At 32.0% G+C, this 65,033-nt stretch overlaps 13 protein-coding genes across 13 annotated transcripts; 8 read left to right on the forward strand and 5 right to left on the reverse strand.

The window, feature by feature from the left end:
* Positions 1–883: 883 nt before the first annotated feature.
* Positions 884–1,435, reverse strand: J3458_013094 (uncharacterized protein; the record flags this gene model as incomplete). Its single annotated transcript, XM_007816379.2, has 1 exon — positions 884–1,435. The coding sequence occupies one exon, from the start codon at positions 1,433–1,435 to the stop codon at positions 884–886; it is 552 nt and encodes a 183-aa protein (XP_007814570.2).
* Positions 1,436–2,232: 797 nt separating this feature from the next.
* J3458_013095 (uncharacterized protein) lies at positions 2,233–2,840 on the forward strand (the record flags this gene model as incomplete). The annotated part of the gene is made up of 2 exons (XM_007816378.1): positions 2,233–2,331; positions 2,391–2,840. 2 exons carry the CDS (start codon positions 2,233–2,235, stop codon positions 2,838–2,840), a joined length of 549 nt encoding a protein of 182 aa, XP_007814569.1.
* Positions 2,841–3,403: 563 nt separating this feature from the next.
* J3458_013096 (uncharacterized protein) lies at positions 3,404–4,417 on the reverse strand (the record flags this gene model as incomplete). The annotated part of the gene is made up of 1 exon (XM_007816377.2): positions 3,404–4,417. The coding sequence occupies one exon, from the start codon at positions 4,415–4,417 to the stop codon at positions 3,404–3,406; it is 1,014 nt and encodes a 337-aa protein (XP_007814568.2).
* Positions 4,418–5,415: 998 nt separating this feature from the next.
* On the reverse strand, positions 5,416–7,351 carry J3458_013097 (uncharacterized protein; the record flags this gene model as incomplete). Its single annotated transcript, XM_066120247.1, has 6 exons — positions 5,416–5,762; positions 5,823–5,918; positions 5,992–6,706; positions 6,773–6,922; positions 6,981–7,100; positions 7,157–7,351. 6 exons carry the CDS (start codon positions 7,349–7,351, stop codon positions 5,416–5,418), a joined length of 1,623 nt encoding a protein of 540 aa, XP_065974532.1.
* Positions 7,352–7,741: 390 nt separating this feature from the next.
* J3458_013098 (uncharacterized protein) lies at positions 7,742–9,180 on the forward strand (the record flags this gene model as incomplete). The annotated part of the gene is made up of 2 exons (XM_007816375.2): positions 7,742–8,341; positions 8,419–9,180. The coding sequence occupies 2 exons, from the start codon at positions 7,742–7,744 to the stop codon at positions 9,178–9,180; spliced, it is 1,362 nt and encodes a 453-aa protein (XP_007814566.2).
* A 599-nt stretch (positions 9,181–9,779) lies between these two features.
* On the forward strand, positions 9,780–10,221 carry J3458_013099 (uncharacterized protein; the record flags this gene model as incomplete). Its single annotated transcript, XM_066120248.1, has 2 exons — positions 9,780–9,912; positions 9,983–10,221. 2 exons carry the CDS (start codon positions 9,780–9,782, stop codon positions 10,219–10,221), a joined length of 372 nt encoding a protein of 123 aa, XP_065974533.1.
* Positions 10,222–10,397: 176 nt separating this feature from the next.
* J3458_013100 (uncharacterized protein) lies at positions 10,398–10,919 on the forward strand (the record flags this gene model as incomplete). The annotated part of the gene is made up of 1 exon (XM_007816374.2): positions 10,398–10,919. The coding sequence occupies one exon, from the start codon at positions 10,398–10,400 to the stop codon at positions 10,917–10,919; it is 522 nt and encodes a 173-aa protein (XP_007814565.2).
* Positions 10,920–11,611: 692 nt separating this feature from the next.
* Positions 11,612–13,344, reverse strand: J3458_013101 (uncharacterized protein; the record flags this gene model as incomplete). Its single annotated transcript, XM_066120249.1, has 5 exons — positions 11,612–11,971; positions 12,055–12,244; positions 12,314–12,362; positions 12,444–13,161; positions 13,243–13,344. 5 exons carry the CDS (start codon positions 13,342–13,344, stop codon positions 11,672–11,674), a joined length of 1,359 nt encoding a protein of 452 aa, XP_065974534.1. The 3' UTR covers positions 11,612–11,671.
* Positions 13,345–14,018: 674 nt separating this feature from the next.
* Positions 14,019–14,512, forward strand: J3458_013103 (uncharacterized protein; the record flags this gene model as incomplete). The annotated part of the gene is made up of 3 exons (XM_007816372.2): positions 14,019–14,145; positions 14,219–14,268; positions 14,339–14,512. 3 exons carry the CDS (start codon positions 14,019–14,021, stop codon positions 14,510–14,512), a joined length of 351 nt encoding a protein of 116 aa, XP_007814563.2.
* A 599-nt stretch (positions 14,513–15,111) lies between these two features.
* J3458_013104 (uncharacterized protein) lies at positions 15,112–16,526 on the forward strand (the record flags this gene model as incomplete). Its single annotated transcript, XM_066120250.1, has 5 exons — positions 15,112–15,247; positions 15,343–15,400; positions 15,464–16,244; positions 16,298–16,331; positions 16,402–16,526. The coding sequence occupies 5 exons, from the start codon at positions 15,112–15,114 to the stop codon at positions 16,524–16,526; spliced, it is 1,134 nt and encodes a 377-aa protein (XP_065974535.1).
* Positions 16,527–16,657: 131 nt separating this feature from the next.
* Positions 16,658–17,107, forward strand: J3458_013105 (uncharacterized protein; the record flags this gene model as incomplete). Its single annotated transcript, XM_066120251.1, has 1 exon — positions 16,658–17,107. One exon carries the CDS (start codon positions 16,658–16,660, stop codon positions 17,105–17,107), a length of 450 nt encoding a protein of 149 aa, XP_065974536.1.
* A 683-nt stretch (positions 17,108–17,790) lies between these two features.
* On the reverse strand, positions 17,791–19,229 carry J3458_013106 (uncharacterized protein; the record flags this gene model as incomplete). Its single annotated transcript, XM_066120252.1, has 5 exons — positions 17,791–18,109; positions 18,214–18,310; positions 18,416–18,672; positions 18,852–19,143; positions 19,208–19,229. 5 exons carry the CDS (start codon positions 19,227–19,229, stop codon positions 17,902–17,904), a joined length of 876 nt encoding a protein of 291 aa, XP_065974537.1. The 3' UTR covers positions 17,791–17,901.
* Positions 19,230–19,800: 571 nt separating this feature from the next.
* On the forward strand, positions 19,801–21,179 carry J3458_013107 (uncharacterized protein; the record flags this gene model as incomplete). The annotated part of the gene is made up of 2 exons (XM_007816369.2): positions 19,801–20,017; positions 20,104–21,179. The coding sequence occupies 2 exons, from the start codon at positions 19,801–19,803 to the stop codon at positions 21,177–21,179; spliced, it is 1,293 nt and encodes a 430-aa protein (XP_007814560.2).
* Between the last annotated feature and the right edge of the window lie 43,854 nt (positions 21,180–65,033).

Genomic DNA, 65,033 nt, shown 5'->3' on the forward strand with positions numbered 1-65,033 from the left:
ATATACGTTATATAAGTAAGTAGTCTAGTTACTATAAACCTAGAAGCTTACTTCTTTATACACGATAATATAATACGAATAAGATAACCCTAAACGAGTAATATATATTCTTACTAAAGTATAGGGGAAGGTACTACGTATACATCCTTAAGTACTTGCTTGTAAAGTCGGGTCTCACTTAAGCTAAAGCACTAGTAGTAGGAGCTAAGTTCTTTAAGCGCTAGCAGTTAAATAACCAAGCTAACCTGTGGAAATAAACTTATTAAAGTAACTCTTGTGACAGATTGAGGCGTCCGGGACTAGACGTGTGCCGCTATGTCTAGCTCAGATACAGGCTTGGTCGTAGATACGTGAGTTTGCCTCGAATTGCTTCACACTTGTTCCTTATATGCTTGAATGCGACTCACCAGAACGACTTAGCTAGAGGTGCTATAAAGGTTATCCGAGCTAATAAAGCTAATAGGGCGTTCTACTACGATATTATCTTCTTCTTAGACCATCCGCACTTTATAATGGTCACGTCGCGAGGGAAGCAGCTAATGCACTTGCATCCATACCAAGAAAAGTATATCCAAGTCGTCGAGTGCACTCTGAGCGTAAAGGTATAGGAAACTAAGTACAGGTTGATAGTCCAAAACGGACAATTCTTAATCGACCTATGGGCGAACCATCGCCTTTATCCCATTATTGGTAATGCCTGGCTTCTCCTGGCTTCTAACGCAAGCGGCACGGGCGGTGCGAAAATATAAAGTGGCTCGGAAGTAATAAATAGTCTTCTTATTACCTACAGTATTAACCTGAAATCCGCTAACAAGAATAGCATCATTTAAAGTAGTGAGACTTTCGATAGTGATAGAATTAGGCTGGAATTCATTTTACTATGTCAACTACAAGCATTAGCAACCCGTGGTCTCGGAGACGCAGATACAAAGGCCTTAACCCCATCAACATCCCTCGTACAATCAACTAGCTGGCCCTCTAATGCTTTGCCTCTTCCCGAGCAGAGGTAAACACACGTCCACGCTGCCAACTCTGCCTTAAACTCGGGATGCGATTTTGCTATCTTGTCCATCATATCAACCACGTACGGTGCCTCCTTCTTAGTCTTTTCCGGGAAAGCCACTTCATGGAGACTTGTCTTGACTTCACCAGGATGTATAGAGAATACAGATATGCCGTTCTCTGAGAACTTGAAGGTTTCCTTTTGAAGTATATTGAGCTCGGCCTGCAAGACGCCAGCAAAGCGCGTAATACTTGTTTTCGCGCATCCGTACGCTGCAGTCCACGGAAGGTCGGCCGTGGCTGCGCGGGAAGAGGTATAGATGATAATGCCAGAGTTGCGCTCCTGCATTGAAGGCAGGATCATCCTCGTCAGATCAACAGGCCCTTTGACCATGAGTACCATTTGGCGCCACCATTCCTCTGAATCGGTCATGTGGAAGGGCATGAATGTGTTTGTGCCAGCGTTGCAAATGAGGATGTCGATAGCACCTAGATGAGTGGTTACCTGAAGGATCATCATTAATCATGACTAGCCAAGGTCCGCGATGCGGGCGAGTATACCTCATTTACTAGATGCTCTAGGTCTGCTTTAACGCAGACATCTGCAACAACGCCGATTGCTTTCCGGCTTTGACGAGCCACTTCTTCCGTGGTCCGGTCAACTTGGCTTTGAGTCCTTGCTGAGATAGCGACTGCGGCACCAGACTTTCCGAGAGCTAGCGCTATTTCTCTTCCGATGCCTCTCCCTGAGCCCGTGACAAGTGCAACTTTTCCGGCCAAAGAGGCTTCAAAGAGCCCTGGGTCAATAGCTGGGTAGATCCCTGTCCGGAGTGCGAAGTCCGGTTTTGGAATGCCTGCCATTACGAATTTCAGGCGAGTTGGATGCGAAATGGGAAAATCCGACAGAATCGGTGAGAAAGACCGGGTGTGCTTTATACTCTTGCCGCATCTGTCACTACTAATAGTGAATGTCATTTCATCTTATTGGTGTCAATGTTTCCTTTATTGCCACTATAGGACTGCTTCTGGGGTCACAGAATGCCGAGTTTGCCACTCCGTGTCCGTGCAGTAAAAAGTGGATGTCCGGATAGTAACCTCGGAATACCCGATGTGGGCCACACAGCTGGTGCCCGGCAAAGCCGGGGACACCATAGACTATTTTAAAGACAGACAATACCTGGAAATAGCGGTTATCATGGCATCTGGGGTAAAATCTTGTGGGGAAGAAAAATGGCATTCGAGATTTACACTGCCTCCTCTCTCTCTTTCCAGGATTATGTTGCTATTTGCCAATGTGCGCGCGCGTTAGTAGATGGCTATGACCGAAAGGTAACAACTACCTACTCTATTGATGAGAAATTCTGAGTATATACTAATGCTTTTTTCAGGATAAGGTTCGAGTCCGAGCTTCTCTAGCTCCTTCCATCGTTGTCGACTACAGCAAAGTCGTGCCTGAATGGGGTCGCAAGAAGTACGAGGCAGATGGCTTTGTTGATTTATGGCTGGGACCAAACCACTTAGGTGTGAAAGCCCTGGCCACGCAACATCTTCTCGGGGCGCCGTACTTCAAGTCGGTGACGGAGGGAGAAATTGTGGTGGAATGGCAGCAGCTCGCGAGCCATGGGAGGAGGCTGGAAGGCGAGGATTACATGCATCCGTTATGCAAGATTAGTGAAATTTCAGATGGGAGGAGCTGGATGCAGCAGACGTATGTGAAGGTCGATGAGCAGTGGCGTATCGCAGAGATTAGGCCCGAGGTTTTGTACTCGACCGGTGACTTTTTGAATATTGGACGGCCGGACGGGAAGGATTCACGGAATATTAACCCATCTAGCTAGACGTATTGTGCAACGTAATTAATACTGTTAACGGAATATAAGGGGGTATAGTTGCTATTCGATTAAAGCGCGCTGTTTTTCGTGATAGTTGTAAGCCTAGTTAGCGTAGCGGTATAGAATCGCGATTCCACTCACCTCTTGTTAATTACCTTCTAGTTGAAGACGTATTATATGTTTTTAAGAGATTTTTATCTACCTAATATATATACCTCTATTAAGTCTAGCGTAATTAGCTATATATATTATAAAAAGCGCTATAACTAATAATTAAGTACCATTTAGCTTATATTACAGCTGTAATATTACTAATAAATTGAATTTAAACTACGTGGGTGTATTAACGGAATATAAGAGTGTATAGATGCTATTCGATTAGAGCGCGTTCTTTTCGTAATAGATACTTTTCACGTTTCATTTTAGATATTAAGCAATTTACATAGGGTTGAATTTATTAACGATTTCTTTCAAGATAAATAGTATAATTTTCTCGTACAAGATAGCTAGAAATGCCTCATGTTATTGTCCCTGAGAGCCCCTATTTTTAAAGCACTCAACACTTTTCGTCAAGCCGGACGAGATAGCCAGTTGGATCGCGAATCAAAATACTGCTCCCCCCCGTCTATATGGACAGGGGATCCTCCTTTGGTGACAACGGTGAGGTTTGCAGATCGAACCTGCCGTAGAAGCTTGTTAAGATTCCGCACGGAATAGGTAGTCATGCCAATGCCAGGAACTTGAGCAGGATAAGCGATTGTCCTCCGAGTTGGATCGTCATATTCAAAATACTCGCAGCGAGTATCCAGATCGCAGTTTCCCGTCACGGCCGCCCAAAGTACATTGGAGCTGATGTTAAAGACAGACCCGATACCTCCCACCTCTGCATGCTCATTAGGGCCAACGAGGGGCTCATATCCGGCTGAGAGATTCTGGCCCAGAATATCCCTGTAAAATGACAAGGCTTGACTGACATTTGCCATTGTCAGATCAAGTTGTCCTCGGATAACGTACTTCATGCCAGGGCCATTTGTGATATTTGGCGCGGAGACTGTGAAATAATCCGAAGGGCCACTGCGCTGCACAAGCTCAACCATGTACCCGTCAGGATCATAGACCCAGACCGTTGAGGTGGTTCCCTCTCCGGTGCCTTCGGGCACGGGTTGCCCGTTAAGAGTTGTGGCATTGGCACCCCTCAGGGCATTGTTCACTTGGGTGGCATTTTTCACACTCAACGTGAGGCCAGGAGCTCCTGGGTCCTGCTCACGCTGCTTGACCACTTGTGTAATATTGTCCCCTATGTACTGGGTCAATTTTAGCGTCCATGACTGGTTCGGGATTGCGAGAATGCCCGTCTTGTATGCTACGGCGTTCGAGGCTGTGAGCTGCCCATAGGCATGGTCGACTTTAGGCGTCGAATCTTGAGACAGGATTTCAAGCCCGAGGAGGTCATGGTAGAATTTCAGTGTCCTGCTAAGGTCTGAAACCGCATGGCCAACACTAGTCGGGTAGGAAGTGACGTTTGTGGGAGAGTGTTGCGTGTGATTCAAGAGGGTAGTAGCAAAGGCAGATCTGCCCAGCATCGTGATGATGAAAACAAGCTTCATGATTATAGTGGAGAAGATGGAAGAAGGCGAGGTGGATTGTTTGAAAGATAATGGTCTCAATTTTCTCGCCAGGGACATGACAGCCATTTATGTTGCTGTCTGGCCATGGGTTCGTCACAAACCAATGTTGCAAGCTGAAGAGGACCGAGAGCACAAGAAGCCCCGGCACCTTGCATTGACCCTACCGGCAGTTATGCCTGCACCCAGGCCGCGTAACGGCTAACATTGGAGACTTGACAACATTGAAAAGCACCCAGTCCCGGCTGCCTTACGCAATAGCGCCAGATCAGTTAACCCGGATAGAGGACCCGTACCCCAAGCGCACGCACGATCTGCACAAGTCAAAGCTCAGGAGAGTTCCGAGCCGTCCGAGAACTAAAGAGTTCTCGGGTCTTGCTGGGCCCCCGGGATTTCCGGCGCTGGTAGACTGTTGGATACCAACTGGATTGCGCGGACGAACACCCCATTATTTGTTCCATGTTCATGACCAGTCTCAAAATGGGCGCGCGTATCAAACAGAAAAAAATGAGCTCTAATTAAATAGCAATTATACTCCCTCATGTTCGTTTACAGCGTGCTTCAGACACACTGTATGGTTCTAGTCGAATAACAAGGTTAATATTATGGAGACATGACGTCTCTATGGGTTTCAAGTGATGATTTGATTGAATTCTACAAGCCTCTCGCGCCCGTTTAGGCAGATTGTCACAAAAGCTGGCTTCTTAATCTGCATCTGACATTCACGGCCAACTGTAGCATATTGCACTAGTTTTCAAAATGTTGATAATAAGATAAAGGCGTATATTCGTCATGCACCGGTTAATAGTAGTCAATAAAGTTGACAGAAAGATACCAACGAAAGAAAATCAAGGGCCCCCGATCTCCAGCTTCGCGAATAACATCTAGCTAGCTCTCGTACTAACCATGCCTTGAAGTTACCGAATATAGACCACAACCTATCATGATTCCAGCATCTAGATCTTCTGCTCCCGTCTGACCTTGCTATCCTCCAGCGAAGACTCGACATGGTCATTCATCATCGACTTGACGCTCTTCAAAAAACAAGCCACAACCGCATTTACGGCGACCAAACAAGCAATAACAATCCACACGTCTCTCCAAGCCTTGGCACTTGCCACGGTATCAACGGCGGCGTGCGAGTCAGCCGCGATCTCCGGACCAACATATGAAGCATATTTGTTGTTATAGACTGATGTAAAGACTGTGATGCCGACAATGCCCCCGAGAGCTCTGCAGGAAATCGAAACTGTAACCGCTGTTCCCATCAGGTATGATGGGATAGACAGAGCAAGAGCGGTGACTTTGTATGTGCCGTTAGTATAGATTTCATAGCTTAGCTCAAATAAAGGGAAAAGCATACCTGGGATGGTCGTCGTCACGGCAGTGCCGGCACCGAAAAGGGCTGAAAAAGCATACGACCAGCTCTTTCTTCCAGCGGTAACCAGACCCATTAGCCCTAATCAGAGTATAATTAGCAAGGTTGCTAGTAACGACTACCGAGCCAAGAGGCTAACCTGTGAAAAGCGCACACCAACTCAACGCAGCAACGAGAAAAGCTCGGTATGACCTCGTAAAGGCCATGATACATCCAGCCGGGATGCAACCAAAGGTTGATAGGATAAGGTAAGGTGAAATAATAGTAGCAATGCCAACTGCATCCTGTGTAAACAGATCGTATGCCTCCTGGGAGAAGGCAACATTGACGCCCAGGAGAAGCATCCCATCAATTGCGCACACAAGCATCAAGATGGGAAAGTTCCTTGTCTGGAACAGACGGTGATCAAGGATGCCCTCTTTCACCATGAATGCTTCATACAGCCCAAAGAAGGCAAGTCCCACGCATCCTGCCGTGAGCGTAGCAATAATTCGGGGCGAGTCCCAAGGGTATGTGGTGCCGCCCCAGGTAAGGCCAGTGATAAGGGAGGCAAAGGAACCTGCCATGAGAAGAATACCAAGGTAATCCACGCCGGTGATGATCTCCCTGCGAACTTGATGCCGACCGAGTACGGGCCGAGGTGGGAAGTAGCTTACCCCGATAGCCACTGCTGTGAGACCATATATGATTCCGTTGAAATAGTAAGCCCATCGCCATCCTCCCAGGCCTCCAACATTATCTCTAACAAATGCGGCGGCGAGGAATGTTCCTAGAACGACAAACGCGCTGGCCATAGCTTGAGAGACGCCCATTGCCCACGGACGATGCTTGTTGGGTGTGATTTCTTGGATGCACGAGATAGATACAATCTACCCACGACGTGAGCAAAACGCATCATTCATTCACCTCGAGAGGCAAACCAGGTAACTACTTACACAGCCTGCATTTGCAATGCCAGTAAGGATGTTCCCTCCCACTATGGCCGCAATCCTGTTGGCCGATCCCGAGATCGTGGACCCGACAACGCCGAGCAGAGCGCCTCCCACGAGAAACCATTTCTTTCCTAGCCGATCACCGAGAGACCCCTTGTGTCATTCAGCATAGGGAGGGGAGGCAGATGTATAAACTGTCAAGGTAACTCACAAAAATGGGACCCATGGCGAGAGTAAGGAGAAAATTGCCATTGGAAATCCACGAAGCAAGCGCAGAATCGCCTGGCGTCTTGGCTAGTGTCGCGACTTGAAATTTAATGGTTGTATTGGTCTTGTTCTTGTCAGCTTGGGTCACAAATCATGCGATGTAGTTGGAGTTGGGAATACCGTGTTTGCCAAGGCAGCGCAGACATTTCCCATTGACAGGGTCACCAAGGCCAAGAGAGTTTTCCACCCAAGTTGATATGGACTCTGAAGCTCGCCTTCGTTCATCATCTGGGGATTAAGGCTCTTTTCGGGAATCACGGTTTCGACCTGGGCCGTTTGAAGTCCAGTGTCCCTTGGCTCTCGCATGGTGCCCATGTTGACAGAGCAATTCTGCGATCTGGGGAGTGTATTCCGTACACGTATGATTAGATTCAGAGTCGTATCGAGTATTCGGGGACCTTGAGTCCTATCAACTCTTAAAGATGGTCGGGCTCTGAGGATTTTTTTTTGGGGGGGGGCGCTGTCAATACAATTCAAATGTTGATTTAATTGCCAATCCCAACAGCGGGAAGCAGCATTACAAAAGTTATTTTAGTCTGGGAGGATTCCAGTCCTGAAAATCAACAGAACGATATTCTTTTAAACATACAGTTGAATTGTCTCCGTGATATTGTAGTGCTGTCGTATTTCTGACACGCACATGTGGGGACGATTGTTTATCCTCAAGCTGTGCAGGGAAGACCCTACTACCGACCCCTTGAAAACATGGGGCACGGTTTGCAGACAAGTGCCGTTGTGCAGGGATGTCCGGCATTTCCGGGCTTCAATGTTCCCCTTATCCACGCTCTTCCGAGTCCAGATGTCCCCTCATTCTCCGACGGGGTGGAGTTCGGGGTCGAAGCCAACCAGGGGTCTGTTGACGGTGCAGCTAACAACGTCTTCGCAACTGTGTCTCTTCTCATTATTAACTCTCCACCGGACGTCCTTTTTAATCTTTTCGTAACACCATCTGCAAGCTTCTTTGAACACGACTCAATTAGCGCAGAAAGAACTGGCGCAAAAATGTCTCTTCCACTGCTGTCTATACCGCCGAGCCAGAAACAGAGCTACATTGTAGATCAGCTCGAGGGAGAGCGCATAACTATCCCTGGCAGCAAAGGCGCGTTCCGCATCTTGGCTTCTTCAAAACAGACAGACGGCGGCATCGCCGTATTCTCCAGCGGCGCTGTAATCTCAGACGCTCCTGGTTTCCACTGGCATGACGAGGCCCACGACGTCTTTCTCGTCACAAAGGGTTTCCTCAAGCTATGGAACGGAGACAAGTGCAAAATACTAGGACCAGGAGATTTCGCCTATATTCCTCCTGTGAGTGGCATCAACAAGACATGCGGAGAGGAAATATTCGAGGGTGCACAACGAGACAAAACTAACACCGACGACAGAAATTCATCCACAATCCCCAGCTTCTGGGGCCGCATACGGAGACGCTCGGTCTAATCGCACCAGGCGACTGGGTCGACTTTTTTCGTTACGTCAGCGAGACCTTCTCTGGCATCATCGTGCCCGAGGACGATAGCCGGGACTTGAAAAGCCTGCTGATCCCCAAGGTCATGGCTGCCAAGGACAAGTTTGACGTACATTTTGCCAGGGACCACGATCCTGCAGAAGTGTCGGACTGGGACGGCACAGAGTGCGTCCTGCCGGGCCCTCTGGAACCTTACTACCTCCGTGGCAATACGGGCCCAAGATGGATGCTCGGCGCCGTCATGTCACGGCCTTTTATCCACGCCTCGCAGTGCAGCGGCAAGTTTGCCATTTCGAGCATCGAGTCCTCAAAGCTCTACGACGGCTCTCTGAATCCCTTTTCGCAGCGGGTGACGTTTGAAAAAGTCGCCCATTGTTTTGTCGTCATGGAGGGTGTCCTCGGCGTCAAGCTGTACGAGACCGACAATGGCGGCGAGGACGCATGGAGTGAAGTCCGCGAGGGTCAGACTGTGGTGATTCCCGCGGGCCAGACTTTCTCGCTCTGCTTTAAAGCACGCTATGTGCGCGCCATTTCCTTCACAAATGGCACTGGAGTTGAAGAGATCATTCGGAGGGCTGGGACGCCATACCAAGGCTTCGTGCTTCCGGAGCAGGCTCAAGAGTGGAACGATGCAAAATTCCGAGATGGTTGCAGCAGCGCTGTGGCAAGACTTGGCTAGTTATGACTTTGGAGCGGGCTTTTTACTTTAGGGCTAGGCATAGACTCTTCCACAGTTTGTGGCCGCAAGCGAGCATAACCAATCAATGGTAATTGCATTCATGAAGCAGCTGTCCTACACGTTGAACCAATGATTGTAAATGAAGTATTGTGCAAAACGCAACTTCACTACTGAATCTCTTTTTACGTAGAAAACGCGTTGGCTCGTCGTTAGGAGCAGCATGGCTGGCTCTGGTGACTTTGTTAGTAAGGTCGTCAACCGGTTTACACGTTGAAATTGTTCAGTTCAAATGACATGTGCATTTAGTCGGTTATCGGAGTAGTTTGAGATTCGTAGCACTCGGAATTCCCGTTCTGCGATACGTTTAGAATCTAGACCCTGTCTCCCCACACGCAAACGTCATTCTCGGAAGTGCCGCCCTTTGGATTCGTCACCCTCCCTGAATACCCGAAAGAGTACGGAGTACATAGCCATTTCATTATGTCCAATCAGATACTAAGTAGTTCAAGTCCCTAAGGACGAACCAATGTGTCCGCGTAAATAGCATTACTGGCCCCCGCCGGCTTCCCCTCCCTGGGACAATCACGACTCACAACATCATGGATTCAGGCACAGCTACTGGCATATCGCGACGAAGACTAGTCTACAAGGTCGTGGACGGGCATGAGATAGATGTAGACGTCTATCTGTTTCCCCCGGCCCCCAATGCCCCCAATTATGGTTACTGTTCAAGTAACGTCACCTCTACAGCACCCAGGTTTGCTTCTTGACCCTCTGGACTGACCAATCGAGTGTTTTGCAGTCATCAACATTCATGGCGGCGCCTTCATGCTTGGCTCCTCGGCCATGGTCAACAAGGATCAGGTCAAAGACTGTCTGGACAGACGCTGGATTGTCCTGGTTCCAAATCACCGCCTGTGTCCGCAGGTAAACCTCCTGGAAGGACCAATACAGGACTGCCGAGACCTGCTTTCATGGATGCATAATGGTGGATTCGAGAAAGCACTACCTCCCGAGGTCGCGGCCCAATACCCCCCTTGACCTCGACCACGTGTTCGCATTTGGCACATCTTCTGGCGGCATGCTGGCCCTGAGTCTTGTAAGTCAACATGTTATGCATGGGATAATTCCTTCGCTTGTTGAATCTTGTGGTTAACGTCGTCAAATCCAACCATCAGGGGTTTGCTGTGCCTCGTCCTGTAGCGGGTATTTACGACATGTATGGTCCTTGCCACTTTGACGATCCGTTCTGGACATCTCGGCTACCACATGTAGCTGATAAGCTGCCTCCCAATCTCTCCGACGGTTTCATCTCGCAGGTCTACAAAGAGTCGCCGGTGCCCACTACCGGGGGCGTGTCTCTGGAGGGCCAGGCGACAGGAGCTCCCAATTTTAGCGACCCACGAGTAGCATTCGCATTCACCCAGATTGCGAACGGGCGGGTTCTCGATGTAGTTATGCCTTCCAAGGAATGGAGCAAGGTAGATCCAATCCGGAATATTACACCGTCCTTCCCGCCAACTTTTATTGCTCATGGTACCGAGGACAAAATGGTCCCAATGTCACTGAGCAAAGGCTTGTTGAAAGTTCTGAGGCAAAACAATGTACATTCTGCTATGGTTGAAGTGCCCAATGAGGGTCATACGTTTGCTGGAACTATGAAAGTCGGTTCGACCACCTGGGAACTGCAGCGGCAAGGATTTGATTTCCTCGAGTCGCTGGTGTCTCGTAGTGGATGAAGGAATCGTGTTTTCTTTTTGAACTCATGCCAAGTGTGGACACTGATAATGGAAGGCTCCGGTATGGGCTGGTCATTTCTTCCTTATATATCCTTAAATATTATTCATCACACATCAGATAGTTCACACCGCAATGCATTAGCGTCGTCGCTCAGAGAGCCATTGTCTCCATCTATTGCCTTCTTATTGCCACTCACGCTCCACCGTATATCACAAATTGTTCTCTTCGCATGCCGTCCTAGAACTCAAGGTTTTCTCGACTAGTCCACGCCCCATTAAGGTGTGAGGTTATTGGTAGAGCTCTTGCAGTTTCGTCTGGCACTTGAGACTTACTGGAAGCCCTGGGAATTTTTGCATGAACAGATGTGACTGAAAGTTCGGCAGTGGGCTCCCATCCCTAGGCGGAAATTTAGGGTACATCTCGTCAAGGCCACACTATATCGAGTTATAAACAGGCCATGACCAAATTTTGGTATACACTCAGTACAGTCTAGTATTTAGTAGATGTGCAGTAATATCAGTAACAAGCTATTACAGGGTCTATGAGGTTCCAAGGTTCAAATAGTTAGAAATCATGTTCAAAGACAGTGCCAAATATCAGATCATACTCCGATACATGTACATATTGTGAATAACCAGTAAATATTCCATGGATGACTTTCAGAATTTGAAACCTCATGTAGTAATATGGCGTCGCTTATGTGTGACCGCATGAGGTGTTATCGTGCCATCACCGTCGTGCGCTGGGCGGCTCAGCGTAGCTTTAGTACGGCACAGAGCCATGACACAAGTTTGTGAAGTGATGGCATCTTTACAGGGAGATAAGGCGCCAGTCTAGACAGAAGCCATCCTTCTCGTCGAACTGGGAATGGATGATTCCGGACTGCCGCTTCAACCTCCTCCGAGGCGTCATAACCAAATAGCCAGGGTTGGATCGTCGGGCAAGTCCACCGGCTAGGGAAAGGACCCTTGAGCTCGCTGCCGAGCTGAGACAGGAATATCTTGTCACGAGCTTCTTGCTCTGGGCCATCTGGCATGTGAAACGCCTTACGCTGAATAAGACAAACCACGTTAGTGAGAACAGTCTCAATAGTACCTCGAGGCCAAAAGACGGCCCATAATGACAAACACTTACCTGTTTGAATGTCTCTTGAACAATAGCTTCACCACGAGCCTTGCGTAGCTCTTGGTACATTTCCAAAGCCTGGGGTAGCTGGTCGCGCGACTTGATATGGCCTAGCAGCTGCCCGAGAACTGCACCGTCCTCAATAGCAGAGTTTGCTCCCTGAGCGAGGTACGGCAGCATTGGGTGACATGCGTCGCCACTAACCAAAGCCTTGTTGTTAGTGACAAACATGTTTTTTTTTTCTGGGAGCCTTCGAAGGGATGCCTACACAAACACAAAGTTCGACCTATCGTTCACCCAAGACGGTAACTCATCGACTATATGCAGTAATCAATGTTAGTCATTACTTGGCTGTTCTGGATTGCGAAATTCGGGCATAGAGTGGAGGTTAAACTTGCGATGCATCAGTTTCCACTTCTCTACGCCATTCACCATCTGGAGGAACCGCTTTAAGATGGGATCCCAGCCATCAAACAGGGCAATCATCTCCTCGACAGATCCCGCTTGTCGGCTCGCTTCTTTGGGCAGGTCGTCGGGCACCAGCAATACAATGTTGTACATCGTGCCAGCCTTGAGTGAGTATCCGACAGCGTGCGCGCCGGGCCCGATCCAAAAGTGGACAGTGGGATTCTGAACCCAGTCTACTAATTCAGGGTCCGTGATGTCGTCGAGCTCGAGGACGATGCGGTATGCCAGATCGCCTGTCGGCAACGGTGGATGCTCACTCTTCATGAACAGCGAGCGGCATTTTGACCACAGGCCATCTGCCGCCACAATAAGATCACCACGCGCTTTCTGCCCGGAGATGCAGGTAACCTCGGAATTGTCAAAGTCTATCGACTTGACCCTCTCGCCAAGCCTGATATGGACGCCGAGCTGCTTCGCCCGGTCGAGGAGGGATAGCTGGAGGTCTACCCTGTGCAGATCCAAGAAAGGGGCTTCGTACTTTTGACGCATCTTGACATTGAAGCCCTCGTCCCTGGCCAAGACCTGGCCCGAATAGCGGTGCACGAGCAGAGCAGTGGGCTCAGCGGCAGACTCCCACAGACGCGCTGGCAGTCCAAACCGTTGCAGTATCTTTGTGGCATTTGGCGTGACTTGCAACCCAGCGCCGACCTTTGCTTGTTACTCATTAGTCGTTTTTCCCTTTTTCTCAATTGATCATCATTTGCTTCACTAGGGAGTAACCCGACTTACCTCTCGCAACTCCTTTGCCGATTCGAAGACGGTCACTCTATGGCCGGCAAGGCTGGCGCTAACAGCCGTAGCTAGACCGCCTAGGCCTGCGCCTACGACCATAATATCGAGCGGTGAGGAGCATTCTGGAGATGTATGGGATTGGTGCTAGCTCTCCAAGTCAGAAATGTAGATTAAGCAAGGGGCACTGGACGAATATTATGCAATAACGAACCATGATGTCTTTGATGCTGTCCCAAACTATGGGTAGCAATAGCTCAGAACTGGATGAATCTGACAAAAGAAGATGAGCGGAGAAATGCTACATCAAGTCATATAGAGCTTGGACTTTCTCTGGAGATGGCCTTTGTGGTGGTTCCCTTGACAATTTACCAACCCGAGCAAGCCCCCGGTAAGCGTCGCAACCTGCAGCAATCCAAGACATCTACTGGTACCTAGATACGGTACGGAGTAGCCGCCCGACCAGCGGTGGACACGGGACTGGAGTCCGGGAAGTTCCGAATACGCTCGGAATAGCCGGACCGGCCGAAAGACGCGACACATATGCCCAGCTCGCCCAGCCGGCATTTGATGTTCGGAAATGGTGCCGAAGGGAAATTCCCCAAATATCGGATCCATGCCGAACATGGCAGTGAGGTATACAATGTCGTGTTTGATCCTGCAGTCCGAGCCAGGCATCGCTTCCTCCTTACCAGTCACACTGCAAACCCACACCGACCATCCTCCATTCACAGAGGAGTCCCTCACCAAGACAGAAACTTAGCACTGTACCGATTATGCCAGCCAGCTCGTACCGTCTCGTCACGGTAAACACGGCCCCGGAAAGGGCCAAGCGGTTGGTCGGCCGCACCACTGAGGCTCTCAAGGACCGATATACTATTGAGCATGTCGCCAATTGCGAAAGTAAGAAGACTGCGGTGCGCGAAATGAAAAGCCAACGGACAATGAATCTCTGACAATGCCAAAAAATGCGCAGGGATCGATGAGGTGGAGAGCAAGGTTCAAGAGTACCAGCCCGATTTAGTAGTAAGCATCAGTCGCCAACACGGGTAATGCAAAGCTACATGTAGAATCACATCGCTAATGCTTGCCTTAGTTCTGCGCCTCCATGTGGACAAGCGACGAAGCGAACCAGATCCTGTCCACCGCGCGGTCAGTCAAGCCCGACATTAAGACGCACATCATCCCACATGGTCTACAGGTCGAGAGGGGTCCGGACGCCATCGTGGAGCACCTGCTTGAGGAGATACCTAAAATCTTGGACTCGTAAGGGAAGGGTATTCTGAAGGTTGTCGCTGGAAACAAAGGACATTGAACTTGGTTGGAGCAGTTTGCATCGCTGGGAAATAGGGAAGCAACTACGGTCCGGTGAAAATCGTACGTAACTCGGTGTACATGGATTAGGTTCTTGACACCATGTCACTGCCGCGTGAGCCTTGACTTTGAAGCCTCGAGCGAGGAGATGCGGCGAATCCAAGGGAGGATCACCGAGAATCGCCTGCAGGTCTTGCGCTTTGGTCGCATGTCAAAGGACGTGGAGTTGTACACGTACGTGTTTCATACTGGAATCATAAGTAGGGTCAACGGTTGGAAGGTCCATTCGGAACTTGGCGGGGTTGCTGCCTACCTAGCTACTTAAGTAGGTACCAGTGACGTATTACATACCAGTTGACGTGGCTCCTTCGCCAGACTGAGTGACCTACAAGTGTGGCTACATATGTACTTGCTTGGATATTGGAACTTGCCCGTGCAACATCGAATGAACTGCGCTGCCCATCATCTCCCACCCCCGGCATAAATAGCATTCATTGTTCAGAGATGTCGGCTCTCGTATCAACCGGATAATGATCCTTTGAGCTTGCCACCGAGATGGATTCTGTCCCGACTCCGCCCCCGCAGAATATCGGCACACGCGTTCGCAGACCCCGGACCGCCCGCGCCTGCGATGCCTGCAGGGCCAAGAAGAACAGGTGCGACGACGCATATCCATGCACGTACTGCAGGAGTAAGTACTCGTATCTCCCCTTCCTTGTTTGGCCCATCGCATCTCGTAACATGTGGCATGCCATTCGGCGGGACGTCTTGTCTAACACTTGACAGAACACAACCTCGACTGCGTCTACATGGGTCAGGATATTGGGCGTCGATATACTTCTGAGTGAGCTTCGAGTCATTTTCCCACACAAAGTCCCCGTCTCCGGCTAAACCGACCTCTTGGTAGTTATGTACGAGGCCTCGAGGACGAGGTGAAGCGGCTCGGGGCTCTGAAAGACAGTCTCGCCCAGGATCAACTAATCGTATCCCCCAACCATGTCCCAAGCTCGCAGCCAACTGGCCCTGCTTCCAGGGACGGCCCCGGACTCGAGCCGCAGAACGACCACCAGCAGCATCAGGCACAACGTAGCCATGTATCTACTCAGCGCCAGGGCCGTAGCTCCGGACAGGAGGTATCAGCAGTGAACCGGCACACCCGCAACGTCGAGTTCTATGGAAGCTCGTCGGCTTTTGCCCTTCTTTCACACGTCCAGCGGGCAGGAGGTGCGCCTACGGCCCCTACTGACGCCGAACATGACGATTCAATAGTGTCGAACCTGCACAACCCTGCCTTTTCACCGGCATCAGAACAACTCGGCCCACTGGGCGGGACTAGACAAGACTCGCCCAACTGCAGGTCGTCCCCATACTATCCGCAGTGCCGGAGCTTTATCCTGAGTTTTTTCTCTAGCATCCACTATGTGCATCCCATCTTATCCAAGGCTGAATTCTTGGGCCGTTGCGATCAACTACTATCAGGACAGCACTCGTCGACGGAAACGAGCTTCGTGGCATTGTATTATAGCATTTTATCCCTTGGCGCCCTTGTCGGGCCCAGGGACGATGATCCTATCGACGGTATACCTAATCTGCAATGGAGTAGAGCATTCTTTGACGAAGCTGTGCGGCGATGCCACAAACTCGGCATGGTCACCGATCTTGACATGGTGCACTGTTATTTCTTTCTGGTGAGTCATGTTATTGTCCATTCGGACTTCTTTGTACTTACCACACCACCAAGGCCAAGGTCTGCCAGAATGAGCTGAATCCACACTGTAAGTCATACTCACCAACTGATCTTTTGCTCATCCCCAAAGGGTTAACAGTTCTCCCAACTCTGCGCAGTGACATATATGTACATTGGACTAGCAGCAAGAACGGCATTGGCTATGGGCATTAACAGAGAGCCAAGAAATCAGCTTATCAAAGACGCTAGTCAGCTCAGAGCCGAGTCTCGAACATGGTGGTAGGTGGTGTTGTGTCCATGTCTTTATCAAATGTCAGGCTCATCATGATTTGCAGGGGTTTATATTCCTTAGAAGTGTAAGTTACGGTACCTCCCCGAGGTGCTCAACCTTTGCTCACCTTCCCGCCTAGAGAAATGTCCTTCTCCGTGGGTCGACCGGACACTCTTGGTGCTGATTTGTATCACAACCGTCGCTTTCCGGTCATTGAAGGAAATGAGGGTGTCGACTCCACCACTACCAACGTTGATTTGTTGGAACCATCTAATTGTGCGATCATCAAGTCAATGGTTGATCTTTCGAGAATCGTCAAGAACATCGGCCTAGAGATTTATCTTTCAGAAGACATCACTTTGCGAACCGTGGACCTTGCTTTCCGATTGCAGACTGACCTCGATAAATGGGCCGACAGCGTCCCCCCGGAGATCCGACCGAGGCTTAACGCCGCGGACCTGGTTTCACTGAAGTCTGCACGAGCTGCACAATGGATAAAAAGACAAAGACTTGTCCTGACTCTGCGTATGAACCAAGCTTTCGTGCCTAATGTACAGGGACGGTGTGACTTACGCGACATTCAGGGTATTTGAACCTGCGGATCCTCATGTTTGGCTCTTTCCTCCTCCCTTCATCTCCAACAGAGCGTGCTTCCATCATGAGGTCACAAGAGACGCAGCGAGGTATCCAGATATGTATCGATTCGGCGAAAAGCACGATCGAGATTATATTCATGATGTACCAACATCATGATTTCTTCAGAACATGGTAGGCGTACTACACCAGCTGCATGGTCCCAGTGACAATAATTGAGTGTGTAAAAGACTAACCTAGAACCCCGAATCAGGTTCTATAATACCACTTACGTCAGCTTCGCAGCGTCTATTATTCTCGTTTATTCCATGAAAGAAGCCACTGAAAGCGAGATGGAATCTCTCCTCAGCTTAGTTGGAAAGGCAATAGAGGTGCTGGAGACGATGGACGAGTGCGTGGTGGCTCTGAAGTCAGCCAAGCTGCTCCAACATGCCATGGAGCGTGCGAGGTCAAAGTTTACAACATCAGTGCCGACGGCCAACCCGGGACCCCTTATTTATGAACCTAGGGTGTTCTTAAACCATTATTGGGGGCCTCTGAATCTTATTGACGGCGACATGACTCCGGATTTTTCGTTTTATTTTAACGAACTGGATGCGAATAGCCAGCTTTTTGAACTGTAGCTCACCGCCAGATATCTTGAGTCAAATGCAAGTTGATGAGAGGCGATTGAAACTGCAATTTTTTGTTTTCGTAGCCCATTACACGCAAAGTGAATCCACTTTTAACAGATTTCCATGTGTCAACATAAACCAGACAATACTATTGATCGGCATTTCGGCAGCAAGACTCTTTATGCCTCGTTCTCAAATTGATTTATCAAGGTACCGATGTGCGGGAGAATTTCCACCGAGAAAGTGTCTCCCTTCTTAAGCGTGACCTTGGGGGATTTTCCTGCGCCAACTCCGGCTGGAGTACCTGTGATGATGACGGTGCCGGCACGTAATGTGGTGCCCTGTGACAGGAAGCTAACGAGCTCAGGCACACTAAAGATGAGGTCACTTTTCGAACGATGCCGAAAGGTTAGCCATTACCCGTGGAGTATACTTTCTTGGATTCTTTTTATTGGATCAAGAAGGGGGGGGGGGGGGAACTAATTTCATACTCTATGCCGCAGTCTTGCATGACGTCTGCGTTTTTAAGACCACGAATATGCAACTTTGAAGGGTCGGGGATTAAAGACTTTGAGACAAGCGCCGGGCCTTGAAAAGTGGTTAATCTTGGTAAGAAAACTCTCGAGGGGACTATTCCTATTAGGAGCAGCAAGGTGAAGGGTTGAATAATAATGACAGAGGAAACATGCTTACCAATCGGGCAGGACCCGTCAAAGCCCTTTGAGTAGCACCACTGCGACTGCGCAAACTGACAGCCCCTGCTCGAGACGTCGTTGGCCGCTGTATACCCGAGCACGTAGTCCATCGCTTCTTCCTTGGAAACGTTCTTGCACGTCTTGCCAATGACAATGGCGAGCTCGGACTCGTAGTCGCCTGTGTCGTCGGCCTGTGTTACGCGGGGTAGAACAGTCGGAGCAGGCCACGGGTCGGCTAACGAATCTGAAGGTTTTCTGTATCATGAGGCCATGAGAAGTTTGTTACCCGGACAGGTCCGAAAACCGTGGGAATCAGAAAAAACTTGCAAGAAAACTGTTGGTACAGTTGGCAGCTCTGCGTTGAGCTCACGAGCATGTTGTACGTACTGTTTGCGTAAAGTAAGAGTTGGTAGATGCCTCGGAAAGTCAATTACGTCGCGCGCTCGCGGATGGTGGGAATAATCAAGTCAGCTCTGGTCAGACTAACATTCAAACCAATGCAGCGAATAGTGCCGACCTCGTCGCGAGCCAAGGGGGATAGCACACGGTCGACCAGTTCTTTGTGCTCAGTCTTAACGCCAGGAGCAAGGACCGAGTTGCCTGACCAAACATGGGCATAGACGTCGTCTTTCTTGAACAGCGCTCCGCCAACATCGACCGTGGGACTCACTGGCTCACCGATGAGGATCTTCGAGGGCGCTGCCTTGGGTATAAAGCGTACTAGACCTGCGAGATCGGTTGAGCTTGCAAATTCCGCAGGCCGTAGTCATGTTATTTTGCACAGTCTTACGTGTAAAATCTTGGACAGCCATTATTCTTTGAGTGTGATGCCCTTGTTAGTAAGCGAGTAAGCGGTTACGTTTGATAGTTTGGTTTAACAATATACTAATAATAACGGAAGATACCTGTAAAAGAATAATTGAGAAGAAATCGACCTATGCGTTCTAAAAGCACACAAACAGGGTAGTGGACGTGGTATCGGAAGTATTGATATCGTCTCGTGACTCGGAGTACGGAATACACACATACCCGAAATCTCGGCCAATCGGTGAAGGGAACAGGATGCGGGGACTGGAGGAGGTCCCGCGCAAATCTTGCCCCATTTGAATGCCCGGAATTGCCGGGACCGTAGTTACTGATTGCGTCCACCTCCACAACTCACAATCCCGGCCCAGAGCCTCCGCCCAGAGCCTCCCAGAGTTTTCCTAGTGGAGTCTCGATTCGTGGAACGCTGCTTAATACTTACCAGGCCCAGGTCATCCAGGAATCAATTATCGTGCTCGTTGTGTGGCATGCCGATATAAGAGACAGAGACGGCTGCCTATACTCCAGAGGACTTGAGAGAGGGAGGGCAAATTGTTCAGTGTCCAGCAACATCTCAGCATGGCTTCGGATCGACAAGCTCGGCCAAAGGCGGCCGGGTCATATCACCAGTACCTTCCCGACCTGAATACACCACGCTTCCAGATGATGCAGCAGCAGGATGCTCATGAGTATGCCATGGCTTTTAAGGAGGGCGGCAATCCTCCCTGGCTCCACGCCCTCTACCTCCACTGGCGCTGTCTGTTCGAAGAACCATTCAAGGGCATCACAAATGACGGTAAGCCATAAAGCTCATCCTGCTAAGGCCGATAATGTACTTTCAATAGAAGCATGGCTAATCATGAGAATATTGTCAGGTTACAGGCACCGTGAGATCAGGACTTTTCCCTCTTCATGACGAAGGCATGCCCATTGAGAGGATAGTCGGTGCTGCAAACGCTGTATTAGCGCAACTAGACAACAAGCAGCGATCCATCCTCGAGTACCACATCGACTCGCCCGAGTGGCGCTCGTGGTCCAACCCAGAGTTTCTCCTTAGCAATAAGGGTCTACGGCTTGACGAGATAAGCGCCGAGGTCCGCAATAGCATTCTCAAAGTGCTTGAAGACACACTCTCTCCTGAAGGCTACGAGAAAGCCATTGGAGCCATGAGAATCAACGGCTACCTTGGCGAGCTGATTGGGGCGCGACGGGTCTGCAACGAGTTCTCGTACAATTTTGTGCTCTTTGGCAGGCCGTCGACGACCCAGCCCTGGGGGTTTTCTTTTTACGGCCACCACCTCTGCCTCAATATATTCTTGTACAAGACGCAGGCCGTCATCTCCCCGTGGTTCACGGGGGCGGAACCAAATCTCATCGATCATGGTCCACATGAAGGCACACGTATTCTCCACACTGAAGAGGCGTTGGGTCTGAATCTAATGCAGAGGCTGCCGCCTAATCAACAAAACAAGGCTCAAATCTACAAGTCGCAAAGGGATCCCGCGATGCCTAAAGGTCGCTGGAATCATGACGACCAACTCCATCTTTGTGGTGCTTACCGCGACAATCGCATAGTACCGTATGAAGGTGTTTTGGTGGCAGATATGCCGCTAGAGTGCCAAGACCTGGTAATTAGCATCTTGGAACAATACGCCTTGTATCTCCCGCAGACGGCGCGCACGTTGCGACTGCAAAGCTGCCAGTCGTGGTTCCACGAGACATATTTCTGCTGGATAGGGGGCTTTGAGAAAGATGATGCATTCTACTTTCGCATTCAGAGTCCCGTTATTATTGCCGAGTTTGATCACCACTCTGGAGTCTTCCTAACGAATAAGAAACCAGCTAAATTTCATATTCACACTCTGCTGCGAACACCTAATGCCGGAGACTACGGAATAGCGTTAAGACCGCTTATTCAAGGCACTAAGCAGGATTTTGTCTGGGAAGAAACGGGATAAGAATACTATATAAGTAATATATAAATAGAGGAGAGAATTTATAAAACTTTTTCTCGTATTAAGAGAGAGATAATAAAGTAATAACTAATAATTTAAGCTTTAAGTTGAACTAAGAAACGTAAGATATAGTTAAAGCTCTTATAAATATAGTAAATACAAGTGTATTTTATATTATATTATATATTATATTATATTATATTAAATATCAGCTGCAAAATGCGGCCATAGCGCACTAAGGTTTAACACACGTAGGTCCCAATAGCACAGTTAATTGCGGAGCGTTCCCTTTTATATTATGCGTTAGCTAATCGGTTGTGTTTAACATTATTTTCTTTTATTTTACCTTTTATAATTAGGCCTAACTGTTAAGGACTAGCTATACTATACTACTATAAGTATACGTCTTTAAAAAGTAAGAATAAACTTAAGAAGAAAGAGAAAGAGAAAGAAAGGTTTCTCTCTTCTTACTCTTCTTTATATCTTTACCTAGCCTATAAATTATTTAAGTTAAGTTTAAGCTACCTTTATATTAGGTTTAACTTAAGCTTAAGCTATTAGCTTAAGCTTATAATATACCCTTTTACTTACCTAAGCTCTCTTAATATTTAATTAATAGTTATATAAGGCGCGTTATACTCTCTTTTTACCTCTTATATTTATTTATTTTTATTTTTTTATAAGAGTAAGGTAAATTAAGTATAAAATAAATCTCTTATAATATCTTTTTCTTATTCTTTATAACCTCTTATTTTTATCTTTTTCTTAAAATAATTTTAAATTTTATTACACGCGTTTTCCTATAAAATTTATTTATTAAGCTTTTAAATTAATCCCTTTATTCTTACGTTAATTTAAAAAAAGAAAAATAATAATATAGCTAATATTATTAGCGCTCTTTTACTCTCTTTTACCCTATACTTTAAACGCTATTTAAGTAACTTTATTATAAAAGATAACTTGTAAGGTGGTTAGGGAACCCCGCTTACCTATAACGCGATTAATAACGTTACGTGGAATGGGGGCTTTAAGACTATATCCCCTATATCTTGTATAATTAAAAAAAAGAATAAGCTTTAATTATTATAATATAACTACTTTTACTTTAATTACCTAACTTTTAGTCTCTCTTATAATCTTATAATTTCTAAAGCTTCTTAAAAAGTTACTTAATTAAAATAATAGGGATAAGCACTTAAAGAACCCCTATTTTATAAGCGCCTTTACCTTTAATAATAGAGAACCTAATAGAATTATTAAGTAACTGAGAGAATATAATAGCTTTAAGTAAAGGGAAAACACTTAAATAATTAAATAAAGCTATTATAGCTCTTTAAAATTAAATCGCTTAATTAAAGAAGTTATAAGAGCTTTAAAAAAAGAAAAAGAAGCTATAAAAATTAATTCTTAGAATTACCTACTTAATAGTAAAAAAGAGGTGTAACTTTTATAATTTAAAGGAAAGTAATAATTAAAAAGTATAGGTTAAGAATATTAACTCTCTTTATTATTTAATAAACCCTTAAAAGTATAAGATTTAAATAAATAACTTAAATTATACTTTTAATAAAGTAAAACGTAAGTATTATAAAGATTACTAGAAGATTCTCTTTACCTTAAATTATATAGACTTAAAATATAAGGTAAGATAAAATTAATACCTAAATAAATAATTAATAAATTAAAAGAAAGACCTTAAAAATAATTAAAATACGTTTTAAAATTAAACCCTTACACTTTTAAAGAACGCGAAAAATTATAAGGCTTAAATAGCTATATAACTAGAATAAGTAAAGTAACGCGAAAATTAAAGCTTTATAAACTTTAATATTTACCTAGAACTACTAGAGAAATACCTAAAAAAAGCTAGCGAAAAGTTATAAGCGCTTACCCTTTTTACTAAGCTATAACTTAAACTTTAAAACTATATAAACCTATATACTTTTATCTTTAAAAAAACTTAAAAAGAAGTAGTTTAAATTACCTAATAATTCTAAGATATTATATTAAAGAGAAATAAGCGAAAGGCTAACTTATCTTAATTAAAAAGCTCTTTAAAGATATCTTAATAAGGAAAAAGTAACTTATTAAAAGCTTACTTTAATAATAAAAGGTTCTTATAATTAAATTACTATAATTAAAACCTAAACTTAATTAAGTAAGAAAAGCTACGTTATTATAATTATAATAGTAAGAATTACCTTTAACTTACTTATAATAAACCACTTAAAAATAACTTAAATAATTAAGAAAATACTTAAAGGTTAAAGTAATTACTTTTACTTTAACTTTAAGCTAAGAAGTATTAATAGGCTAGTACTTTAATATAAAGGTTATTATATCTAAGTGTAATACTATAAAAACCCACGTTAATCTTAATAGTTATATAATACTTAACCTTATTAGTATTAACTTTATAAGGTAATAAAAACTACGCTAAGTAAAGGTAATAGCCTCTATTTTATAATTAATTAGAACCCTTATAATCCTCTAATATAATATATATAAAGTACCCGTTTAAGCTATTAACTCTTATAGGTATAAGCGTACCTTAAAGCTATTATATATTACTATTAAAAGGGACTTAAACTTAAAGAGAAACCCTATCTTAATAGAGATATATATACTAGTTAAATAAAAGATATATATAGTTATATATAGCTAAAAATAGTAGTATAAGTCTTAAAAAGGGGGTTTCTTACTAAATAATCCCCGTAAATTTACTAAGAAGTGCTAAAACGCAGCTTAAATTTATGCTATTACTAGTATACTTAAGAAAGACTTTCTTACCTTAAGAGGTAAAGAGCTAGTAAAAGGGTATAATTTTATAAATAATATTTTAATAGAGCTTTATAGCTTTAAGAATATCTTTATAAATAGTTATTTTAAGACTCTACTATTATATAAGAATACTAACTATAATATTAACCTTTTACCTAATATTATACCGCCTTATAGATCTATTTACCCGCTATTTTAAGCTAAGCTAAAGGAACTCTATTAGTATATTAATGAAAACCTAGTAAATAAACGAATAACACCTTTAAAAAGCTTAGCTAGGGTATTAATTCTATTTATATCTAAGAAGAATAAGACTCTAAGATTATATATAGATTATAGGGGATTAAATAGGGTAATTTAAAGGAATTATTACGTATTACCCTTAATTTTAAAGTTACTTAATAGATATTAAAAGGCTAAGTTCTTCTTAAAGATTAATATTAAGAATAACTATTATAAAATATAAATAAAAAAGAGAGATAAGTAAAAGATAGCCTTTTAAATCTATTATAGGTACTATAAATACTTAATTATACCCTTTAGCCTTATAAACGTACCTATTACTTTCTAGAATTATATCTATTAAGCCTTATAAGGGCTAATTAATATTATTTATATAGTATATTTAAATAATATTTTAATCTTCTTTAAAATAAAAGAGAAATATACTTTCTATATTACCTAAATATTAAAATAAATATAAGTAGCTAAGCTATTTATAAAGCTATTTAAGTGCGCTTTCTATTAAATCTTTATAGAATTTCTAGGGTTTATCCTATTAATTAATAGCCTTTTAATAGATTTAAAACGAGTATAAATTATCTAAGAATAAAAGAAACTAATAACGTATTATAAGGTATAAGTATTCCTAGAATTCTATAACTTTTACTAATAATTTATATAAAGCTACTCTAGAATAATAGTACCCTTAAACGCCTTATTAAAGGGGAGTTAAAATAGTAAAAAGCCTAATTACCTAACCTTTATAAGTAAAGAATAACTAGCGTTTAACCGTTTAAAGAATACCTTTATAAGAGCCTCTCTCCTTTAATATTATAATTTAAGTAGGGTAATTTAAATTAAGATAAACACGTTTAATTTTATAATAGCTAGAATTCTCTTATAATTAAATAATAAGGGGTAATATTACCCTATTATATTCTAGTCTTAGAAGTTTATTAATATAAAAAGAAATTATAGAATATTAAACTAAAAATTATTTATTATAATAAAATTATTTAAATACTAGTAATATTATATAAAAGGGGTAGTAAACCTAATTAAAGTTCTATTAAACTACTATAACCTTTAAATATTTATAAGATAGCTTAAGTTAAATAGGCGCTAAGCTTACTAGTATATATTTTTATTACCCTTTAACTTTATTATTAAGTATTAATCTAGTAAGAGTAACCTAATAGATAGGCTATTAAGGTAACCTAATTATAAAGGTAAAGCTATATTTAATAGAGAGCTATTACTAGACTTATAAAAGAAGCTAGTAATTATTTAAGAAAAAGTAAAGAATACTTTAAGAAACTATAAAAATAACGGTAAGAAGCTAACGTTTAATTAAATATATAAAGCCTTAAGACCTTTAAGAGAGGGGTATTTAATTTACGTAAGCTAAGTAACCGCTATAAGTTTAGTAATTATCACTTATTTTACTAATAAATTTAAGGAGAAAGTAAGTGTAATAAGTATAATTATACGAAGCTAAGTAAAGTATATTATAAGATAATAGTTAATTTATAAGAATAAACTAGCTATATTACTTAAAGAACTCTTACTTTAAGCTTAAAGCTATAACCTAAATATATAAAAGTAATTTATTAGTAAGCTAATAGTAAAATAAAAAGAAAAGAAGAATTAAATAAAAGATAAGAGTAGTCTTTTATTATATAAGAATAAAGTAACTATACCCTAAAATTTAAAGATACGTTAAGAGTTACTTAAGCTATATTATAATAATCTACTAGTAGGTTACTTTAAAATAAAAAGAATCTTAAAACTATTATAACGTAACTTTTACTAGCTATATATATAAGGTAAAGTAAAAGATTATATTATAAGTTATATAATTTACTAAGAGGTAATAACCTAATAATATTACCTGTATAACGCGCTAGAATTACTATTAGTTTCGTAATAATCTTAGGTTACAATATTAATAGACTTTATAATAAGGCTACCTAAAATAAAGTACCTTAAGTAAAGCGTTAATATAATACTAATAATAGTAGATTAACTTACTAAGTATTCTCTTTTTCTAGTAATTAATACTACTATTAAAGCTACGAAACTAGTAGAACTCTTTTACTATAAGGTTAAACTTTAATTTAACGTATTAGAAGATATTATCTTTAATAGAGAGCTAGTATTTACTAGTTAATTTTAGTTAAACCTTTATTACTTATTTAAGATAAAAAGAAGGCTTTTAATAGCTTTTTACTCGTAAATAAACGGGTAAATAAAAAGAATAAATTAAACTATAAAGTATTACTTATATTATTTTATTATAGGTAATTAATTAATATAAGCGTAATTATTATTATAAGCTTAATTCGCTTATAATAACGCGAAGAGTAATATAATAAATTACTTACTTAATTATAGTTTAATAGGGTATAACTTAAAGTTTTACTTTTACCTTAAAGTTAAAGCTTATTAAAAGAGAGTACTTACCACGAAAACTCGTATAATTAAGCTTAAGAAAGTATAAGAATAACTTTAAATTAACTAGTAAAAAGCTATAGAATTCTAAGCGAAGTACTATAACTAATAGTATACACCTCTTACTTTATATAAGGGGAACTTAATAGGCCTAGCTATAAAGAATATTAAATTTAAAGTTAGAAAATAAAAGCTTATTCCCTACTATATTAAACCCTTTTAAATCCTAGAAACTATTAGAAAATAAGTATATTACTTAACGCTATTAGAATAATATAACTACCTTTATAACGTCTTTTATATTAGCCTATTAAAGCCGTAAAAAAAGCGGGAAAATACTAGTAAAAACTCGCTTTTAATACTAAACCTTAAAGAGAATAATAAAGAGTATAAAGTTAAAGAAGTTAAGAATTAAAGAGAGTCTTAAAAAGGTATTTATTATCTAATAAAGTGAAAAGAATAGCCCTTTAAGTATAACTAATAGGTAGTTATTAAAGATATAGTTAATATATTTAAGGTAATTATTATATTCTAATAAAATAAGAATAAACGAAAAGCTAATAAAACGTTATAAGAAAACTACGAGTAAGAGACTATTACACGAAAATTAAACGATTTGTTACGAACTAAGGGTACCTAAAGCAGTTAGCTGGCATTATAGGCCGCTAGCATGCAAACAAGAATAGGGCCTAACGGGATCGCAGGTCACGTGAGGGGATTAGATAGGATTAGTTTAATTTAACTTAATAGATTAGAGGGGATTAACCTAATCTAGTATAGGGGATTAAATAGAATTTATTTAATCTAAGACTATAATAGAGAAATAAACGAGTACTTAAGAAGGGGGTATTCCTATAAGTTAAATAGTCTAGTTCTCTATTAATTAATCTAAGTAATAGTCTTACTATTAAGAGTTATACTCTTAATAGCCTTATTATAATACTACTTAAAAAGCTACTTTATAATATTTAACTTAACTTACTTTCTAAGAAATAAACCTATTATACCTTAAAACCTAAGCTATTATTACATTTTAATTAATTCTATTTAATAAGTTACCTTAAAACTTTAAGTAATAATAACTTCTAAGATATTTACTTTAAGCGAAAAGACTATTATGTTACGAACGACACTGCACAAGACACGGGACGGGACCGCACCGGCTAGGACAGGCACGACCCGTGGGCACAAGAAGAAGGCAGGGGCACGTGGCTAGTCACGTGACCTAAGAGGCGATCAAAGAGGTCGATGTTCAAACACATTAACCGGGGAGGATCAAACCGACCAAACCTTAAGCTAGTCGATTAAGGTTTAAAGGGATCGATAGTCAAGCCAATCGATCTAGGACTATAATAGAGAGGTAGACGAGTACTTAAGGAGGGAGTATTCCCATAGTTAGATAGTCTAGTTCTCTATTAATCAATCTAAGCAATAGTTTTACTATTAAGAGTTATACTCTTAACGGCCTTATTGTAATACTACTTAAAAGCTACTCTATAGCATTCAACCTAACTTACTTCCTAAGAAATAAACCTATTATGCCTTAGAACCTAAGCTACTGTTACATTTTAATTAAATCCTATTTAGTAAGTTACCTTAAAACTTTAAGCAGTAACGACTTCTAAGATATCTACTTTAAGCGGAAAGACTACCAACCTAGGGAGATAATAAAGTACCTTTATAATAAGATTACCGAGCTTAAGAAGCAGAATTGACAGCTTCTTAACCGACAGAATAATCTCTACGAGAAACTTAAGGCACGAGAAGAGAAACTTATAGCAGTTCAAAATCTCACACCTGCATCCTCTATTAACAATAACAACATGCTAAAATTCCCCAAGCCTAAATCATACGATAGTTACAAGGGTAATGTAAGGAACTTTCTTACACAAGCCTAAGCTTACCTACAAGTCAACGAAAAAATCTATATGACACTTGAGTTACAGATTCTTTACATTAGCAACCTCTTAACTAGGAAAGCAATAGAATAGTAGGAGCTAACCCTCCACGCATATCTTAAGCACAGCGCTAAAGCTAGAGTAAAAGTTATCCACATCTTCTTTAATTACAAAACCTTTAAAGAACGACTTCTCGCTACATTTAGAAACCCTAATAAGCATAAAGAAGCTATATAACAGCTTACTTGACTCAAGTAAACCGGATTTGTAGCTTACTATGCTAGGGAGTTTAAACGCATTACAGTAAAACTCAACTAGAATACCAAACCCAAAATAAAAGTTTTCTATTAAGAACTTAAAGAAGAAGTAAAGGATAACGTTTATCGAGAAGATCGTCCTAAGTTATTTAACGACTTTATTAAAATGGTTATTAAGGCAAACAACCGTCTATACAAGCAACGTCACGAAAAAAGTCACAGGAAATTCGGATCATATGCTAGGTTTAATAAACCTAATAGTAGCAAGCCACGCTAAACATTGATAGCATACGGGTACCACGCTGGACCTATAGAACTTAACGCCGCGAATAAGGAAAAGGGGAAGACTTATTATAATTATAGTAAGACTAGACACTTTACGAATAAATGTAAAGCCCTAAAGAAGCTATGGAAGCTAATTCCTAAAGGTAGAAAGCTCTATGCCGCAAACCGAGAAAACTTACCCACGCGAAATCTTAATATAGCAAGTAATAAAGGAAGCCCCACGTTAACAAATAATATTAGTTCGAATAAAGATTAGAAATTCGGAACCTAACTAGTACCTAATAACTTTTAGGAATACTAAACACCCTCACCAAAAAGTAAACCTTTACTAGAACGGATCTAAGAAGAAGAGAATTATTCAACTAAGAAAGATAAACCTAAAATCGAATACAAACTCCTTAATTAAACCTTCTATTATAATAACAATTACTACACGCACCTTAGTAGCAAGCAAGGTAACGGATAGTTTCCACGAGAATAAAAGGGAAGAAGAATAACCCTTACGATACAACCGAAATTACAACGAACCGATTCAAAGATATTAAACGGGAAGTTATACTATGCTAAGAATAACACACACACTATCCAGATTACGCCCTCACAATCCGAGAAAGGAAACTGTGTAACTGCGAGTAACTCACTTAGTCTAAGTTCAATTAACACAAATAGTAGATCAAGTAATCACCAAGGAAGCTCTAACAAGACGCCGGAAGATAATCGCTAATAATAGCGCTTAAAGATACGCGCTAAACAACAATAAGAGGAGAGGAACAATAAATTAGGAAATAACAGCCGTCGTCGTAATTAAAACCGATTCCTTAACGGAGATCTAACAGGTCTCTATGTATTACAAACATTAGCAGTACTATACACCTTATAGTTAATATAACTATAATAGAAAGAAAGATCCAGGCAATAATCAATAGCGGAGCACAAGGAAATTTTATCTCGCTAAATCTCGTTAACAAATTACAATTGCCTTAGACACCTAAAGACAAGCCCTACCAACTCACGACTATAGAAGGAACTACGGTAAAGTATAGCTACGAAGTAGTTAACATGGAGATCGCGTAGCTTCTTATTAATATACAAGGCACGAAACACCAAGTTACACTAGATATCACAGTGATCTCAAAACACGATGTTATATTAGGGATACCCTAATTACAAGCGAGTAATCCACGAGTCAATTAGAGAACCGGCCAACTTTAATGGGATTTACTAGAATGCGGTTATAAAGCAGAGAGCGGCCTACAAAGGGCACCTCATTCAAACTACAATAGGCCTCTAGGAATATATATAATTGCTAGAGAGCTAAAAGCTAAGATAACGAAGATTCCCAAGAAATACTCACAGTATAGCAAGCTATTTAGCGGAGAGCTAGAAACAGGACTACTAGAGCATTTACGCTAGGACCACGAGATTAGACTCTAGCCTAGTACTAAACCAACGTTCAATAAGATTTATCCTTAGAACCCTAAGCAAGACAAGGCGCTTAAGGAGTATCTAGAGGACATGTTATAGAAGGGATATATAAGACTATTAGAGTCCCTAGCAGGATACCCAATCCTATAGGTATTAAAGAAGAACGGGAAACTATAACTATACATTAATTACTAACACTTAAATAAGATCACAATCAAGAATTAATACCCGTTACCGCTTATAACGGAAATCAGAGATAAAGTTAGAAAAGCTAAATGGTTCACTACACTCGACTTAAAAGGAGCCTATAACCTTATACGAATAAAAGAAGGCCACGAGTAAATAATAGCATTTTAAACTAATAGAGGACACTACGAATATTTAGTAATACCTTTTGGGCTTACCAACACACCAGCAACCTTTTAAAGAATAATTAATACAATCTTACGAAAACAACTAGGAGTGTTTATGGTTATATACCTTAACAATATCCTTATTTATTTAAATACCCTTAAGGAACATAAACGACATATATATAAGGTACTATAAACTCTATAGGATAATAAACTCTTAGTTAAAGCCTTAAAATACTAGTTCCACTAGAATACTATACACTTTCTAGGGTACGTGCTCATATACGGAGAAATACAAATAAGCCTAGATAAGATTAAAACCATTAAGGAATAGCCTACACCAAAGAATCTAAAAGAAGTTAGAGGATTTATAGCATTCGTAAACTTCTACCGCAAGTTCTTAAGCGAATATGGAGACATTTTACGACCTCTCATAAACCTAATAAAGAAAGAAGTTAGCTTCTAATAGAATAAACTAGAAGCCACGGCATTCCAGAAGATAAAAGATTTAGTTACGTTAAAACCTGTATTAAAAGCACCTAATTAAAATAAACCTTATAAGCTTAAAACGGACGCCTTAGACTTTACACTAGGCGAATAGCTTAAATAATAAGATAATTAAGGAAGATTACACCTAGTTGCATTCTTCTCGAAGAAACTCCACGGACCTAAACTCAATTATAGAATCCACGATAAAGAACTCATAGCTATTATTAAGTGCTTTAAAGAATAGAGACACTATCTTATAGGAGTAAAGCATTAAATTAAGGTCTATACTAACTATAAGAATCTCATATCGTTCTTAACTATAAAGGATCTAAATAAACGACAGATTAGATGGTATAAAACCCTTACGGATTATAACTTTAAAATTATATACTATAAAGGATCTAAAAACGGAAGAGTAAACGCGCTTAGCCGAAAAGAGGACTTAAAATCGGATAAGCAAGTAAGTAATACACCCTTACTACGCGCTATTAAGGATAGAAACCTTATGCTAGGCACCTAAGAAATTAATATAACCTAGTAAGTTAAGCCAGATAAAACATGGATGTATTGGATCGTATTATACATTAATAATAATAGCTATCTAGATAATTAGGAAACGAAAACGCATTTATCTAAGGAAGGTAAGACCTTCTTGTATAATAAACGGTAGTATATTCCCAGTACACTTTAAGAATAGCTTATTAAGGAAATATACGAGCACCCACTACACGAACATTAAGGTGTAGGGAAAACGATTAGTAGGCTAAGAAGATCGTACGACTTCCTAGAAAGCAGAAAAATAGTATAAGAAGTTATTAAGAAATGCAATACGTGCAACAAAGCAAAATTAGCGCAACACGCACTATACGGAGAATTACAACTAATATTACCACCTAAAAGAGCATGGTAAACTATTATAATAGACTTTATCGTTAAACTACCAAAGTCAAAAGAACCTATAATAGGAGTAGCTTACAATAGCATCCTAGTTATTGTGGATAAACTTATAAAATACGCCTACTACATTCCATACAAGGAATCAAGCAATACTAAGGACTTAGCGTATATATTCTTCAAAACAGTTATTACACAACATGGATTACTAATAAAGCTTATATTAGATCGCGACAAATTGTTCACCTTAAACTTTTAGAAATACCTTATAAAAACTATAAAGATTAAACAAAGCTTATTAACAGCATTCTACCTATAATTAGATAGACAAACAGAAATCTTAAACTAAATACTTGAATAATATCTGCGAAGCTATATTAACTACCAATAGAATAATTAGGTAAAATAGCTACCACTAGCATAATAGGCTTATAATAGCTCTAAGATTAACAATATAAAGATATTACCATTTAGGGTAAATTACGGATTTAACCCTATTATCGAAACACATATAACACAGAATGTAAACGCGCTAGCAGCTATAATGTATACAGCAACCATAATAGAAATACAGAAACACTTGTAATAGGAATGGATATTTTTACAGAACCGAATAAAACACTACGCGAATAGAAAGAGATTACCAGCGCTAATCCTAGAGGAGGGATATAAAGTATACCTTATTCGCAAAAACATTAAAACTAAGCGACCCTAGCAATAAACTCGACTAGAAGAAGATCAAACCATTCCTTATTAAACGAAAAATCTCAAATACTAACTACGAACTATCATTACTAAATAGAATGAGAATCCATCCTATATTTTATATATCGCTACTAGAGAAAGCACTAGATAAATCTATAATCGCTATAAACATTATAATAGAAGATACCAACGAATATAAAGTCGAACGGATACTTAAAGCACGAGAAGACATAAAGAATCGTTATTATCTCGTTAAATGGAAAGGATATCTAAACTCTAAAAACACCTAGGAACCAGCTAAAAATCTTACGAATTACTCGACGTTACTTAAATAGTTTCATTCCTAAGAAACGTATCCCAATTAATCTCCTAAGCACTATCTAATAACTCAATACTAAATTCGGTATCCAAGGAACGAACTAAAATAGGATCCAGATCCTCGAAAGGAGTAGAAAGAACCCCTATAGTCTTTTAAAGCTATTCCGCTTTCTTACGTTTTACACGTTTTAACTCTTTAACATTATTAATACCACGCGTAACCACACGCATTATTTTCTTAAACCACAATTTCTTTTATTTTCGTAAACGTAAGACCTTTTAATTCTTAGCTAGGGCACGCTCCTTAGCTTCTTTAAGCTCCCTCTTAAGCTTATAATATTAATCCGCGATACTACGAAGCTGTTAAGGGGTTACCCCCGTAATATTATAATTCCCTTACTTGTCCACCACACACTTTACACAATAACTTAAATCGGAAACGGAGGCTTTACATCAGGGAAGTCCTATACGGGCGTAGCGAGCGCAAGCCTTTATAAAGGATAAAGACAGATTATTAATTATCGTAAAAAGAAGGTTATCCCGGTAAAGGGAAGAAGTAAACGAAGCTTTAGACCACTATTTTAAGACACGGTTAGTCGACATAATAGCACATAATAATAGAAGGAAGAAAACGCACGACACTCAAGCCGGCCTATTTCAATGGCCTTAAGGACAAGACCAACAAAGGAGGGACATAATGTTACGAACGACACTGTATAAGACACGGGACGGGACCGCACCAGCTAGGACAAGCACGACCCGTGGGCACAAGAAAAAGGCAAAGGCACGTGGCTAGTCACGTGACCCAAGAGGCGATCGAAGAGGTCGATATTCAAACACATCAACCAGGGAGGATCAAACCAACCAAACCTCAAGCCAGTCAATCAAGGTTCGAAGGGATCGATGGTCGAGCCAATCGATCCAGGACTACAATAGAGAGGTAGACGAGTACTTAAGGAGGGAGTATTCCCATAGTTAGATAGTCTAGTTCTCTATTGATTAATCTAAGCAATAGTTTTACTATTAAGAGTTATACTCTTAACGGCCTTATTATGATACTACTTAAAAGCTACTCTATAGCATTCAACCTAACTTACTTCCTAAGAAACAGACCTACTGTGCCTTAGAACCTAAGCCACCGTTACATATTAACCTTAAAGAGATAATAAAGTATCTTTATAATAAGATTACTAAGCTTAAAAAGTAGAATTAATAGCTTCTTAACTAATAGAATAATCTCTACGAAAAACTTAAGGTATAGGAAAAGAAACTTATAATAATTTAAAATCTTACACCTATATCCTTTATTAATAATAATAATATACTAAAATTCCTTAAGCTTAAATTATATAATAGTTATAAAGGTAATATAAGAAACTTTCTTATATAAGCTTAAGCTTACCTATAAGTTAACGAAAAAATCTATATAACACTTAAGTTATAGATTCTTTATATTAATAATCTCTTAACTAGAAAAGTAATAGAATAGTAGGAGCTAACCCTTTACGTATATCTTAAGTATAGTATTAAAGTTAAAGTAAAAGTTATTTATATCTTCTTTAATTATAAAACCTTTAAAGAATAACTTCTTATTACATTTAAAAATCCTAATAAGTATAAGAAAGCTATATAATAACTTACTTAACTTAAGTAAATTAAATTTATAGCTTATTACGTTAAGGAGTTTAAACGTATTATAGTAAAACTTAACTAGAATATTAAACCTAAAATAAAAGTCTTCTATTAAGAACTTAAAAAAGAAGTAAAGGATAATATTTATTAAGAAGATTATTCTAAGTTATTTAATAACTTTATTAAAATAGTTATTAAGGTAAATAACTATTTATATAAGTAATATTACGAAAAAATTTACAGGAAATTTAAATTATATACTAGGTTTAATAAACCTAATAATAGTAAGCTATATTAAATATTAATAGTATACGGGTATTACGTTAAACCTATAAAACTTAACGCTATAAATAAGAAAAGAGGGAAGACTTATTATAATTATAATAAGACTAAACACTTTATAAATAAATGTAAAGCCCTAAAAAAGCTATAAAAGCTAATTTCTAAAGGTAGAAAGCTTTATACCGTAAACTAAAAAAACTTACTTACGCGAAATTTTAGTATAATAAGTAATAAAGGAAACCTTATATTAGTAAATAATACTAGTTTAAATAAAGATTAAAAATTTAAAACCTAACTAATACCTAATAACTTTTAAAAAGACTAAACGCTTTTACTAAAAAGTAAACCTTTACTAGAATAAATCTAAGAAAAAGAGAATTATTTAATTAAAAAAGATAAACTTAAAATTAAATATAAACTTCTTAATTAAACCTTTTATTATAATAATAATTACTATACGTACCTTAATAGTAAGTAAAGTAGTAAATAGTTTCTATAAGAATAAAAGAGAAGAAGAATAACCCTTATAATATAATTAAAATTATAATAAACTAATTTAAAGATATTAAACGAGAAGTTATACTATACTAAGAATAACGTATATACTACCTAAGCTATAACCTTATAATATAAGGAGAAAGGGAACTATATAATTATAAGTAACTCGCCTAGCTTAATGTAACGGTGGCTTAGGTTCTAAGGCATAGTAGGTCTGTTTCTTAGGAAGTAAGTTAGGTTAAATGCTATAAAGTAGCTTTTAAGTAGTATTATAATAAGGCCGTTAAGAGTATAACTCTTAATAGTAAAACTATTACTTAAATTAATTAATAAAGATCTAGACTATTTAACTATAGGAATACCTTCTCCTTAAGTATTCGTTTATCTCTCTATTATAGACTCGAATTATTTGGATCGCTTAATAATTCTAATAATCCCGTCTCGTTAGATTATTTATATAATCTAATAAGCTATTACGTAACTTAATATTCTTGTTAGTTAGCAGCTATACCTACCCTTACTAGTGCGACCTAGCTTCCCGCGTCTCGTATAGTAACGTTTATAATATAACACCCCTTCTCTATTAGTCTTATCCTTAAGGCTATTAAAATAGGCTGGCTAGGGGCTTAGGTAATTTTCCCTTCTTTATTCTTCTCGTATATTATTATATTAGCTAATTGTGTCTTAAGACTTTCCATTTAATCCTATAAACCTTCTTATAAGATAAACGAGTAAAACGCTCTTCTTAAGTTAATAATTAGGAATCTAGTTAATATACCTACTTGTTTCTTTTACCGAGATTAAGGCCTCTAGAATTATAAGGCGTTTAACGTAAACTCGTTCTATTATTATAAGTGTATTCGTTTAAATAGGTCTTACTATAATATAAATTCTCTTACCTTATAGTAGTTACGTTATATTAGTACCTAATACTAGAAAGTTAAGTTTAAGTTAAAAGCTACTAAGAAAGAACTTAAAAAGGCGAGCGCTAAGGTGTATTACTTATAAAAATAAAAGAAATTATAGTTTAAGAAAATAATACGTGTAATTATACGTAGTATTAATAACGTTAAAGAGTTAGAACGTGTAGAACGTAAAAAAGCGAAATAGCTTTAAAAGGCTATAAGGGTTCTTCTTACTTCTTCTAAGAATCTAAATCTTACTTTAGTTCGTTTCTTAGATATTAAATTTAATATTAAGTTATTAGATGGTACTTAAGAGATTAATTAAAATACGTTTCTTAGAAATAAAACTATTTAAGTAATATTAAGTAATTCGTAAGATTTTTAGCTAGTTTCTAGGTGTTTTTAAAGTTTAAATATCCCTTTTATTTAATGAGATAATAATAATTCTTTATATTTTCTTGTGCTTTAAGTATTCGTTTAACTTTATATTTATTAGTATTTTCCGTTATAATATTTATAGTAATTATAGATTTATCTAGTGCTTTCTCTAATAGTAATATATAAAATATAGGATAGATTCTTATTTTATTTAGTAATAATAGTTTATAGTTAATATTTAAGATTTTCCGTTTAATAAGAAATAGTTTAATCTTCTTTTAGTTAAGTTTATTATTAGGTCGCTTAATTTTAATATTTTTACGAATAAGGTATACTTTATATCCCTTCTCTAGGATTAGCGCTAATAATCTCTTTTTATTCGCGTAGTATTTTATTTAGTTCTATAAAAATATCTATTCCTATTATAAGTGTTTTTATATTTCTATTATTATTACTATATATACTATAGCTACTAGTGCGTTTACGTTTCGTGCCGCGTGTATCTTAATAATAGGGTTAAATCTATAGTTTGCCTTAAACGGTAATATCTTTATATTATTAATTTCGGAGCTATTATAAGCCTATTATACTAATAGTAGCTATTCTATTTAATTATTCTATTAGTAGTTAATATAGCTTCGTAAATATTATTCAAGTATTTAGTTTAAGATTTTTATTTGCCTATTTAATTATAGGTGGAATACTATTAATAAGCTTTATTTAATCTTTATAGTTTCTATAAGGTATTTCTAAAAGTTTAAGGTAAATAATTTATTACGATCTAATATAAGCTTTATTAGTAATTCGTGCTATACGATAACTATTTTAAAGAATATATACGCTAAGTCCTTAGTATTACTTAATTTCTTATATAGAATATAATAGGCGTATTTTATAAGTTTATTTATAATAACTAAAATGCTATTATAAGCTACTTTTATTATAGGTTCTTTTAACTTTAGTAGTTTAACAATAAAGTCTATTATAATAGTTTACTATGCTCTTTTAGGTGGTAATATTAGTTGTAATTCTTCGTATAATACGTATTACGCTAATTTTACTTTATTACACGTGTTATATTTCTTAATAACTTCTTATATTATTTTTCTTCTTTCTAAGAAGTTATATAATCTTCTTAACCTACTAATTGTTTTCCCTATACCCTAATATTCGTGTAATAGGTACTCGTATATTTCCTTAATAAGCTATTCTTAAAGTGTACTAGAAATATACTACTATTTATTATATAAGAAGGTCTTACCTTTCTTAAATAAATGCGTTTTCGTTTTTTAATTATTTAGGTAATTATTATTCTTAATATATAATATAATCCGTTATATTTATGTTTTATTTAGCTTAACTTATTAGATTGTATTAATTTCTTAGGTGTTTAGTATAAGATTCCTATTCTTAATAGCGCGTAATAAGGGTGTATTACTTACTTACTTATTTAATTTTAAGTTCTCTCTTTAATTAAGCGCGTTTACTCTTTTATTTTTAAATTCTTTATAGTATATAATTTTAAAGTTATAATTCGTAAGGGTTTTATACCATTTAATCTATTATTTATTTAAATTCTTTATAATTAAGAATAATATAAGATTCTTATAGTTAGTATAAACCTTAATTTAATGCTTTACTCTTATAAGATAGTATCTTTATTCTTTAAAGCACTTAATAATAGCTATAAGTTCTTTATTATGGATTCTATAATTAAGTTTAGGTTCGTAGAGTTTCTTTAAGAAGAATATAACTAGGTGTAATTTTCCTTAATTATCTTATTATTTAAGCTATTCGCCTAATATAAAGTTTAAGGCGTTTGTTTTAAGCTTATAAGGTTTATCTTAATTAAGTGCTTTTAATATAGGTTTTAACGTAACTAAATCTTTTATCTTTTAGAATACTATAACTTCTAGTTTATTCTATTAAAAGCTAACTTCTTTCTTTATTAGGTTTATAAGAGGTTATAAAATATCTTTATATTTACTTAAGAACTTATAGTAAAAGTTTATAAATATTATAAATCCTTTAACTTCTTTTAAATTCTTTAGTATAAGCTATTCCTTAATAGTTTTAATTTTATTTAAGCTTATTTATATTTCTTTGTATATAAGCACGTACCCTAGAAAGTGTATAGTATTCTAGTAGAACTAGTATTTTAAGGCTTTAACTAAGAGTTTATTATTTTATAGAGTTTATAGTACCTTATATATATATCGTTTATATTTCTTAAGGGTATTTAAATAAATAAGGATATTATTAAGGTATATAATTATAAACACTTTTAGTTGTTTTTGTAAGATTATATTAATTATTCTTTAAAAGGTTACTAGTGCGTTAATAAGCCTAAAAGGTATTACTAAATATTTATAGTATCCTTTACTAGTTTAAAATGCTATTATTTACTTGTAGCCTTCTTTTATTTGTATAAGGTTATAGGCTTCTTTTAAGTTAAGTGTAATAAACTATTTAGCTTTTTTAACTTTATCTTTAATTTCTATTATAAGCGGTAATAGGTATTAATTCTTAATTATAATCTTATTTAAGTGTTAGTAATTAATGTATAGTTATAGTTTTCTATTCTTCTTTAATACCTATAGAATTAGGTATCCTATTAGGGACTTTAATAGTTGTATATATCCCTTTTATAATATATCCTTTAAATACTTCTTAAGCGCCTTATTTTGCTTAAAGTTCTAAGAATAAATCTTATTAAACGTTAGTTTAATACTAGGTTAAAGTTTAATCTTATAGTTCTAGCGTAAATACTCTAGTAGTCCTATTTTTAGCTCTTTACTAAATAGCTTACTATACTATAAGTATTTCTTAGGAATCTCTATTATCTTAGCTTTTAGCTCTCTAGTAATTACATATATTTCTAGAGGCTTATTATAGTTTAAATAAGGTGCCCTTTATAGGCTACTCTTTACTTTATAATTATATCCTAGTAAATCCTATTAAAGTTAGCTAGTTCTTTAATTAACTCGTAGATTACTTGCTTATAACTAGGGTATTCTTAATATAATATTGTATTTTAAAATTACTATAATATTTAATATAACTTAATGTTTTATACCTTATATATTAATAAGAAGTTACGCTACTTTTATATTAACTACTCCTTAGTTATACTTTACCGTAGTTCCTTTTATAATTATAAGTTAATAGGGCTTATCTTTAAGTGTTTAAGGTAATTATAATCTATTAACGAGATTTAATAAGATAAAATTTCCTTATACTCCGCTATTAATTATTACCTAGATCTTTCGTTCTATTATAGTTATATTAATTATAAGGTATACTATACTACTAATATTTATAGTATATAAAGACTTATTAGATCTTCGTTAAGAAATCGGTTTTAATTATAATAATAGCTATTATTTTTTAATTTATTAATCCTATTCTTATATTATTCTTTAGCGCGTTATTTTAGGCGCTATTATTAGCGATTATTCTTTAACGTATTATTAGAGCTTTCTTAGTAATCGCTTAATTTACTATTTATATTAATTAAACTTAAGCTAAGCGAGTTACTTATAGTTATATAATTCCCTTTCTCCTTATATTATAGGGTTATAGCTTAGGTAGTATATATATTATTCTTAGTATAGTATAACTTCCCGTTTAATATCTTTAAATTAGTTTATTATAATTTTAATTGTATTATAAGGGTTATTCTTCTTCCCTTTTATTCTCGTAGAAACTATTTACTACCTTACTTACTATTAAGGTACGTGTAGTAATTATTATTATAATAAAAGGTTTAATTAAGGAGTTTATATTTAATTTTAGGTTTATTTTTCTTAATTAAATAATTCTCTTTTTCTTAGATCTATTCTAGTAAAGGTTTACTTTTTAGTAAGGGTATCTAGTATTTCTAAAAGTTGTTAGGTATTAGTTAGGTTTTAAATTTCTAATCTTTATTTAAACTAATATTATTTATTAATGTAAGGCTTTCTTTATTACTTACTATACTAAGATTTCGCGTAGGTAAGTCTTTTTAGTTTATAGTATAAAGCTTTTTGCCTTTAAAAATTAGCTTTTATAGCTTTTTTAAGGCTTTACATTTATTTATAAAGTGTCTAGTCTTACTATAAATATAATAAGTCTTCTCTCTTTTCTTATTTATAGCGTTAAGTTCTATAAGTCTAGCGTAATACCCGTATACTATTAATATTTAATATAGCTTACTATTATTAGGTTTATTAAACCTAGTATATAATTCGAATTTCCTATAACTTTTTTCGTAACGTTACTTATATAAACGATTATTTACCTTAATAACTATTTTAATAAAGTTATTAAATAACTTAAAATAATCTTCTTAATAAATATTATCCTTTACTTCTTCTTTAAGTTCTTAATAAAAGACTTCTATTTTAGGTTTAATATTTTAATTAAGTTTTATTATAATACATTTAAACTCCTTAGCGTAATAAGCTATAAATCTAGTCTACTTAAGTTAAGTAAGCTATTATATAGCTTTTTTATGCTTATTAGGGTTTTTAAATATAGCGAGAAGTTATTCTTTAAAGGTTTTATAATTAAAGAAGATATAAATAACTTTTACTTTAACTTTAGCGTTATGCTTAAGATATACGCGAAGGGTTAGCTTTTACTATTCTATTACTTTCCTAGTTAAAAGGTTACTAATATAAAGAATCTATAACTTAGGTATTATATAGATTTTTTCATTAACTTATAGGTAAGCTTAAGCTTATATAAGAAAGTTCCTTATATTACCCTTATAATTATCGTATAATTTAAGCTTAAGGAATTTTAGTATATTATTATTATTAATAAAAAATATAAGTGTAAGATTTTAAACTACTATAAGTTTCTCTTCTCGTGCCTTAAGTTTTTCGTAGAGATTATTCTATTAGTTAAAAAGCTATTAATTCTGCTTTTTAAGCTTAGTAATCTTATTATAAAGGTACTTTATTATCTCCCTAGGGTTAATAGTCTTTTCGCTTAAAGTAAATATCTTAGAAGTTATTACTACTTAAAGTTTTAAGGTAACTTATTAAATAGAATTAATTAAAATGTAATAGTAGCTTAGGTTTTAAGGTATTATAGGTTTATTTCTTAAAAAGTAAGTTAGGTTAAATGCTATAAAGTAGCTTTTAAGTAATATTATAATAAGGCTATTAAGAGTATAACTCTTAATAATAAAACTATTACTTAAATTAATTAATAGAGATCTAGATTATTTAATTATAGGAATACCTTCTTCTTAAGTATTCGTTTATCTCTCTATTATAGACTTAAATTATTTAAATCGCCTAATAATCCTAATAATCCCGTCTCGTTAAATTATTTATATAATCTAATAAGCTATTACGTAACTTAATATTCTTATTAGTTAGCAGCTATGCCTACCCTTACTAGTGCGGCCCAGCTTCCCGCGTCTCGTATAGTAACGTTCGTAACACTTAAGTTTAATTAATATAAATAGTAGATTAAGCGATTATTAAGAAAGCTTTAATAATACGTTAAAGAATAATCGCTAATAATAGCGCCTAGAATAACGCGCTAAAGAATAATATAAGAATAAAATTAATAAATTAAGAAACGATAGCTATTATTACAATTAAAACTAATTCCTTAATAAAGATCTAATAGGTCTTTATATACTATAAATATTAGTAGTATAATACACCTTATAATTAATATAACTATAATAGAACGAAAGATTTAAGTAATAATTAATAGTAGAGTATAAGGAAATTTTATCTTATTAAATCTTATTAATAAATTATAATTACCTTAAACACTTAAAGATAAGCTCTATTAACTTATAATTATAAAAGAAACTATAGTAAAGTATAGCTAAGAAGTAGTTAATATAAAAGTAACGTAGCTTCTTATTAATATATAAGGTATAAAACACTAAGTTATATTAAATATTATAGTAATCTTAAAACACGATATTATATTAGAGATACCCTAGTTATAAGCGAGTAGTTTACGAGTTAATTAAAGAACCAGTTAACTTTAATAGAATTTACTAAAATACAGTTATAAAGCTAAGAGTAGCCTATAAAGAGTATCTTATTTAAATTATAATAGGCCTTTAAAAATATATGTAATTACTAAAGAGCTAAAAGCTAAGATAATAAAGATTCCTAAGAAATACTTAAAGTATAGTAAGCTATTTAATAAAGAGCTAAAAATAAGACTACTAGAGTATTTACGCTAGAATTATAAGATTAAACTTTAATTTAGTATTAAATTAACGTTTAATAAAATTTATTCTTAAAACTTTAAGTAAGATAAGGCGCTTAAGAAGTATTTAAAGGATATATTATAAAAGGGATATATAAAACTATTAGAGTCCCTAGTAGAATATTTAATTTTATAGGTATTAAAGAAGAATAAGAAACTATAATTATATATTAATTACTAACACTTAAATAAGATTATAATTAAGAATTAATACCCGTTACTACTTATAATAGAAATTAAAGATAAAGTTAAAAAAGCTAAATAGTTTATTACACTTAACTTAAAAGAAGCTTATAACCTTATATAAATAAAAGAAGGCTATAAGTAAATAATAGTATTTTAAACTAGTAAAGAATACTATAAATATTTAATAATACCTTTTAAGCTTACTAACGTATTAGTAACCTTTTAAAGAATAATTAATATAATCTTATAAAAATAACTAGAAGTATTTATAGTTATATACCTTAATAATATTCTTATTTATTTAAATACTCTTAAGAAATATAAACGATATATATATAAGATATTATAAACTCTATAGAATAATAAACTCTTAATTAAAGCCTTAAAATATTAGTTCTATTAAAATACTATATACTTTTTAGGGTATATACTTATATATAAAGAAATATAAATAAGCTTAAATAAGATTAAAACTATTAAGAAATAACTTATATTAAAGAATTTAAAAGAAGTTAAAGAATTTATAGTATTTATAAACTTTTACTATAAGTTTTTAAGCGAATATAAAGACATTTTATAACCTCTTATAAACCTAATAAAAAAAGAAGTTAGCTTTTAATAGAATAAATTAAAAGCTATAGTATTCTAGAAAATAAAAGATTTAGTTACGTTAAAACTTATATTAAAAGCACTTAATTAAAATAAATCTTATAAGCTTAAAATAAACGCCTTAAACTTTATACTAGGCGAATAGCTTAAATAATAAGATAATTAAGAAAGACTATACCTAGTTATATTCTTCTTAAAGAAACTCTATAAACTTAAACTTAATTATAGAATTTATAATAAAGAACTTATAGCTATTATTAAGTGCTTTAAAGAATAAAGACACTATCTTATAAAAGTAAAGTATTAAATTAAGGTTTATATTAATTATAAGAATCTTATATTATTCTTAACTATAAAGAATTTAAATAAATGATAGATTAAATAATATAAAACCCTTATAAATTATAACTTTAAAATTATATACTATAAAGAATTTAAAAACGAAAGAGTAAACGCGCTTAGTTAAAGAGAGAACTTAAAATTAAATAAGTAAGTAAGTAATACACCCTTATTACGCGCTATTAAGAATAAAAACCTTATATTAGGTATCTAAGAAATTAATATAACCTAGTAAGTTAAGCTAAATAAAATATAAATGTATTAGATTGCATTATATATTAATAATAATAGCTATTTAAATAATTAAAAAACGAAAACGCATTTATTTAAGAAAGGTAAAACCTTCTTATATAATAAATAATAGTATATTCCTAGTACACTTTAAGAATAGCTTATTAAGAAAATATATAAGCACCTATTACACGAATATTAAGGTGTAAGGAAAACGATTAATAGGCTAAGAAGATCGTATAACTTTCTAGAAAGCAAAAAAATAGTATAAGAAGTTATTAAGAAATATAATATATATTATAAAGTAAAATTAGCGCGATACGCATTATATAAAGAATTATAACTAATATTACTACCTAAAAGAGTATAGTAAACTATTATAATAGACTTTATTATTAAACTACTAAAGTTAAAAGAACCTATAATAAGAGTAGCTTATAATAGTATTTTAGTTATTATAAATAAACTTATAAAATACGCCTACTATATTCTATATAAGAAATCAAGTAATACTAAGAACTTAGTATATATATTCTTTAAAATAATTATTATATAATATAGATTACTAATAAAGCTTATATTAAATTATAATAAATTATTTACCTTAAACTTTTAGAAATATCTTATAGAAATTATAAAGATTAAATAAAGCTTATTAATAGTATTCCACTTATAATTAAATAGACAAATAAAAATCTTAAACTAAATACTTAAATAATATTTATAAAGCTATATTAACTACTAATAGAATAATTAAGTAAAATAGCTACTACTAGTATAATAAGCTTATAATAGCTCTAAGATTAATAATATAAAAATATTATTATTTAGGGTAAATTACGAATTTAACCCTATTATTAAAATATATATAATATAAAATATAAACGCGCTAATAGCTATAACGTATATAATAACTATAATAAAAATATAAAAACACTTATAATAAAAATAAATATTTTTATAGAATTAAATAAAATACTACGTAAATAAAAAGAGATTACTAGCGCTAATTTTAAAGAAGGGATATAAAGTATACCTTATTCGTAAAAATATTAAAACTAAGTAACCTAGTAATAAACTTAACTAAAAGAAGATTAAATTATTTCTTATTAAATGAAAAATCTTAAATACTAACTATAAACTATTATTATTAAATAAAATAAGAATTCACCTTATATTTTATATATTACTATTAAAGAAAGCATTAAATAAATTTATAATCGCTATAAATATTATAATAAAAGATATTAATGAATATAAAGTTAAACAAATACTTAAAGTATAAAGAGATATAAAGAATTATTATTATCTTATTAAATAAAAGGGATATTTAAACTCTAAAAACACTTAAAAACCAGCTAAGAATCTTACGAATTACTTAACGTTACTTAAATAGTTTTATTAGAGAATAAAAACTTATTAAAAATAAGAAAACCTAAGTTTACTAGAAACTTAGGTATTTAATTAAGCATATTAAACTTTAACTTTAAACGCTTTTAAGCCTTTAACTCGTTTAGACTTTTTACACTATAAGCAATTATCTTCGTAGCCTTTTATCGTAAAAATTTCTCCTAATAATAAATTCTTTATAAACGAGCTATTACTTACTTTAAATTCTTCTTAATTAAAGCACGTTCTCTATTAAAATAATCCTTTTTACAAAGAATATAATTATAAGTATTTAAAGATATTCCGCTTAAATTATAGCTAGTATAACCACGTAAAGCGTATTTGCTACACCTATCTTTCCCTTTAATAATAATACACTCTTAATTATTTTTTTAATACGAATCGTAGAAAGGTATAACAAAGTTAAAGGTAAATATAAACTTAAAAAGACGTTTACAATTAATCTTTTAGTTAAGGCAAGATTATTATTTTAAAATATAATTAAAAGACATTATAAAAAGAATAATAAAAAAAGAAAAAAGGGAAAAGAGAGAAAGAAAGAGAATACTTACTAAACGAAACGAAATAGCCTTAAGAATAAGACTAATAAGGGAGAAGTATTATATTATAAACTAAGGGTATTTAAAGCAGTTAACTAGTATTATAGGCCGCTAGTATACAAATAAGAATAAGGCCTAATAGAATTATAGGTTACGTGAGGGGATTAAATAGAATTAGTTTAATTTAACTTAATAGATTAAAGGGGATTAACCTAATCTAATATAAGGGATTAAATAGAATCTATCTAATCTAAGATTATAATAAAGAGATAAACGAGTACTTAAAGAGGGGGTATTTCTATAAGTTAAATAGTTTAGTTCTTTATTAATTAATTTAAGTAATAGTCTTATTATTAAGAGTTATACTCTTAATAGCCTTATTATAATACTACTTAAAAAGCTACTCTATAGCATTCAACCTAACTTACTTTCTAAGAAATAAACCTACTATGCCTTAGAACCTAAGCCACCGTTACACGATTATACTTATAATATTATTAATTTTATTTACCTTAATTTTTAAGCTAATAAACTATTAAATAAAAAACAAATAAAATAGCGCTTAATGCGTAAAGAGAACTAGTAAAAAAGCACTTAAAGCGTCTTCTTTAAGTAGGTTATTATTAAATTTATTAGTAGTAATTACCTTCTTTACGCTATTATAAAGGTAACAAATTACTATTACTTAAGTAATATAACCTAGATTAAACGAGTATAAACGTAAAACTTAAGTTACTTTTTATTTATTAAAGACTTAATTATAATTTACTTAATAATAATTAATAAGTAAAATAATAAGAAGTTACTAGTAAAGAAGTCTACTTATATTACTAAACTATAAAGAAGAAATCTAAGTAATTAAAAGCTACTTTTAAGCTATTATATACTAATAGTAAGTACTTTAAGTAAACTAAAAGAAGAGAATTAGCTAGTAAATATATTATAATAAATTAAGGAAAAACGCACCTATAAGCTCTTTACTATACTAGTTAGCTTATAAGTAATATAATAGGTAGTTTTAGCGTAGTTAAAGCTACGAATAATTCCTAGTAAAAGCTAGGTAAAGCGTATACGAGTTACACGCGAAAAAATATAACTAGTATTATTAATATTACTATTATTCTTATTCTTTAAGACTAAGGTAGTTATAAGCTACTAAAGGTAACTTAAAAGGCGTAGAAGATTAACTATATCTTTAGCTATAATAGGAATAAGTTACACGAATATTAGTAAAGATATAGTAAAACTATAGGAAAACCCTTTAAGTTATAAACTAATTAAATTACACGTGTTAACGCGCGTAACGTACTACTTATAGCACTTAAAGAGGCTAGCATTTAAGCTTAAGTTACTATTAAAAGTATAAGAAATTTAAAGAAGTTTAAGCTCCTTTAAAAAGCTATAATAGTAAGCGTTTACTACTATACGCAGGTAATATATATAAAAATAACGCTTAGTATTAATATTTACTATTTTAATAGTAAATAATAGGTGATTAGCTTAATAAAATAAGGTTTCTTAGGTGAAAAAAAGAGATTAAATAAGCGAGATAAAAAAGAATAAAGTAAGTAGTAATATTTAAGAGAGAAATAACTAATAAAAGTATAAAGAGACTATACTAATTTATATATATAATTAATTACGCGGTAATACGATTAACCCTAACTAAACGTTTAAATTATTTATATATTAATTAATAATACGCTATTATATAGCTAGTAAGTAACTATTAAGGCCGTCTAGCACCTAGCTAAAGTAAGAGGGGATAGTTATAAGGTAATTAGGGAACCCTACCTACCTATAACGCGATTAATAACGTTACGTGAAATAGGGGCTTTAAGACTATATCCCCTATATCTTACATAACTAGAAAAAAGAATAAGCTTTAGTTATTATAATACAGCTACCCCTACTTTAGCTACCTAACTTCTAGTCCCTCTTATAATCTTATATAACTTTAATAAGAATAAGATTTTTAATAGTAAAAAGCTTATTAACCCTTATATATAGTATTAAATTAACTTTGTAATACTAGCTATTATAAATACACTTTTAATTCTAGTATAATATACTAACTTTATTATAATACTCGTTAATAATATAACTAAGAGTTATATATTTACGTAGTAAATTCTAAGCTTTACTATTAATAGAAGAAAGTTAAGTGTATTATTACTTATAATAATTATATTATTATTAAGGCTATTAAAAAGAGTATTAACGTTAAGGCTTTTTAGGCTAAGTTCTTATATAAGTTCTTCTTTATAGTAAAAAAATTTTAGTTTATACTTACTTATATTCGCGTTAATTTTAATTTAATTTAAATAATTAACTTCTTTATTAAGTTTAATTAAAACTTATTATTTATAGTTTAATAAGCTATTATTCTTAGTATATTTCTTACGCTTATTATTTATTATAAGAGTGCTATTATTTATTAAAATTCTAGCTATTAAGTAATAATCGTGGATTTTTACTATAATTAAGCTAGTATTACTTAGGCTTTTAATTAGCTTATTAATAATTAGCGTATTAACTGTAAAGAACGTGTTACGTAAATAGCTTATTTTAAAAGGGTAAGTAAATCTATTAACCTATCTCTTATTAGCTATAATTAGCGTTTTATTTACGCTTTTAATATTACTTTATTAAGGTTTTCTTTTATTCTTCTTAACTTTATTACTTATTATTAGCTTTTTAAATAATCTCTTAATAATTCTAATAAGTTTATTTTAATTAAAAATTTTTCTTTTATTAGTTTTACTATACTATTATTTATATATTCTATAAATAAATTCTATTATAATAGCTATTTAATAATAAAACTTTAATTTTAACGCTAATATAATATAATCTATTAGCTTAAAGTTTATAAGCACTTTATTAATATTAATTAAATGTTCTAGCACGAATTTTCTTACTTTTAATAGTATCTCTTTATTATTATAGGTAATAATAGATTCTCTTATAGCTATATTATTTATAAAGAGAGTGTATATATCTAATATAAGGTTATATAGAATTCTTTTTATAATTCTTAGAAATTAAGCTATTAAGTTTATAGCTTCTTATAATAGCGTGTATAATTATAATAAACCTATTAACGTAAAGATTATAGTTATATTTTTACTTACTTTTATAAGAGCTACCTAATTATAACTTAAAAGTAAGTTTATAATAAAGAGAATCTTATATATATTAAATCTTTTATTAAATTCATTTACTTTTAATAAGATATAAGTATCTTATATTATAATCTTATTATAGTTAATTATTAAGAGAATAAGGTATACTTCTTTATTCTTTTTTCTTATTAAAAAGTAAGGGTTTTAATATAACCTATAGCTTTCTTTTAAATACCTATACTTTATCTTTTTCTTTAATAATTTAATTAATTTAGCTTAAAGTTTTAATAATATAGAAATTAATTTTACCCTTTATACTTTATACTTAATTAACTTAAGAGAGCGTAATAATAGAATTTACTTTACTATAATAAAATAAGTTTTATATAAGAGTTAATTTATAGTTTTTAAGAATAGTCTTAAAAATATAAGCTTTCTTTAGCTATAAGAAGTTCTTAACCTCTTTAAGCACTTAATTAAATATCTTTTAGCTTACTTTAAATTCCCTTAATTATTTAAAGAACCTTTTTATAATATATTTTAAGTACTTATTATCTTTTTTAATTTAATCTTTAACTTATTTTTATTTCTTAGTTTTTTAGTTATAATTACTCTTTAAGATTAACTTATTTAATAGAATATTATCCCTTAATTACACTTTATTAGCTTTTCTCTTATATATAGTATTTACTTAAAGATTAATTACTTACGCCTTTTAAAGCTTCTTTATTATTACTTTTATTTACTTACTTTATTCTTAATATACTTTCTTAACTATTAAAGCTAATATTTTCTTTCTTTTCTTAATAAATAAAGAAATAAACTCTTCTTTAAGTTCTTCTTTTAATAGCTTATAGAACTTATTATAAGTGTTAAATTCTTTATTAAAGGCTAAAAACGCGTAAATAGCTCTCTCTTTTCTCTCTTTTAATACCTTTTCTAGTATTATTATACTATTTCTTTTACTATAAATTTCTACCTTCTTAATTTTCTTAATTAAGTTATTAATTAAGATTTTAATAATATTAGGTCTATAATTATAGTAATTAACTTATATATTTACGTGTATAAAACTATAAGATACGTTTAATAGCTTAACCTTACTTTTATAAAGTCTTAAATTTAAGAATAAGTTTACCTTATTATTTATAATTTATATAATAGTATTAATTACTTATAAATTAATTAATATAAACTCTTTTTCGTATATTTTAGGTTTATTTTAACTGTTAAGAGTCTTATAAGTTAACCTATCTTTAATATATTTAGCTATTATTAAGTTTATCTTAGCTTATATTATAGCTATTTAATTATTATCTAGCACTTATTTTAACGTGTTTAACTTACTTAAATTAAATAAAGCTAGCGTTTTATTATATATTTCCTATATTTAGCGTAGTATATATAACGTTTAATTATATTTAACCCCGTTTAATACTCTAATATTAAGTAAATAATAGTTTTTTACTTACGTGTTCTTTTACCTTTTTAATATCTTTTAGTTACTAGAATTAAATAGTTTAAAAAATTTTAATGTTTTTATTATAAGTAAGTAAGTCTTTAATTATATTTTATTAGTTATATTTAATACTTTTTATATAATTAATTCTATTACTTAAGATATAATACGTATAATATTAAATTTATATTAAATAAGTAACTCTTTACTCCCTTTATTATAATTAAATAATACCTAAGTAAGTCTTATAAATAATATACCTAAAATTAATAGAATATAAATAATATTTAACGTAATATATAAACGAATTAAAGTCTATGTATTTTTAAGGTAAAAGCGAGTTCTTATCTCTTTATATATATATATATAATCTCGCTAAAAAACGAGGTTATAAATATATTCTTTATAAGCATATATATCTTTAAACCTACTTAAAGAGTAAACTTTATACTAATAATATTTTCTTATAAGCTACTATCTATTAAGGTACGTATAAGAGAAGCTCTCTTATAATTAAGTTACACTTATAAGTATAGTAACTTTTACGTATACTTAAAAATCCCTTTAAGCTATAGAATTAAGTTTACCTAAAAGTTAATTTAATAATTAATTAATTTAAGTATATCTTAAAGCCTTTTTATAAGTAGCACTTAAAGTTTTACGTTTACACCTATTAAAGGTATATTATTTTCTTTATTTAAGGTTCTTATTATATTTTAACCGTTTTTAATATAGTTTTTTATAATTAATATTATATTAAATATTAAAATTACTTAATTTAGTTTTAAAGTATCTTTATTTATAAATTTAATAGGTTTCTTTAAAAGGGTTATTAATTTTCTATTATACTATTAAACGTTATTAATACTATTAGCGTAATCGTTAATTTTATTTCTTATTAAAGTTATAAGACTTAAAAGTAATCAATATAAGTCTCTTAGTAAAACGCTAATCTTTTTAAAGAGTGTTTTTTCGTATAATTATATTATAATTCTCTTAATTAAATAATTTCCCTTTAATTATATTATTTACACTTACCTATTAGCCTTATCTTTAATAAGTTTAATTATTTTTAGCTTAACTTTATTATTTTAAGCTATAATCTTACTCTTCTTATTCTTATTCTTAGTATTATTTTAGTTATTTTTAAGCCTTACTTACTTACGTGTATTTACGTTTATTAAAAGGTTAACTTTAAATTTAAAATTATAAGCTTAAGCGCTTTTTATTATATATATTTTAAATATTATAATTACTATAATAAATAAGGGTTTAATTAAAGGTAAATTATAAGAATTACTTTTTCTTAGTATTTACTTAAATATATTAATTTATTTTAACTTCTTTTATAATATTTTAATCTCTTCTTATAATATATTTTATTTCTTTATTAGGGTATTCTTAAAGCATTTCACTTAATTTAAGTATATATAAACGTATATATTTAAAAATAATTTAACCTGAAGTATAATAAGCCTTTTTATATAGCTTTTAATAGTAAGAAACTAGAATAAAAGTTATAATAGTATAATATATTCTTATACTTTAATACTAATTATAAGAACACGTATATTTACGTTATATTAGGTAAAGTTAAGCACTTAATTATACTTTAAGTAAGGGTATTTATTAAGGAAATACCTTATATTATTATAATAATAATATTAAATCTCCTATTATTCTTTTATACAAATATAATTAGTTTTAAAGTAAGTATTAGCGCTATTATTATTTAATTCTTTATTCTTAAATTAAATATAATTAAATTAAATTAGTTTTTAATTACTTTAATTAAGCTTATTACTTCTTTAAGATAAATTCTTTTAACGTTACTTAAGTTATTCTTTTAGGTTAATTTACCTCTTAGCTTACTTAACTAGCGCGATTTTTATCTCTTTAAGCTACTTTATAATTTTATTTATTTAATTAAAGAAAGAACTAATAATAAAGTTAAGTTCTTTACTCTTTTTTTAGTTCTTATTTACTTCTTTAAATATAAATTTATTTTAATATAAGCTTTACTTCTTATAATTATTTAAGTTACTTTTAAAAATACCTTTTATTAGTTTATAAATAGTTTTTAAAGTATACTTTTAATCTTAAAGTAAATACCTTAATTTTAATATAATTAAGTTATAATTTACTAGCTTAAGCTTAGCTTATATATACTTATTTAACTTACTTTAAAGTATAATATACTTCTTTAAGATAATTTTACTTTATAAATACTCTTTCTTATTTATAAAGCTTATAATTAAATAATTAAGTAAGGCTTTATATAAGGTATTTAATTAAAAGATAGATTTTATTCACGTAAAAGATTTAGCTTTACTTTATAAGCTTTAATAAAGGTATAACTAATAAAAAGTCTTAAAAATCTCTCTTAAATACTAGGTATTAAGACTTTTTAGCTTATTTATTATAATCTTTATTTAATTTTAATTAATTATATTATACTATAAAAGAAGTTTCTTCTTAGCTTTATTTTAATTACTAGTAATTATAAGGGTTTTAACGCGCGTTCTTTTAAGAGAAGTAATATTACGTTTTAATATGTTTATTTACTTTTTCTTTAAAATAACTAAGATAATTATCTTCTTCTTAAATTTCTTTAAGAAATTAAAGATATTTTCCTTATTAAAGAGTTTAACTTTAAAGGCTTTTTAGAATATAATTAAGATTTCTTATTTATTTAAGGCTTCTTTAAGAATTTTAATAAATCTCTTAAAGTTAAAGCTTATATTAGTAAATAAAGTAAGGTTTTATTAGCTTATAGCTTTAAATAAGTTTTTATTATAAGTTATAATAAAATTAATTAATCTTAAAACGTTTAGCTTTTTAATTATAAGCTTTTCTTTCTTTAAGTTAAATTCTTAAAGAGAGTATTATTAATAAGAATATAAGTTCTTCTTAATAACTTCTTATTAATTAATAATAAATAAATTAATAAAATCTCTTCTTTTAAATTCTTTTTAATTATTTAATTAATTATATTTAAGAAATATTTATATTAGTTTACTTAACTTAAGAATAACCTTTTATATCTCTTTTAAAGATAATTTCGTTATAAAGATAATTTTATAAGCTAAAATAGTAAACGTTATAGCGCTATTTCTTATAACTAATTATAAGATTATAGTTACTAGAAATACTATAAGAAATATCGTGTTCTTTTAATTAATTAATTAATTCTTTCCCTTTTTAGTTCTTTTCTAACTAATTTAAGCTATTCTAATAGAAGTCTTCTTTTTAACTATAAGTCTATTAATATTTAAAGGGTAAATATATTCTTATTTTAATTAAAGACCTTTAAAATAACTCTATCTTTTTAGCTTAATTATAGTAATTTCTATCTTATTATAATTTCTCTTTACTTAATTAAATAGTTTAGATTATCTTTATAATTCACTTATTATTTCTTTCTTAGTTTTAGTTTATTTTATTATAATTATAATCCTTTTATATTCTCTTAAACGTAGATATTATTAGGCCTTTATATCTATTAGAATTCGTTTTTATAGTAGTTAAAAAGTGCCTTTTATAAGAGATTAAATAATTCTTTCTTAATAAAAATATTACCTAGGTAAAACTATTATTTTTATTAGCTTAAACGCGATACACGTATATACTAGTAGCTCTATTTATAGTATTATAATTTAATTACTTTTTAATTCTTATAACTTACTTCTTAAAGCTAATAAGATCTTTAAATAAGTAGTAAATTAATTTAAATAAAGTGATTAAATACTTTTAAAATACTTATAGTTTTAATTACACGTATTATAAGCTATAGCTTATTATAAGTGTAAATAAGTAATTAAATAACTTAAATAATTTAATTATATAGCGTAAGCTCGTATAAAACTAATTAAATAACTTAATAAAATATTAATAAAAGATCTTATAAACTTAATTATAAAGGCGAAACTTATTAAATTAAAGACTTATACGTGTGTTTATTCTCTTATACTAATAACGTGGCTATAATTAAATACACTATTTAACTTCCTTTAACTTATAAGCATAAATGCCGCTATACACTACTTAAGTAAATTAAAATGTTATTTAAATAAGCTATTATAAAATCCTCTAGTATTTTTCTTAAAGTATTATTAATATAACGTTAAAACGTTATAAAAGCGCCTATTAGCTTAAATAAATATACTAATTACTTAAATAATTTAAACTTAATTTAAAACGCTATTAAATACTTCTCCCTTAAGATAACCTAAAGCCTATAAAATATTAAACGTATATTTAGCTTTATAAATTATCTAGCTTTAAAAAGAAACTATAGTATTTTCTTAATTAATAAGCGTAGGTAATAGTTTTACTTTATAACTTTATTTAAGGTATAATAATTAATATAGAATTACTAGCCTTTATTAGGCTTTTTTATAAGTAAAATTAAAGCTATTATTAGTAAGAAACTCGCGCGAATCTAGCTTTTATTTATTAGGTTTATAACTTATTTTTTAATCTTTAGTAGGTATTTATATAATATATTATAAAGTAGCGCTTATAATAACTTAAGGTTAAATTTATTTAAACGCTTCTTTAATTATATATAATAGTTTAATTACCTTTAATATAAGAGAAGTTTATTTACTTTTTCTTAGTTAAATAAGTCTTAAAAATCCTATAGCTTATTAAGAAGCTATAATACTTATTCTTACTTTTAATTTACCTTAGCTTTTTATACACGTAAGACTATTATTATTTTATATAAGCTTATAGCTATAAGATAACACTTCTTCTTTTTTCTTTAAGCCTATTAAATAAGTCCTATAAATATTAACCTTAATACTATTATTATAGGGTTTTATATCGCTTAATTACTAGATTCTTTAATTACTAGGTTACTTATAGCGCCTATTATAAGCACTCTTTTAGCTAATTACACGTATATATTATAGTATATTATTTAAGGTATTCTTAATATTACGTTTTAAGTAAGACTTAGTATTACGTAAGCTATTATTAGGGATTTCTAGCTATTTATATTTATTATAAATTATACTAGGTAAAAGATTATAAAGTGTAACTCTTATTATATTACTTTACTTTACTTAGTCTTTATTATTATACGTATTTATTACTATTACTTTAATAGAATCTACTTAAAGCTTATATATTATATAAACTTTTCGCTTATTATTATATAATAATTATAGCTTATATTTACTTAAGCGTTTATAAACTTTAAGAAGTTAATTAATATAAGAATTAAAAGAGGTAATATATTTATTTTTAACTTAATTTCCTTTAACTCTTATTTTTTAAATAAGGTACTCCTTATTTTATAACTATTATTACGTTATAACGCCTTTATTAAGAGACTTATTATAGGGGCGTATTATTTTTTAATTACTTATTATTTTTATTTAAGCTATTAATTATATCTTTTATTATAATACCCCTTATACTAAACGTTTATAGCTATTATACGAGTAAGAGAGTATATTTAGCTATATAATACCCTATTAATTCGTAATAAATACACTTTCTTTTCTTTTTCTATTAATTAATTACCTTCTTTAAAACCTAATAGACTCTCTTCTTTTAATTACTTTTAAAGCGGTTTTAACCTACGCTTTTTTTAGGTTTAATTTAAAATCTTATCTTTATTATATTTATTATTAGCGTGTTTTTATTTATTAGTTATTTTATCTTAAAGGTAACCCCTTTATTTTACTTATTTTAAAACTTCTCTTTTAACTATAAGAATTTAATATTAATAGCTATATTATAAAGCTAAGCTACTATTATATTATACTTAAAGCGTAATATTTTTTAACTTATAATTTCTTTTTATATATACTTATTTAAGGCTTATTATAGTTTTATAAGCTTTATAAAACTAGCTTATAATATCTCTTTAATAAGCGTAAGCTTATTCTTAAACTAAATAAAAAAGTCTATAAATAACTTATTTTAATACTATTATATTTAATTTAGCTTAATAAGTGTAATTTTCTCTTAATAAAAGTTTAAATATATAGATAATAGGTATTTTAAAAACTAAAATAAGTTATTACTCTTTACCTTACTGTAACGGTGGCTTAGGTTCTAAGGTATAGTAGGTCTATTTCTTAGGAAGTAAGTTAGGTTAAATGCTATAAAGTAGCTTTTTAAGTAGTATTATAATAAGGCTATTAAGAGTATAACTCTTAATAATAAAACTATTACTTAGATTAATTAATAGAGAACTAGATTATTTAACTATAAAAATACTTTCTCCTTAAGTATTCGTCTATCTCTCTATTATAGTTCTAGATTAATTAGCTTAATTATTAATCCCTTTAAACCTTAATCGATTAACTTAAGGTTTAATTAGTTTAATTCTCCCTAGTTAATGTATTTAAACATTAACCTCTTTAATCGCCTCTTAGGTCACGTGGCTAGTCACGTGCCTTTACCTTCTTCTTATACCTACGGGTTATACTTATTCTAGCTGGTATAGTCCCGTCTCGTGTCTTATATAGTATTATTTGTAATATTATACCCCTTCTTTATTAGTCTTATTCTTAAGGCTATTAAAATAGGCCGGCTTAAGTGTTATGCGTTTTCTTTCTTCTATTATTATATGCTATTATATTAACTAATCGTGTCTTAAAATAATAGTTTAAAGCTTTATTTACTTCTTCTCTTTACTAAAATAACCTTCTTTCTGTAATAATTAATAATTTATCTTTATTCTTTATAAAGGCTTACGCTTATTACGCTTATATAAGACTTCCCTAATGTAAAGCCTTTATTTTTAATTTAAGTTATTATATAAAGTGTATAGTAGATAAGTAAGGGAATTGTAATATTACGGGGGTAACCCCTTAATAGCTTTATAGTATTACAAATTAATATTATAAGCTTAAAAGGGAGCTTAAAGAAGCTAAGAAGCGTGCCTTAGCCGAAAATTAAAAGGTCTTACGTTTATAAAAATAAAAGAAATTATAGTTTAAGAAAATAATACGTGTAATTACGCGTAGTATTAATGACGTTAAAGAGTTAAAACGTGTGAAACGTAAGAAAGTAAAATAGCTTTAAAAGGCTATAAGGGTCCTTTTTACTCCTTTTAAGAATCTAGATTTTACTTTAGTTCGTTTCTTAAATACTAAATTTAGTATTAAGTTATTAAATAATGCTTAGAAGATTAATTAAAATGCGTTTCTTAGGAATAAAACTATTTAAGTAACGTTAAGTAGTTCGTGAGATTTTTAGCTAGTTTCTAAGTGTTTTTAGAGTTTAAATATCCTTTTTATTTAACGAGATAATAATAATTCTTTATGTCTCCTTATACTTTAAGTATTCGTTTAACTTTATATTCGTTAGTATCTTTTATTATAATGTTTATAGTAATTATAAATTTATCTAGTATTTTCTCTAATAGTAATATATGAAATATAGAATGGATTCTTATTTTATCTAGTAATAATAGTTCGTAGTTAGTATTTAAGATTTTCTATTTAATAAGAAATAATTTAATTTTCTTCTAGTTAAGTTTATTACTAGGTCGCTTAGTTTTAATGTTTTTACGAATAAGGTATACTTTATATCCCTTTTCTAGAATTAGCGCTAGTAATCTCTTTCTATTCGCGTAATATTTCATTTAATTCTATAAAAATATCTATTTTTATTACAAGTGTTTTTATATTTCTATTATAGTTACTATATACGTTATAGCTATTAGCGCGTTTACATTTTATATTACATGTGTTTTAATAATAGGGTTAAATCTGTAATTTACCCTAAATAGTAATATCTTTATATTATTAATCTTAGAGCTATTATAAGCTCATTATGCTAGTAGTAGCTATTCTACCTAATTATTCTATTAGTAGTTAATATAGCTTCGTAAATATTATTCGAGTATTTAGTTTAAGATTTCTATTTATTTATCTAATTGTAGGTGGAATACCGTTAATAAGCTTTATTTAATCTTTATAGTTTCTATAAGGTATTTCTAAAAGTTTAAGGTAAATAATTTATCGTAATCTAATATAAGCTTTATTAGTAATTTATGTTATATAATAACTATTTTAAAGAATATATACGCTAAGTTCTTAGTGTTACTTAATTTCTTATATAAAATATAATAGGCGTATTTTATAAGTTTATCTATAATAACTAAAATACTATTATAAGTTACTTCTATTATAGGTTCTTTTAACTTTAATAGTTTAATAATAAAGTCTATTATAATAGTTTACTATACTCTTTTAAGTAGTAATATTAGTTATAATTCTTCGTATAGTACGTGTCACGCTAATTTTACTTTATTACACGTGTTACATTTCTTAATAACTTCTTATACTATTTTTCTACTTTTTAGAAAGTTATACAATCTTCTTAGCCTACTAATCGTTTTCCCTACACCCTAATATTCGTGTAGTAGGTACTCGTGTATTTCCTTAATAAGCTGTTCTTAAAGTATACTAGGAATATACTGCTATTTATTATATAAGAAGGTTTTACCTTTCTTAAATAAATGCGTTTTCGTTTCCTAATTATTTAAATAGCTATTATTATTAATATATAATGCGATTTAATACATTTATATTTTATTTAACTTAACTTACTAGGTTATATTAATTTCTTAGGTACCTAGCATAAGGTTCCTATCCTTAATAGCGTATAGTAAGGGTATATTACTTACTTACTTATTCGATTTTAAGTTCTCTCTTTAGCTAAGCGTATTTACTCTTTTATTTTTAGATCCTTTATAGTATATAATTTTAAAGTTATAATTTATAAGGGTTTTATACCATTTAATCTATCGTTTATTTAGATTCTTTATAGTTAAGAATAATATAAGATTCTTATAGTTAGTATAGACCTTAATTTAATACTTTGCTTTTATAAGATAATGTCTTTATTCTTTAAAGCACTTAATAATAGCTATAAGTTCTTTATTATAAATCCTATAATTAAGTTTAGGTTTATAGAGTTTCTTTAAGAAGAATGTAATTAAGTGTAATCTTTCTTAATTATCTTATTATTTAAGCTATTCGCCTAGTATAAAGTCTAAGGCGTTTATTTTAAGCTTATAAGGTTTATCTTAATTAAGTGCTTTTAACATAGGTTTTAACGTAATTAAATCTTTTATCTTTTAGAATACTATAGCTTTTAATTCGTTCTATTAAAAGCTAACTTCTTTCTTTATTAGGTTTATAAAAGGTTATAAAATGTCTTTATATTCGCTTAAGAACTTATAATAAAAGTTTATAAATACTATAAATTCTTTAACTTCTTTTAGATTCTTTAATATAGGTTATTTCTTAACGGTTTTAATCTTATTTAAGCTTATTTATATTTCTTTATATGTAAGCACGTACCCTAGAAAGTGTATAGTATTCTAGTAGAACTAGTATTTTAAGGCTTTAATTAAGAGTTTATTATTTTATAGAGTTTATAGTATCTTATATATATATTACTTATATTTCTTAAGGGTATTTAAGTAAATAAGAATATTATTAAGGTATATAACTATAAACACTCTTAGTTGTTTTTATAAGATTATATTAATTATTCTTTAAAAGGTTACTAGTGCGTTAATAAGCTTAAAAGGTATTACTAGATATTTATAGTATCCTCTATTAGTTCGAAATACTATTATTTACTCGTAACCTTCTTTTATTCGTATAAGGTTATAGGCTCCTTTTAAGTTAAGTGTAGTAAACTATTTAGCTTTTTTAACTTTATCTTTAATTTCCGTTATAAGCAGTAATAAGTATTAATTCTTAATTATAATCTTATTTAAGTATTAGTAATTAATATATAGTTATAGTTTCCCGTTCTTCTTTAATACTTATAGAATTAAGTATTCTATTAGGGACTTTAATAGTCTTATATATCCCTTTTATAATATGTTCTCTAGATACTCCTTAAGTGCTTTATCTTACTTAGGGTTCTAAGAATAAATCTTATTAAACGTTAGTTTAATACTAAGCTAAAGTCTAATCTTATAGTCTTAGCGTAAATGCTCTAGTAATTCTATTTCTAGCTCTCTGCTAAATAGCTTACTATACTATAAGTATTTCTCGGGAATCTTTATTATCTTAGCTTTTAGCTCTCTAGTAATTATATATATTTCTAGAGGCCTATTATAGTTTAAATAAGGTGCCCTTTATAAGCTACTCTTTACTTTATAATCGTATTCTAGTAAATTCTATTAAAGTTAGTCGGTTCTCCAATTAACTCGTAAATTACTTACTTATAACTAAGGTATCCCTAATATAATATCATGTTTTAAGATTACTATAATATTTAATGTAACTTAGTATTTCGTGCCTTATATATTAACTAAAAGCTACGTAACTTTTATGTTAACTACTTCTTAGCTATACTTTACCGTAGTTTCTTCTATAATTGTAAGTTAATAGGGCTTATCTTTAAGTGTTTAAGGTAATTATAATCTATTAACGAGATTTAACGAGATAAAATTTCCTTATACTCCGCTATTAATTATTGCTTAGATCTTTCGTCCTATTATAATTATATTAATTATAAGGTATACTATATTACTAATATTTATAGTATATAAAGACCTATTAGATCTCCGTTAAGGAATCGGTTTTAATTATAATAATAGCTATTGTTTCTTAATTTATTAATCCTATTCTTATATTATTCTTTAACGCGTTATTCTAAGCGCTATTATTAGCGGTTATCTTCTAACGTATTATTAAAGCTTTCTTAGTAATCGCTTAATTTACTATTTATATTAATTAAACTTAAGCTAAGCGAGTTACTTATAGTTATATAATTCTCTTTCTTCTTACATTATAAGGTTATAGCTTAGGTAATATATACGTTATTCTTAATATAATATAACTTTTCGTTTAATATCTTTAAATTAGTTTATTATAATTTTAGTTATATTATAAGGGTTATTCTTCTTCCCTTTTATTCTTATAGAAACTATTTATTACCTTACTTACTATTAAGGTACGTATAGTAATTATTATTATAATAAAAGGTTTAATTAAGAAGTTTATATTTAATTTTAGGTTTATCTTTCTTAATTAAATAATTCTCTTCTTCTTAAATCTATTCTAGTAAAGGTTTACTTTTTAGTAAAAGTGTTTAGTATTCCTAAAAGTTATTAGGTATTAGTTAGGTTTTAAATTCCTAATCTTTATTTAAACTAATATTATTTATTAACGTAAGGCTTTCTTTATTACTTATTATACTAAGATTTCGCGTGGGTAAGTTTTCTTAGTTTACGGTATAAAGCTTTTTACCTTAGGAATTAACTTCTATAGCTTCTTTAAAGCTTTACATTTATTTATAAAGTGTTTAGTCTTACTATAATTATAATAAGTCTTCCCCTTTTTCTTATTTATAGTGTTAAGTTCTATAGGTTTAGCGTGGTACTCGTATACTATTAATGTTTAGCGTAGCTTACTATTATTAGGTTTATTAAACCTAACATATAATTTAAATTTTCTATAACTTTTTTCGTAACGTTACTTATATAAACGATTATTTACCTTAATAACTATTTTAATAAAGTTATTAAATAACTTAAGATAATCTTCTTAATAAATATTATCCTTTACTTCTTCTTTAAGTCCTTAATAAAAGACTTTTATTTTAGGTTTAGTATTCTAGTTAAGTTTTACTATAATACGTTTAAACTCCCTAGCGTAATAAGCTATAAATCCGGTTTACTTAAGTTAAGTAAGCTATTATATAGCTTCTTTATGCTTATTAGGGTTTTTAAATGTAATAAGAAGTCGTTCTTTAAAGGTTTTATAATTAAAGAAAATATAAATAACTTCTACTTTAGCTTTAGCGCTATACTTAAGATATGTATAAAGGGTTAGCTCCTATTATTCCATTGCTTTCCTAGTTAAGAGGTTACTAATATAAAGAATTTATAACTTAAGTATTATATAGATTTTTTCATTAACTTATAGGTAAGCTTAGGCTTATATAAGAAAGTTTCTTATATTACCCTTATAACTATTATATAGTTTAGGCTTAGAGAATTTTAGTATATTATTATTATTAATAAAGGATATAGGTGTAAGATTTTAAACTATTATAAGTTTCTCTTCTTATACCTTAAGTTTCTTATAGAGATTATTCTATTAGTTAAGAAGCTATTAATTTTACTTTTTAAGCTTAATAATCTTATTATAAAGGTACTTTATTATCTCCTTAAAGTTAATAGTCTTTCCGCTTAAAGTAAATATCTTAAAAGTTATTACTACTTAAAGTTTTAAGGTAACTTATTAAATAGAATTAATTAAAATATAATAGTAGCTTAGGTTCTAAGGTATAATAGGTTTATTTCTTAGAAAGTAAGTTAAGTTAAATGCTATAAAGTAGCTTTTTAAGTAGTATTATAATAAGGCCGTTAAGAGTATAACTCTTAATAGTAAAACTATTACTTAAATTAATTAATAGAGAACTAGATTATTTAACTATAGGAATACTTTCTCCTTAAGTATTCGTTTATGTCTCTATTATAGTCCTAGATTAATTAGCTTAACTATTAATCCCTTTAAACCTTAATTAACTAGCTTAAGGTTCGGTTAGTTTAATTCTCTCTAGTTAATGTATTTAAATATTAACCTCTTTAATCGCCTCTTAGGTCACGTGGCTAGTTACGTGCCCTTACCTTCTTCTTGTGCCTACGGGTTATGCCTATCCTAGCCGGTGCGGTCCCGTCTCGTGTCTTGTGCAGTGTCGTTCGTAACACTTACCTAGTTTAAAAAATAAGGCTATATAACTCTTAACCTTATTAAAGAGATTCTAATAAATAAAAACCTATTAATTATAAGAGCTATTAATAAATTATACGTCTTTAATTAACTTATATACTATAAGCTTCTTTTAAGCCTTAAACACGTTTTTATTATTATTAAAAGGGATTCTTATTAAAATTAATTTTCGTTTTATTAAGGTATTATTATTAATAGGTATTTTTATAATAGGTATAGCTTATATTATTTAGTTTTATAGGTTATAGTATTATTTAAAGAGTTAATAGAGTCTTTTAGCTTAAGTATTTATAATCTCTTATAATATTATAAAGTTAAATAAGGTACTTTTACTTAACGTAAAGGTATTAGGTATAAGTAAGTTTTATCTTATATTAAATATTACTTTATTAAGGTTATTTATAATAAAGTTTATTCTTTATTAAGAATTAATTATATTATACTATTATAAGTATATATCTTTAAAAAGTAAAAATAAACTTAAGAAGAAAAAGAAAGAGAAAGAAAGGTTTCTCTCTTTTTACCTCTCTTTATATCTCTACCTAACTCGTAGATTATTTGGGTTAAGTCTAAGCTACCTTCGTATTAGGTCCGGCTTAGGCCTAAGCTACTAGCTTAAGCCCATAACACTAATAACTTAATATAGTATTTTAAGGTATTTAAGTATTATAAAGTTACGCTTAGGTTACACTTCTTATATTTGGAAATTTACTTTAATATTTATTAGTAATATTTTAAGTGCATGTATTCTTATATATTTTATAAAAGAAAAAACTTTAAGAAACGCTTTATACTTTACCCTTTAAGTTTCTAAGATATAAAATATAAGTTCACGTTTAATTTATCTTTACGTAAGCTATTTTATATAGTTAAGTTAAATAAGGTATTAAAGTCTTATAATTATTTACCTTTAACCTTAAACTTCTTTAACTTTAAGTTATTAATATTTAAAGAAAATAATATAAATAATAAAAATAAGAAAGTTAAGTGTTAAGGTTAGCTAAGAGAAGACTTTATATATAATATATAATTAATAATAATAAAGCCTAAGAGTAATTAATCTAATAAATACTATTAAAGATACCCTTAACTTAAACAATTAGTATCTCTATACGTGTAAGGGGGACTAGAAGTCAGGCAGCTAAGGTAGGGGTAGCTGCATTGTAATAATTAAAGCTTGTCTTATTTTCTAATTGTGCGTGCGAGGGATATAGTCCCGCAGCCGCCGTT

Source organism: Metarhizium acridum (genome assembly GCF_019434415.1).
Source record: "Metarhizium acridum strain ARSEF 324 chromosome Unknown scaffold_276, whole genome shotgun sequence".
Taxonomy (NCBI): Eukaryota; Fungi; Ascomycota; class Sordariomycetes; order Hypocreales; family Clavicipitaceae; genus Metarhizium; species Metarhizium acridum.